A 72089-nucleotide genomic window follows, 5' to 3' on the forward strand; every position below is an offset into this window, starting at 1 on the left:
TCCATCGTGATCTCCTGTGTTCAGTACGTTAGCAAACTTAAAACTGTCTTACCATTGCTGTGCTGTCCTATTATCCCTCTATTTCTGATAAGATTTTTGAGGCCAAGAGAAAATATTTCAGTTTCCCTCATGTTGCTTATTTCTTGGATAGGAAGAATCATGAACTAGTCAAAATAACACACAAGAAATTCTGAAATATTTTCTTTTATGCTAAGTAGTTATAGATGACTTTCATATTATTCCAATTTCCTATTATTACTAAATTGTGCATACGGTCTTAGGAAGTTGACTTACTACCTTTTAAGAATTCCTAGATCTCTTCCAGAAGAATCATTCTAATTTACAAAACCACTGGTGTAAAGAGCACAGGCTTCATGGTCAGAGATCATGGTTTAATGCTGGTTCTGGAGCTTATGAGCTTGAGCAAATCCCTTACCTCTCAGGAAAATCAGTGCTCTGATTTAAAGTATGTTGCTGAGGAAATTGAAACCATTGGCATATATAAAGTATTTGGTACTCGGCAAATGTTGTTCTGCGTCATTTACATATGTCACCTCATACATCGCTGTAGCAAACTTGTAAAGTGGGTGTTATTAATCTGGTCTAAATAAGGAAAGTGAAAGTGACAAAGCCAGATACCAGTTGTTTGTCAGGTATATGGTTTGCAACTATTTTCACTCACTCTGTAGCTTATCTTTTAGATCCCTTAACAGAGTGTTTTTACTTAATTTTTTTCAAATTTTTATTTAAATTCTAGTTAGTTAACATACAGTGCAATATTGGTTTCAGGAGAACTCCGTGGTTCATCACTTACATACAACACCCAGTGCTCATCACAAGTGCACTCCTTACTAAGGGTATTAATGGGGTGTTTTGCAAAGCAAAAGTTTTAATCTGATGATGCCCGATTTATTAATTTTTCCTTTTATGGATCATACTTTCGGTCAACTCTAAGAATTCTTTGCCTAGCTCTGGCACCTACAGATGTTTTCTCTTGTTTTTTTCTAATAATTTTATGTTTAAATTTAAGCCTTTGATCCACTTCAAGTTAATTTTTCCAAAAGATGGAAGAGATAGGTCAAGGTTTTTTATTTGGTTTCATTTTTGGCCTGTCCATGTCCAATTGCTCCAGCACCATTTGTTGAAAAGGCTAGCTTTCCTCCCTTGATTATGGTCTCAAAAGCCTTGAAATCAAGTAAACTGATCCTCCCACTTTATTCTTCTTTTTCAAAATTGTTTTAGGTAGGGGCATCTGGGTGGCTCTGTTGGTTAAGCTTCTTACTTGGGCTCAGGTCATGATCTCAGGGTCCTGGGATCCTGCCCTGCATTGGGCTCCCTGCTTAGCGGGGAGTCTGCTTCTCCCTCTCTCTGGGCCCCTCCCTCCCCTCGTGTTCACGCTCTGTCTCTCATAAATGAATAAAATCCTTAAAAAAATGTTTTAGCTATTCTTTATCTGTTGTGAGCAAGAGTTCTGTGATTTTGCACAAAAAAAAAGTCAGAAGAAAAATAATATTCTCTTTGGAGAATGATTGTGAGATTATGGGAGATGACCTATATGAAGTATTTAATATAGTACCTGGCATAAGATGTAAACACTTAGCTTCCTTCCTGTTGATTCTAAACCAAATTGTTCACACACACACACACACACACTCATACACACCTCTCCCCTAGTGGTACTTTATATTATGTTTTCAGTTTTATGTAAATGTGTTATATATGCAACCAGGTAAGAAATATGCCTTGGGTAAAAAAAAATGTGTGTGTGTGTGTGTGTGTGAAGGAAATAGCTGAAAAGGACCAGCTGTCACTCTCATCCACATCTGTACATAGATAATATCCTGTTGCCATTTCCTTCCCATATCCTCAACTTTAGATATAAGAAGCTCTGGTAAGGACTACAATCACCTGGGCAGTTTCCATTTCATCCAAACATCAACAGAACTGTTCTGATGCCCAACCACAAGAGGGAAAAAAATAAAAACAAAAAACAAACCTGTGATTATAAACATCACGCAACTCATCAGAACTTGTTTCTGAATAAGATATTGGCTATCACTGACAAAATGCCAGTGTCCCTTTCCACGTTAGCCCACTGCCCTCCTTGCTGTTCCTCCCATTTTCCAGATACACTGTGGCTTTTGCCCTGGCTCAGATTTGTCCTCTGGATACCCACATGGCTCTATCCTTCATCTCCTTCAGATGTTATTCAAATGTCGCCTTCTCAGGGGGCCTTCTCTGCCCTGTCTATTGAAATCACTCCACTCCACCCAATACGATTTGGTCTCCTTCCCTGCTGTATTTTCCTATTGTCTCCTATCACTGCCTAACATAGAACATCTATATCTGATCATTTGATATATTTGATTAGATGATTTTATCCACTGGCACGTAAGCTCCATGAAGGCCATTTTCACTGCTGTTTCCTTTGTACCTAGAACGGTGCTGGCATATAGCAGTCACTTGATAAATACTTACTGAAGAACGAAGTAGAGAGGGTTCACAAAATCCTTTAGTGGTTTTTATTGTTATTTCCTTTTTTTTCCAGTTAAATCCAACTAAACGTATATTCCCCGTTTTGTAAATTAGGGGAATTAAAACAAATTATATATCAATTAACATAGAGAAACATATGGAATTATTTTTCCACAGATTAGCAGTGGTCATCTGAGTTATGCTTGCGTCATTTTAAAAGTAAGCACGTATTAGCCGTAAAACATTTAGAACAATTTTTCCATTAAATTTCAACTCTAAGAACTAAGACAAGAGGTGGGATGTGCCACACACAAATGAAGCCAATAAATGCTAGAGGTTCCGGTGCAGAAAGTTCCTAAATGATTTTTGGCAAGGGGTTCGTGCCGCGGTCGGAAGAGCAACCTAGGTGGCGGCAACTCCTACTTAAAACTTTCACTCCTCCCAGCCCGGCCCGCGGAAAACCTACAGGCAGCGAGTTCTGCCTCGGGTCTACGAACGCTCCGGGGCGCTGGAAACTAAGTTGGAGAAGGGATCTGATTGGCTAAGAAATGAATGACGCAACGTAACTCAGGCCCACTGAGAATCCGCCTCCCCAAGCCTGGCTCAAATGCCGCTTTCGATTGGTCCTTAACGTCAAGAGCGCAGCGACATTTCCTGAAATTAACCCCTGGGTCCGAAACCTTGAGCAAAGATGGCGGCGGCCAGGTGCTGCAGGCTAGCCCTCCGCGGGCCAGCCCTCCGCGGGCCGGGGCTGTCATTGCACACTGCGGCAGGGGCCGCCGTCACGGCTCCAGAAGTGACCGGCCCCGATGTCACGGCGGCCCCCGTCGCGCGCTACCCGCCGATTGTGGCCTCCCTGACTGCCAAGAGCAAGGCGGCACGGCAGCGGCGAGTGGAGCGGTGGCAGGCGACGGTGCACGCGGCCGTGTCGGTGGACGAGAAGCTGCGAATCCTCACTAAGATGCAGTTCATGAAGTACGTGGTTTATCCGCAGACTTTCGCTCTGAACGCTGACCGCTGGTATCAGAGTTTCACCAAGACCGCGTTCCTGTCGGGCCTGCCGCCGCCGCCAGCCGAGCCCGCGGAGCCCGCGCCCGTCCTGGACCTAGAGGCCTTGCGCGCCGCCGCGTGTGACTGCCTCCTGCAGGAGCACTTCTACCTGCGGCGCAAGCGGCGCCCTCCCCTCTACCAGGACCGCGAGGCTATGGCCTCGCCCTTCCTGGATCAGCTGGTGGCCACCCTCATGGGCCTGCTCAGCGCGCACAACCCCGCCCTGGCCACCGCCACCCTCGGTGAGCCTTGGGGCTGCCACGCCGGGCGGGGGCGGGGGGGGACTGTTCCTTTCTTTCTTTCTGCATTGTTAGTTATATTTCTAGTCCTTTCGTGCCTCGCCGGGCGCCGCCAGGTTTAATAGCAGTCACTGCGCCAAGAATCTGGAGACTGGGTTCCCTTCCGGCCCTGGGCTGCCGCCTACTAGCTGTACGGCCTTCCGCGATTCCAGGGTCTGGGTCTGCTCTGTGAAGGTCCAGCCAGATGGAATGGAAGAGCAGTGCTGGTTAGGAGAAGGGGCTCTTAGAGGGCGGGGCAGGCCGGAAGTTGGCTTTTGGCCCTTCCACCAAAAAGTTACATGACTGCAGGTCAGTTCATCAACCTCTTTTGGGTTAAAGTAGTTTTTCTCATTCTCAAGATGAGAATTACGGTAATAGTACTTTCTCGTAGAAGTGAACATTAAAGGTGATACTGAGTAAAATTAACATTTACTCAGTACTTAACTATGTACCAAGCCCTGTTCTAAATTTTTATGTGCCAACCAATTTAATCTTCGCGATGACCGTTTATAGTAGGTAGCATTGTTTTATGAATGGGAAAACCACCCTGAGGTACAGACGGTAAAATGAACCTAGTCGGAGAGCCTGTCGCTGGTAGATTTGAGTTCAGGATTCAAACCTAGCCATTTTGGGTTCCCAGGAAACAATCAGAAACTTCTTTTAACTGCTCAGTGCAGACATGAAAAATTAACGGACAGTTTTTAAAAATCAGTGTTTTTGAGGTATTCATTACTTTATATCTACTGTCTGGTAGGTGTTTTAATAAATATTTATGGACTTAATGTTGTTATAACTGTAGGTGTGTGTTCAACTGAGTCCTGTAGTGTGCGTGTTACTTCTGTCTCAGTTGGGAAGGAAGTGGTCTTGAGAGCAGCCTTGGGGATTTTGGCTACTGACTGTTGGCCTAGGAGAACTTGACTTTGTCAAGACCCAGGTCCCTCTTCTATAAAACGGAGGTGATGACAACTGTACGCACACCTTTGAGAGTTATTGTGAAGATTGATTTAGTAATTCTGACTCCTATAAAAACTTTTTATTTCTGGTGAGTGATACTCCTTTTGGTCTTATTTTCTTTATGTTTATTCTTAACCGACAAACCTCTTCCATGACAGTGTTTAGTGTGTGATGGATGGCACAAGTAGACAATAAATGTTTGAGCATTGTATTTAAGTCACAGTCATTTAAGTTAAATCATCGTATAACCCAGACTCTATCTTACAACAAAAAGTAATTTTTGATAATTTTTAACTTCCACAGTTATTAAGTTCTGTATTGATGGTATTCTAATAATAACCAAGTTGATCTAAATGATTAAATAAAATTTTGAATATCTTTTGATAGATTGTAAACGCCCAGTTCACTTTTACTGGTTGCGAGGTGAAGAAATTATTCCTAGTGGTCATCGGAAAGGTCGAGTTGATGCTTTGCGATACCAAATAAATGATAAACCACACAATCAGATTCGAATATCCAAACAACTCCCACAGGTAAGGATTTATTACATATATATCTACTGATATCTGATGAGGAAATGTCATAGGCAGCCTAGGTAATGGGCTTAGTAGAATAAAAAGTTTTAGATGGATCCCTTTCGAGTTTCTTTCACATACTTCTCATCTGAAATTCTTTTTCAGCTTTTTAACCTGTTATGGTATGTATAGTGCTCAAAGGTCAAATAATAATTTTTAAGCAGGATTAAGGCATCAGTTTTCAGGATCATACAAATCTTTTCTTTTTCTTACTATAAAAAACTTTGGGCTGCCTGGGTGGCTCAGTCAGTGAGGGTCCTGGGATCAAGTCCCCATCCGGCTCCCTGTTCAGCGGGGGAGTCTGCTTCTCCCTCTTCCTTTGCCTCCCCCCCACCCCCCCGCCGCTTGTGTGTGTGCGCGTTCTCTCTCTCTCTCAAATAAATAAAATCTTTAAAAATACCTATAAACAATTGATAATAGTTTATGATTGTAATTTATGATAGACTACACTACCTAATCATAAATCAAGGCATTTTTATAATTATAAACTGGTCATTTTTTTTTATTTATAGTTCTTGTGGAGAAAATAAGTATATTTTGAGTGTTGTCTGTGTGTCTGAATACACACGCACACGCACATTTTTTCTGTAAAAGTCCAGACAGTAAATATCTTAGGCTTTGGGGGGCCACAAGTCTGTGTTGCAACTATTCATCTTAGTTCTTAAATAATGTAAAAGCAGTTATGTACCATATGTAAATGAATGTGCCTGACTGTGTTGCAGTAAAACTTTATTTGTACAATCAGGTGGCTGGCTGGATTTGGCCCATCACAAGATGGTGGTGTTACCAAATCATTTTGTAAAAAACATCTCATCTTAAGATTTTTAAGTCTATTAAGAATGTGAGTTGGGACGCCTGGGTGGTTCAGTCGGTTAAACGTCCGCCTTCGGCTCAGGTCATGATCCCAGGGTCCTGGGATCGAGTCCTGCATCAGGCTCCTTGTTCAGCAGGGAGCCTGCTTCCCCTTCTCCCTGCCGCTCTCCCTGCCGCTCTCCCTGCTTGTGCGCTCTTTCTCTCTGACAAATAAATAAATAAAATCTTAAAAAAAAAAAAAGTGAGTAAAATTTATACATTAGTACTAGTGTTGCTGTGAATTCATTTATGACTTTTCTTTTTCTTGAAGTTTGTGCCGCTGGATTATTCTATACCTGTCGAAATCCCTGTTATAACTTGTAAGCCAGACAAACTTCCCTTATTCAAACGACAATATGAAAATACCATATTTATTGGTAAGTTTTTCTTTTGAAATATTTTGCCATCAATGTGTCCGAAGTATCCTGTGCAGATTTACATAATTAATTCTTGATGACCAAGAAGTTCAGGTAGTTTACAAGCAATATAATTCATAATCTCAGGTTGTTGTAATATGCATGAAAATTGGGGGGAAAATATTCTTTCAGCTCACCATTTAAAATTTTACTTGTTTCTACTGAACTAGCAGCATTTAACTTTAAAAAATAGTTTTACGTATTTTTATTGATTCATTATGTAGAAAAAGTAATTTGTCCTTTTTCGGGAGTAAACCAGTATATAGCCAGACTTGAGGCAGTGACTGACTTTTTTATAAAAGTCTTCTGTTTGTGCCACGCTCTGTGATAACCATTAGGAATATAAAAATTAATAAGGCCTGATGTCTGCCCTTGTGTAGCTTATACTTTTGCTATCTTTTTGTCTATTAATTCCAAGTTGAATTAATAGACAAAAGTTGAAGATTTTAAGAAACCAGCTTTATACTAGCCCTCCAGACGTATTTTATCAGCCCCTTCAGTGTCACTGTGGTCTTAGAGTGTGAACTGTGGAACTTTTGGTTGAAAAAACTTTACTACTAAAGTCAAGAATATCAACACATCATAAAATACTGGCTCTCATTTTCCTTACTTGGAAATATAGTATAAAAATCATTTAAAAAAAAAAAATTAGGAGCAAGGTATGTAATTATTACACTAAAATGATAAAGGAGACTTTTTTTTTTAAAGATTTTATTTATTTATTTGACAGAGAGATAGAGAGCACAAGTAGGCAGAGAGGCAGGCAGAGGGAGAAGGAGAAGCAGACTCTCCACTGAGCAGGGACCCTGATGCGGGGCTCGATCCCAGGACCCTGGGATCATGACCTGAGCCGAAGGCAGCCGCTTAACCGACTGAGCCACCCAGGCTCCCCTAAAGGAGACTTTTTAATGAAATGTTGGTATCATGTGGAGAGTAAGACAAAGAAAATAACGTAGCTCCCAATGATGAATAAAAGGTTTGAAAAAACTAAATAGGGAATTTTAAATAAATTTCACATACATTCTTTTGACTTATCCTGTGTCATCAGAGTGGGCTTGATGATAGCTAGCAGACTGTACTTTCATGTGAAGTTTAACTTCATTATAATCAATGAAATAAATCAACCTTCCCACTTGTATATTTCGAATACGGATCACAGGATGTGTGGAGGAGAAGGATGGGTTTGAAGCAGAGACTAAGGATGTGTGCTCCAGATGTTCACATGTACTTTTCATCTGAAATGTTTTTATTTTGCTCTTCAGGCGCAAAGACAGCAGACCCATACTGTTATGGTCACACACAGTTTCATCTGTTACCTGACAAATTAAAAAGGGAAAGGCTTTTGAAACAGAACTGTGCTGATCAGATAGAAGTTGTTTTTCGAGCTAATGCTATCGCAAGCCTCTTTGCTTGGACTGGAGCACAAGCTGTGTATCAAGGTAAAGCTAATTTCATGGCATTGTTCTTGGAAGGTATCTGTGACATTTTAAGAATTTAATTGTTTCTTTGGGTTAAGTGTTGTAGGTTGAATCTTAACATTTTGAAAACTTGCAGTGACACAAAACACGGTTGTTTTAAAATTCATAATTAAGTATTTTACATTTGCAATTGGCAGGTGGTGTGTAGATAGTTACTTTGATCTTTTACTTTGACCACTTTCGTGTGAATGAATTATTTTCTGATGTTCTCAAGTAGGTGAAAGACTGTAGCCAACTAAGTCAACTCTGTAGATGATAGCAGCTTTCTGAAGCTGGAAAAGGAAATGCTTTGGTGGATTAAATTTTAGATTAAATCACAACTATTCTGTATAATATCTTTGAAGGCTATATCCAGGATGTGGATTAAGAGATTGTTTATTCATCCAATAAATAGTGAATGCTTTTTAGGAACCAGGCGGTGTTGGCCTTGGAGATGCAGTGTTGAATGAGGCAGGCAGATCCTACTGTCTTGGAGCTGATAGTGAGGAGAGTAAAAGATAATAAACATGTAGTATTTTTAGCTAGTGGTAATAGTAGGGAGGAAATATACTACATAAGGGATAGATTACCAGGTGCAGGTATAAATGAGATACGGGGCCGAATCCATTTAAATGGAGTAATTCAGGGGGTGGTCTCTAAAAAATGACATTTGAACGAAGACCTGACTGTTGAGGAGCTGCCTGAGCACAAACTTGGGGGAAAGACACTTCCAGGCAAAAGAAATACAAGTCTCTGAGGTAGGAACAGGCTTGAGGTGTTTAAAGAACAATGAAGAAAGGAGAGGGGGGACAATGATGGAGGATGAGATAAAGGAAGCCAGACGCCAGATCTCAGAGCTCATTGTGAGGCATTGGGATTTTATTACAGAACCTGAAGTAGTAAACTGTAATATGTAACCAGATTGATCCTATATGAGTTCCCAGGAGGAATTTAATACAGATTTAATTATTTCTAGGCTCACCTGTTTTCTTCATACATATATATAATTTAGTCTTTTACTCACAATTTTTGACTTAAATGGAGAGAATAGGAATAGGATTAGACAGAAGCAGAAACAGGAATCTTTCTCAAAGGCATTAGAATGGCACTGTTTACGCTTTAAAAGTAAAGTGCTTCTTTTTTCCTATATTTAATTACAAATGCTAACAATATTATTCATTGGCTGTCTTCATGAAGGCTGATAGAAAATATATATGAGGAAAGAACATTACTGCTTGGCCCTAGGTTAAAGCCAGTCAGTCTAGAACAAGAAGCCAGAAAATATGAGTAGTAAAGGTATTAAAGGCATCCTGGAACCTATGACACAAGATAACACAAGGTGAAATAACAGCAGCTCATAAAACCAATTTCAAAATATGTAAAGGAAGAATAGAATTTGTCTAAGGACATGATTGAAGTCCTTAGAAAGTCCGTTTTTTTCTGAAGGTATTTTTTTTGTAGATTTTGGTGAAGTAAATGGCCATAATGGTTATTGGGTGCTAGATGCTACTGGTACCGGGAAAATGAACGAAGTTAGTACTAGATGTAGGGGAGATCTGCATCGATAGAGCTTGCTGCTTTTTTTAGATGAAGTGAGTTAAGGTTGAAAGCTGTTGAAGAGTGAAGTTGTTGAGAATGTGTCATGAGTTTGGGGATATCAGAAAGGAGGAAATAATTTTTGATGCAGAAATAGAATATAGGATTAGAATGGAGAAGATGAGGAAACTTTGAGATCTTCAGGAGTTTGGTAGGTAAAATAATTTAGGTTTTAGGAGATATTTGATACCCTCTAATGTGTAAATGTTTTGTTTTGATAAAATATATTCTATGTGTAAATTTCAGTATAACTTTTTTCTGTAGGCTTTTGGAGTGAAGCAGATGTTACTCGGCCTTTTGTCTCTCAGGGCGTGATCACAGATGGAAAATACTTTTCCTTTTTCTGCTACCAGTTAAATACTTTGGCACTGACTGCACAAGCTGATCGAAATAACCCTCGTAAAAATATATGTTGGGGGACACAAAGTAAGCCTCTTTATGAAACAATTGAAGATAATAATGTGAAAGGTTTTAATGATGATGTCCTGCTCCAGGTAGTTCACTTTCTACTGAACAGACCAAAAGAAGACAAATGACAGCTGTTGGAAAACTAAGAAGAAATAATTGATTCAGGACTTTGGGAATACTTGAGTTTCACTGAAGGAAAAATAAAGGGAGTTTTAATGATGGGACTTGTCAAATGCATTATTTTGAGACAAATATTTCTTATGTTAACCTGTGATTAGACCTCTCATTTTGCTCAGAGTACACACTGAAGGATTTAATTTTAGATAGAATATGTTGTTTTAAGGTGATTTTATTCATATATGACTAATTGATGAGACCAATTGAGCTATCTGCAATACCTGGTATTAGTTGCATGTGATTTTGAAAGTAATGGAAGGACAGTAATTCAAAAGTTTGAGAATAGGTAGATGTGTTATATTTTTATTTTTTGTTTTTAATTTTTTCGTTGATAAATAATACAGAGTTTCAGAGTCCTACCCAAACTGCTTTAAAATTGGAACAATATTTTGCAAGTATAGGAAACTGAGGCCCAGAGGAGTTAAGTGACTTTTCCACAATTTCACAGTTGATTAATAATATAACTGATGAATTATATGCAACTTAGGTTCTTAGCACTCAGAAGTAACGTTAACAAGTGCAGGACTGTTATTTAACGCCAGCACCTAACACATGGCGCAGGGTACTCGATAAATATTTGACCCAGGGGCACCGGGCTGGCTCATTCAGTAGAACATGCGACTCCTGATCTCAGGATTGTAAGTTCAAGCCCCATGTTGGGTGTAGAGATTACTTAAAAATAAAATCTTTATATTAAAAAAAAAAGATGAAGAAGAAGTAATGTTAACGTATTCTGTTCGTGTTTTGCTCTATCCCAGAGATGAGGAAACTGGGTTTGCTATGTTTCAGAATCAGTTGTCAGTTAGTAAAATTGTTAATCTTGTTGAGAATTAAGATTTCATTCAAAACATTTTTAGTGAGAAAAAGGAATTACCTTTGTATAATCATGCTTACTGTTTTTATTTTAGAACCTACTGTTGTGAATTTTTAAAACACCCAATTAGGTACTGTAGTCATATGACAGATTGCCTCCCTTCCTCCCTTCCTTCCTTCCTTCCTTCCTTCCCTACCTTTCTCCCTCCCTCCCTCCCTCTCTTGCTCTCTCTCTTTCAAGACAGAGGCCACAGTTATATTGATCGATTCCTCAGCTAGAAGCCTAGGGATTATTGCCATAGATGATTGCTAAACTGAAGGAATAGCACCTGAAAGATGTTACTCAGTTCAGCCAAAGGCTTGCTTTGCAAGGCTTTGTGCTGTGTTCCATCTTTAGCACATTATTTTCAGTTTACCCAGAAAGCCATGTCATTTCACACCACCATTTGTTTATTTAAGCAGTTTACAAAGCTTGGAATACTGTTCTCTACCTTTGGTCCTGTCTGTTCAATCCATATATCGCGTCCCCATTCATCCTTGATGGAAAAATGCAGATGTATAGAGAGCAACCTTACCAAACTCCAAGTACAGTGATATTTCTCTTAATGTTAGCTTTCACTTTCTAACTCTTTGCGTCTTGGGCAATTTGAGTTGCCATCCTTTATTTCTGCCCCCATAAAACAAAATTACCTTACAGAGTTTAAGGATTAAATGAACTAGTGCATGCAAAAGTGCTTTTAAAATTCTATGTAATTAAAATACTTAGGATTCAGTTGAAATGCCATTGCTTTCCCTAAGCTGATTATATTTAATTCATGTTTAATTGTCACATCCTTTGAATACTTAAACCTTTCGTAGCACCTGTTTCATTCTCTCGTAATAATTTTTCTCATCCCAGATGGAGAACACATACCACATACATACCATAATACACATCAGGACCTCACCTAACACTATATTCTAGAGAGTGGTCTAGATATTTTACATATATTAGCTTATTTAATCCTCACAAACATGCCATGAGCTAGGCACTATTTTGCAGTTGAGTTAACGGCACAGAAAACCCAATAACTTACTGAAGAACATATACTACAATGTGGCAGGTTTGAAATGTCAGCCCTGGTGATCTGACTCCAGACCTCCTTACAACCACTCTGGTGTGTATTCTTTACTAATACACGTAGACGTCAGTGCTACAGAAGTGCAACAGTGACATAAATTAGATAAAGGATGGGTTAATTCTGACAAGTATGAATCCTGGAAATGTGTTTCGGAGCAAGTGGTATTTGAATTGGCTCTTGAGAGAGGGTATTTTCCAACAAGAGGACAGTAAGTGGATGGAACTGTGAGTGAAGGTGGGAAGCTGCAGGACGGACTGGGGAAATAGGCAGTAACTTCATTTACGCAAGTTAGATGTGGCCTAAAAGCAGTTGGGGAGAAAAATTACTTACCAAGAAACAAAAATCTAACTGGTCTCAGACTTCTGCATAACACTGAGCATTAGGAAACAGTGCAGCAGTGTCCTAGACTTCCAGAGGAAAAGCTACAACAAGAAGTCTAGAACCAGCCAAGATAATAGACAATGTAGAACAATTGAAAAAAAAAATGTCAGGATGCCCAAGTCACTTACAAAATCAGTTTATGGAAGTGTACTATAGTTGATTAGCAAATGATAGGAGGAACTAATGAATGGAGAATCAAAATGAATATAATGAGTACACAAAGTCATATCAGGCAAAATTAAGCATAAAGCAGAGCTAGCAATATTAATTTCAAGCAATTTAAGGCAAAAACAAAACTCCAGTGTTAAAAGGTCGTTAATATGTTGTAAATTGCTATCAGTATATGAAATGTTAATGTAAATCAAGTTGGAGTAACTAAAAATAAGGAATAACTAGTAAAATTAAAGTTTGGTACTTTTTTTTTTTTAAAGATTTATTTATTTGTCAGAGCGAGCACAAGCAGGGGGAGCTCCAGGCAGAGGGAGAAGCAGGCTCCCCACTGAGCAAAGAGCCCGATATGGGACTTGATCCCAGGACTCTGGGATCATGACCTGAGCCAAAGGCAGACACTCAACCGACTGAGCCACCCAGGTGTCCCTAAAGTTTGGTACTTTAGAAAAAAGTTTTAAAAATGTGATAGAACTTTTTTTTTTTTTAAGATTTTATTTATTTGACAGACAGCAACAGTGAGCGAGAGAGGGAACACAAGCAGGAGGAGTGGGAGAGGGAGAAGCAGGCTTCCCGGCTGAGCAGGGAGCCCGACGCGAGGCTCGATCCCAGGACCCTGGGATCATGACCTGAGCCGAAGGCAGATGCTTAACAACTGAGTCACCCAGGCGCCCCAAAAATGTCATAGAACTTGTATACAAAATCATTGATTAGATTGTAGAAAGTCTCAGGAAATTTTTTTTTTTTTTAAACATTTCATCTACTTATTTGTCAGAGAGCACAAAAGCAGAGGAAGAAGCAGGCTCCCTGCTGAGCAGGGAGCCCAATGCAGGACATGAGCCCAGGACTCTGGGATCATGACCTGAGCTGAAGGGGGACGCTTAACCTACTGAGCTACCCAGGCGCCACTTCAGGGAATTCTTAAAAGCCAGAATTATATAGGTCATGAACTCTATCCACACCACAGCATATCTAAAAGTTACAGTTTTATAATCAGAAACGTAATCATTTGAAAAAAGTGTCTTTTATAGAGTTGCTATTAGTTTGCCTGGACAGAATATTCAATATATAATCAAACATTCCCAGAGCTATATCACAATCTAAAAATGAATGCTATCAAGGGGTGCCTGGGTGGCTCAGTCATAAGCGTCTGCCTTTGGCTTAGGTCATGATCCCAGGGTCCTGGGATCAAGTCCCGCATCGGGCTCCCTGCTCTGCAGGAAGCCTGCTTCTCCCTCTCCCACTCCCCCTGCTTGTGTTCCTGCTCTCGCTATCTCTCTCTGTTGAATAAATAAATAAAACCTTTAAAAAAAATTAAAAAAATAAAAATGAAAGCTATCTTACTTGCCTTTTCATTTTTAAACAGATACATTTTTATATAATCTAGACATTTGTACATTTCCTATGCTTGACAAATTTATTTCTTTGACCAAGAAAGCATTTTATTAATGTAAAAATAAAATTTTTAAATTTTAAAATGTAATAAATTACATATAAAGTTAGTAGGTTATAGCCAAAGTTATTCTGAACACGTTTACTCTTAGGGATACGTGAAGATGCTGCCGGATATAACCACTAAATAAATATAATCCATCTTCCCTCTGCAGCTGTCAACCAATGTGCTTTAATACCCTGAGAAAAATGATATTTCTATTAAAACACATGGAGTAGAATGTAAAAAGCCACATTTTTTAAGAGAGAAAACGAGAAGTTCAAAGAAATTTTCACTAATCTCAGAACTCTGGTGCCAGGAATGGCCAGCAATCCCCATACCGACAGATGAAAGATGACTCCAAACTTTGCCGTGAAAGAGACGAGAAGGCAAGGGGGTCAACGGTCAGAGACGAAGACCCTTTGCTCTTCTTTGCTCTCACCTTTATTCGTGCTTCAGGATAATCCTAAATCTTTATTACTCTGTTTCTCAAGCAAGTGATGTGTGGCAAGGAGTCTTGCAGAAAATAGAAGACTGATTACGGGAAAGATACAATGCGCTGATCAGCCTGTTCAAGGAGTTCTGCTAAACATAGCTTTAGGGGACAATGCATACATCTCTTAGATCACAGGGTGGCTGTTTGGGCTAAGCTAGCTTCAGGGAAGGTAACTCCCCACGGCATTCCTCGGGCAGAGTGATTTGCAGGCCCCAGCATTCCAAGGCCTACGCCCTTCTCAGAAACCTTCCCTGCCCCCAGCGGCTTCCATGTTACATTTTAGCAAGCCAGGTACTATGGATGATTTCATATTCTACATTAACCCCAACACTCTAGAAGAGCTTCAGATCTTTGGCTCTTCAGTCTTAGATTTGAGACCCATTTGTCAGTTTACTTAATGGCAAATTTATAATGCTATGTGTTTATATAAAATAAGAAAATCAGCATTTGCCAGAGAGTTAAAAAAAATAAGGAAAATTAGAACAAAAATATAAATGTAGAAGATGATTACACAGAAAAGAAAACAGAATTGACAAATAGATGCGGTAACTGGTTCTATATTCTAGCCTTTCCCGTGTCAGTAAAAGATAATATTCTGGCAAATCTAATCAAGAGGGAAAAGAAAACACTTAAAATTGGAAAAGGTGATGTAATATATATGATGGAGACTCTGGATAAGAAAATACAAAAATAGAAAATTTGGACATTTTTCACTGAGAAATGTACATAAAATTAAAGCAAGTAAAGATAGAAAAATTGGCCATGGAAGAAACTGAAAATGTTTCCGAGAAACTTCCTGCAAGGGCCCAGAGTGACAGAGTTTACCCATAGATTCTTTTTTTTTAAAGATTTTATTTATTTATTCATGAGAGACAGAGAGAGAGAGAGGCAGAGGGAGAAGCAGACTCCCAAGGAGCAGGGAGCCCGATGCGGGACTCGATCCCAGGACCCTGAGATCATGACCTGAGCCGAAGGCAGACGCTTAACCATCTGAGCCACCCAGGCGCCCTACCCATAGATTCTTAAGAATTTCCAGGAAACAACCTAAATTTTGGAATGCTACTCAGTTCGTTTTATTAAATGCTCATTTTTCCAGTTAAAAAAAAAATCACTAAGAAATGTATAAGTTAAGTGCACATTTCATTATAAATGCTGAAATCCCAAATAAAATGCTTATATACCAAATTCAACAGTTATTAAAAGAATCCATCCTAGTAAGGTAGATTTAATCATGGAAATTTGGTAATGGATGGATGTTAGGATGTTAGGAAATAGCATATGCTAATAGAGGACATTAGTGGTTCAAAGGAGAAAAATAAGGCTTTTGATAAAATTCTTACTCTTGTTTAAAAAAGGAAAGAAACATAGGTAAGTATTAATAGAAAGATATTTTAATGAGAGCCTTATATTAGTTAACTCCTGACTTAATTTAATGGTGAAACATAAGTGTTATTCCCACTGAAGTCAAGTAAGACTACCAACTTTGACCTTTATGTGTTTTGTTTTCTGATCCAGTCCAAGTGCTAGAATCATAGAAGTAGATATTAACTTAAGGTTTGTTGAATGGATGTAAACTAATGAACTAATGAACTTTCTAGTTTGATATTTGGTGTATCTCCTTATTTATTTGCACCTTTTATATCTCAGCAAAATTTAGGGTTTTCTTTTTTTTTTTTTTTAAAGATTTTATTTATTTATTTGACAGAGAGAGAGAGAGTGAGAGCAGGAACACAAGCAGGGGGAGTGGGAGAGGGAGAAGCAGGCTTCCCGCCGAGCAGGGAGCCCGATGTGGGACTCGATCCCAGGACCCTGGGATCATGACCTGAGCCGAAGGCAGACGCTTAACGACTGAGCCACCCAGGCGCCCTAGGGTTTTCTTTATAAAGATTGCCACACTTTTATTTATGACTAGATTTTGTGTAATTGTGAATGAATATTTTCTTTCCAATTATGTTTATAGTTTTTAAAAATGGCTTTTGTACTACTATTGATTGATATATGTTTATTTTGTAAAAGGCAACCTAATTAACTCATTAAATCAATAATTTTTTAGTTGAGGCGTGCCTGGGTGGCTCAGTCAGTTGAGCGGCTGACTCTTGGTTTCGGCTCAGGTCGTGATCTCAGGGTCATGGGATCAAGCGAGTCAGGCTCTACACTCAGTGCAGAGTCCTCTTGAAGATTCTCACCCTCTGCCCCTACCCCAATGTAGGCGCACCCTCTCTCTCTCTCAAATAAATAAATAAATCTTAAAAAAATGTAAAAACCTTAAAAAAAAAAGAATGTTTTAGTTGATTCTCTCGAGGTGTATAGGTCCAATCTGATTTGGGTTCCTCTAAAACTGCTTATTAGCATAGACAGTCATTAACCTTCATGTAGCAAAATCCACTGGTCAGTTAGTTCTATGACCTTATTTTACTCAGTACATCTGACTCATTTGGTGTGGTTGACCACTCCTTCATTCTTCATGTAGTGTTGTAGTGTCTCCTATTGCCTCCAATGAAAAATACTCTTGGTTTTCCTCCTTTCTCATTGACCATTCTTTCAAATTCCCCCTTTCTGTTCTTCCTCTAATCTTCGTTCAAATATTGGTATACCTCCAGGTTCTGTCTAGGCTCCATCTTTTCCCTAAATAACCTTACCAAGTCCCATGGATTTAAATATATTTATAAACACATTCAGAATTATAATTTGATTTCAACTTTGTTTCTTATTTGAACTGTATACATCACCATTGTAACTGAACAAGTGTGAGTGATTATATTACTGGTGATTTTTTTCCTAATTTTTCAATTTTCTGAATTCCTAGAAAATACATACTATTTTTATAATCAGAAAAAATAATTTCATTTTAATTGAAATTAGTTATCTTTCTTAAATGGACTCTAATATGGATCAAACATTTTATGTCAGATTCCACTCCATCATAAACAACCTCATTGTGAAATTGTATTTGAAAAAGTATTTCTTGATTATATTAGTTATTTGAGAAAATGTTTATTCAACAAAATTCATCATATAAAACCAACAATAGCAATTTAAAAAAAAAAAAAACCCAAACTGGGGAAGAATAAGTAATTCCACAAAGAATGAGAATGTATAGGTAATTATATTCCAAATATATAGACATGGTTACTGTCTTGTAATAATAAGTAGACTATTTGGCAGTAGTTACTATCTAAATAAGCTTATCTTTGCATTAAATGTAGCTTATATAAGTAGATAACTTTAGGAGTACTTTCATAATTAGCCTGCTTTAAATGCTTCTGTAAGCCATTCTTTTTAGTACAAATTAATCTCCATTTCTCAACCACATTTCTGTTTGTTCTTTTCCTCTGTGTAAAAAATACTGAATTCTGTCTCAGATCTTGATTGCATTTTGTGTTTGTTGTCATCCTACAGAATTCTGCATGTCACTTTGTAAAATTGTTGTAAATAGTATTTGACACTTGAAACTGGCTTCTGAAACTTGTATAATAGTTGTTAAGTCTGAGGTTTAATGTACAGGTTGTGATTTTGGCTTTCTACATTTTTAAAAGAAGGTTATGGTTATAGTAATTTGATTTGTTTCTAAAATTATGTAAAGGAACTGCCATTGGATTTTTTAAAATGCAATATTCTCTAGAAATGAATTAAATTGATGGGAATTCCAAGTTGATTAATGCAAATGGGATCTCATTAGGTTTTGTTTTTGTTTTTGTTTTACCTTTTTAGTTTTGGAACAAAATAAATGAAGTTTTACCTTAGTGCTCGCTTGGCAACATATATACTTAATCAGCAAAAGCCAATACATCAGCCAGTTTAGAAAAATTCTGAAGACAGAAGAAACTAACCATCTTTATTTTTGAATTAGATAACAGTGTAAATGGTTATAAACTTGATGCTTTAATATTTTAATTCAAAATACACCCTCAGAATATTTTTATGATAATTGTGTGTGATATAAAGATGCAAATTTAGCATCTTTTAGATGTGCTACATATATACAAAATGAGGATCATCATATTCATTTTTGCTATGGCCTTATGTCTTTTTTCATATTGTAGAGATATTTCATAATGCAGCAATATGTACCCCAAATAGCTTTAGAATGAACTAGCTGTACTTTTTAATTATCATTTTAATTCCAGGTTTGAATTACTAAAAACTGTCCTGATCTTAGGAAAAGGAAAGCTTGCATGATACTTAGCCACTTGGGAAATATTTCTTTGGGTGTTCTGCCCATGTAAAACAGTGCTTTTATTTGTAAGCTAACAATATTTATGTTATAAGCACTTTATTAGGATTTTCTGAAGTCTTTCAAGAAGTGTTGTTTTGCAGTCATAAGTAGTACTAATAAAGAAGGTGGCCAGGATTTAAAGCTGAAATAGGCAGCAGGGACAATTTAGTTTAGCAATTGAGCTTTGTTTATGCTATTTATCTTTGCCCCACACAGTATGGGTTTTTTGTTTTAATTGTCAACAATAAAAGAGAGAAGGGTTATAAAACATCCAGTTTTCAGATTCTTTTGAAAAATTGTAAGATCTGGTGGCTCCAGGTTCCCATTCTACGCCAGGTCTACATACACTCTGCGTGTTAACAATAGACAGGAGCTGGAAATTATCTGCTCTGGGTCCCTTGAGAGGGGACATACTCTCTGCAGGGTATCACAGTCCCCCCCCCCCCACCTACTTATTTCTTCTCTTTACTTGGCCAACATCATTGGGCATACCTCACTAATTTCAGTTAAATGTTTTGTGCCTGAGGCATTGAGATGATGATCCGTGAGGTCCAGATTGCTCTTAAGAATTTGTATTATTGATGGCAAAAGTCAACCTTTACAATTACATTTTAGGCTTTAGAAATCTCAGTTTTTTAACAACAGATGTAATAGTGATGATAAATTCAGAGGAATTCAGTTTCATTTGAGAAAATTAAACAAAACCTGGTCTTTGAGTTGAAGGATGATATATATAGTTACTCAGCAAAACATACAAACTTCTGTTCCCTTCCTCTTCTGCTAAATGAATGGCAAAGTGAATCCAGATTTGTTTTGTTTTGACAGTTACCACAAAGTTGGGAGGAATTTTGTCCATTTTCATAGAATCAGAATTGGCAACCAAAACATATTCGGACACTACACTGAGTATTAGTTTCTTTGTCTAACCTAAATTGGGTTGTCTCTAGCATTGACCTCCCCTGTTGTAGAATAGTTAGGATGCTCTTACAGAGTTGAGCACTCAGAGGAGATGCCCAAATGGTGACTTAAACACAGGCTGGCTAGAAAACTGTGAGGTAACCCATTAAAAAAGAAAAAACCCAAAACTTCAACCTCTACTTCCAGAAATGGTGGACTAGATTATTCTGATCTTTCTGCTATAACATCTGACCCAATATAACACCCTCTTGAGGCATTAGAGAGCTAATAAGGTAGTGAATCATTGTCAAGCTGATATCTGGAAGAAAATGGAAATCCAGAAAGATGAGCCTGGTATTGAGAATACATTTGCTCTGGAGAGGGGGATTTGTTAATCAAGAAGAGGAAGCTAAGAGGAGGATTAACATTTTAATAGCTTTCGAGACCAGAAGGACAAAAGTTAGAGTATAAGACCTCTAAATTTGAGACTGGTAGAATTCTTTGGTGTGAAAATTGAAGGACCACATCCTAGCAGTAAGGGTGAGCCAGAAAGAAGTAGTCCATTCACGCAGAATATAGTTTACAATTGAGTCATCTAGACATCTCAGAAAAATCTGAACTTTTGAAAGTGGATTGATATGACCTGTGATTTCTAGTGTCCCTAGGAATCTGAAAGATGCAAATCTGGAGAAAGAGAACATTTTCTTAGGCCTCAAATTATTTTTACAAATAATTATTCAAATTTCAAATTAACAGTATCTCCATATAATAACTGGGCACAGGAGGAGGAAGACAACAGGAATGCAAACAAACAGAAACAGTAGACAATAGAAACAGACCCAAAGTGGTGGCAAATATTTGGATGATGAGATAGACTTTAAAATTAATATGGTTACTGTGTTCAAGGAGATAAAAGATTGAAAATTTCAGTAGAGAACTGAAAATTATAAAAAAAATATTACTGAAGACTTGCAAAAGAGTCAAATATTTGAGAATTTTAAAAAAAGGAAATAAAATCAAGAACTCAAAACATTCTATTAGTTATCCAATCTGCATAATTAATTGCAGACTTAACTTCTTAAAACAACACACATTTATTGTTTTAGTTTCTGTGGGTAAGGAGTCCAGGCATGGCTTACCTGGGCCTGCTTCAGAGTCTCTCGCAAAGCTGCAATCAAGGTATTTATTGGCCAGGGGGAAGGTCTCATCTCAAGGCTCAGCTAGGGAGAGATCTGCTTCACATGTATGTAGTCACTAGCAGATTGTTGCACTGAGGGCCTCAGTCCTTTCCTGGCCATTGGAAGGAGGCATCCTTCAGTTTTTTGCCATTTGGGCCTCTCCATTACAGCAGCTTATAACATGGCAGCTTGCCAGAGAGAACCTATAGAGAGAGTCTGCTAACGACTATTGGTCAGAAGCCAAGTCACTATGTCCAGTCCATAAACAAGGAGAGGGGATTACACAAGGGCATGAATAGGAGGAGGTGTGACTCATTGGGGACCATCTTAGGATCTGCCCCCCAAAAGATTATAAACACATCTGGAGAGAACTACTGAATTGGAAAGTCAGAATAAAATACTCATAATAAACGTCTTCATAAGCTTTGTTACTCTGCCATCGCCTGTAAGGTGGGGTTGGTATTACTCATGCCCAGAAACAATGGCAGCAGTAGTGTAGAGAGAGGATAAATAGGGATATACGTTAATTGAATGTAGGAGTTTAGAAGTACGGAGACTAGGGACACCTGGCTGGCTCAGTAGAGCATGAGACCCTTGATCTCAGGCTTGTGAGTTCAAGCCCATGTTGGGCATGGAGCCTACTTAAAAAAAATTAAGTTAAAAAAAAAGAAGTAAGGAGACTATTAGGGAAAGAAATGAGGGATCAAATGAGGCATTTAGGAATGCCATTTATTCTTGTTCTGGAGACCAGTGGATACCCAATCTATAGTACTCTTTATAATGAAGTCTACATAACTTGCAACTTAGCTGATATTTTTGATATTGATTAATAATATGCCAGCACATAATCAGTGGACATATGTGTCTATAAACTACTAGCTACTGCACATGATTTTATCTTCCCTATTTTTTTTTTTTGCACATGATTTTCAAGGTGCACACATATTTATTTCTGAGAAGTATATGGTCCTCATGGGAGGATAATATTTGTAAATATATTTTAAATTAGCATACATTTCAGTAAATTGTTTAAATTTTTAAATTTAAAAAAAACAACCTCCTAGATACAACTGCAGGTTAAGAACCAGTTTTAGTTTATCTCATAGGTGTTCTTTCTTTCTTTGGTTTAATTATAATGGAAAATCTCTTTAATGTTGATAGGATTTCTTTAGAATAAACCAGTGCTATATCTGAAAGACCAATTATAATTGACAAAATTGGATGAGAAATAGTAATATGGAAAATCAAGTTACCTGTAACCATTTGATAAACAAAGACCTCTAAACTAAGTCATTATAATTCTTTTTAAAGAATTTATAAATTTAATGTTCAATCAGTTGCATATTAATTTGAAAATGATCTCCAGCTGGATTCATGCTGAATAAGATCCAGAAGCTTTCTTCATCATCTGAATAGATGCACAGGAAGCTAAGGAGGAAAAGGAAAGCATATGGTGAGCAAATTTTTTAATGCCAGGTACTGCATTAACATTAAAGCATTCTACATTCAGCATTCATATTCATTTGAAACTTGATGAGATTGTTCAGTTAACTTATCATGAACTACTCAAGGGGACATATAGATAAATACTTATTTACAACAACCCTCTGTAGAAGCACTCTAAGATTTAAAAATGTATTTGTAGGGGTGCCTGGGTGGCTCAGTCAGTTAAACGTCTGCCTTCGTCTCAGGTCATGATTCCAGGGTGCTTGGATCTAGCCCCGCATCCGGTTCCCCACTCAGCTGGGAGCCTGCTTCTCCCTCTCCACCCCACCCATGCTCTCTCTGGCTATCTCTGTCACTATCTCTGTCTCTCTCAAATAAATAAGTAAAATCTTTAAAAAAAATAAGAAAATGTATTTGTATATATCAAGTCATATCTTATGTATTAATGAATTTTTATCCCTTTAGGTGGAGAATGGATGAGCTTTATGATTTAGTTTAGAAATCAGATTTTCATACTGTTTTGTTTTTTAGGTTCATTTAATCTGTAGAATATATTATTTTTATTATTGCTGTGAGATACGTGATCATTATAGAAAATTTGAAAAACACAGAAGAGTGGATAATCTCATGCTGTTAGCGTTTTGATCTATTGCCTTATATCCACGCATTTTTGTTGATATTTTGTGTTTTTGAGATCATACATGTTTTTATATTCTTATTTCATAATCACTTTCCCAAATTACTAGAAGTTTCTGTATTATATAAATAGTCTTTTGGGGTATTTTGGAGGTGGTTGACTAATAGCAGTATTACGCACTAAAGGAGAAATAAACATGACATTTCCATAATATTCAGTTCACATTCATTTACAAGGGGAAAAAGAATCACACATTTTTTTATTATAAAAACTTCAGCATGATAATTATATAAGATTAGCTAATGTGGGTGTAAATATATTTAATGTTGGAATAGTTCACAAGCACGCAGATGCTTAAATTCTGACTTTCAACATATTTGCAAGATTTCCGTATCTCACCACCTGGGTGTGATTCATAATTGGAAAATAAAGGTTCTGTGTATTTGGAAAGCCCTAAAAGAAGTGAAAATATCTATACAGTTATCCTCTGGTAGAGTGTAATTTGTTACAACCTTTGGAACCTAAAGTTTTAAATGTCAGTTGAAAGAACAATGCCAAAAAAATTCTTTCAGGCTAATTCTGTCACCTAAAAATGTAAAGAAGTTTTAAAATCAGTTTGGCAGTTGGATCTGAAAGTCGAGATTGAAGTCTTGCTTCTGTCATTAACTAGCTAAGTGATTTAGGACCAATCACTCTTTCTTTTCTTTTCTTTTTATTTTTTTTTTTAAGATTTATTTATTCATTTGAAAGAGTGCTAGCAAGTGTGGGAGTGGGGGAGGGGTGAAAGGATGGAAGGAGAGAGAGAGAGAGGCAGAGAGGCAGACTCCCTGCTGAGCGCAAAGCCCTTGCCTGGCTCCATCCCAAGACCCTGAGATCATGACCTGAGCCAAAATCAAGAGTCGGATGCTTAACCAACTGAGCCACCCAGGCGCCCCCCCACCCAATCACTCTTTTTTGAATTGAGTTTCTGCATCTCATCCATTGAGGGGATTGGATAAGATGGTCTGCAAAATCCCCCCTAAAATGATGCATGATGAATCAGTCTTTCTAAGCCTGTCATGGGCAGATGTAATTTGCCATTAACATTATTTTTTAAAACTTCTTTTTTAAACCTCCTGTTTCTAAATGACAAAGTGGTAATGTTCTTCTGCACTAGAGAGTTGTGTGGAGTTTGGCTTGTTCTTTCAATGGATTTCCTCCATTGTGATATTACTCTTTCCTACTTTTCTTCCTCATAGCACTATCTCCCGAGGCTAGACTCATAAACTTTTAGAATAAAAGGAAATTTAATGGTCATCAAGTCCAACTCACTATTCAATGCCCGAATAGCCCCTAAACACTCACACCAAATACTCACTCCTCTCTGGGCCTAAAGGATGAAGATGTATCCTCTCTCCCAAGGCTGCCATTTTCCCAATTTGAATGGTACTGATTACTAAACAATGTTTATTTTGAGTTGAAATTGTTTTCTTGTAGCTTCTTCCCATTCATCTTGGCTCTAACTCAATGGTTATTTGGGTATCTCCTCTATTCTTTTCAGCAGGTTCAAGTGTTTTTTAGCTTCCTGCTATGTTCTTATTTTTTCCCCATTGAGGGTTTGATGCCAATATTTTCTCTGAAATTTTGGATATTTAATTCTTAAAGTCTAAAATGTTACAATGCTCAGTTTCCCCCAACTTGGCCAACTTCCCAATCAATTTTGAGATTATGTGGTCATTGTTTTACCAAGGAATTTGTCGATTTTGTTATGACAGTTATTTCCTTCTTACTAATTACAATCAGGCCTTTGTGTAGCTGTTCCCTTATTTCCTTTATCTTGTGAAAAAGAAGAGGAGAGCCACTAACATTCACTGAGTAACTACGATATGCAAAGTACTTAATCACATGCAGTAATGTCGTTTACTCTTCCAAACAGCTCTTCTTCAAAGGAAATGTCACTGTTCCTGTTTTTTGCTTCTCAAATGCAGTTCTTTGTATTAATGACAATAGCTGTCAGATCTCAAACAATACTTAGTAAATACTTGGTATGTACCTCCTAGAATGAAGGTAAAAGCATTTTTCAAGAAGGAAGGTGAGGTGCGCCTGGGTGACTCAGTTGTTAAGCGTCTGCCTTCGGCTCAGGTCATGATCCCAGGGTCCTGGGATCGAGCCCCGCATCAGGCTCCCTGCTCTTCGGGAAGCCTGCTTCTCCCTCCCCCACTCCCCCCAGCTTGTGTTCCCTCTCTTGCTATGTCTCTCTGTCAAATAAATAAATAAAAATCTTAAAAAAATTTAAAAAAAAAAAAGAAGGAAGGTGAATGTTTTTATTGACTTATTTTATGATAAGTTATTAAAGAAAATCATGCTGTTTATTCTTCTCCTTTTTTGCTATATCTTCATGAATTAGTTATTTGTATGAATGCATCTGTTTTATTCTACATATGAAAATTCATTTGTTGTTTAGTAAAACTCCCAGGAATTTTAAGCAGTTTTTTTCGTCAATAGTTTTTTTCCCTCTGTGGAGAGTAGGGGGATTGGCATAAGTTTTAAATTGTCCATATGGAAGAAATGTCTTCATTATTATTCTTGTAGCTCAGTTTCACATCAAACTTACACTGCTTGGTTTTGTACACAATTGTGTCAAACTCATATTGAAATAGAAAACTGAATGGCTCTTATTCTACATTTGATCTAACTTGAAAATTACTGAAACACATGTTTGATAAACAAAGATTTCTTCAAACTAAGCATTTCACATCTCAAAGAGGTCACTATGCTTTCTAAAGATGCAAAAAAATATGGAGTATGAACCCAAACAAACACACATTTCCTGTCTGAGACAAGGAAACTGAAGGACTTCATAAAAATCTGTTGTTTTTTTGTTTTTTAAAAGATTTTATTTATTTATTTGAGAGAGGGAGAGACCACGAGTTGGGGGGAGGGACAGAGGGAGGGGGAGAAGCAGACTCCCCGCTGAGCAGGGAGCCCAGATGTGGGGCTGCACTGATCTCAGGACCCTGAGCCAAAAGCAGATGCTTAACTGACTGAGCCACCCAGGCACCCCTAAAAATCTGCTTTTTAAACCTTTTCCTACTTCTATTCTTTGCTAGGACCTGCATCCCTACCCCAGGTCTTTACACATGCCTTGTAATGTAAATTGCATATGTCCTCCCTGTAAGGGACAAGGAGTTAATGATTTCTCTAGAATTGGTAACATCTAAAGAAGTGATGAAGGAGCAGAAGGCAAGCTGAGGACATAGTACAAGCTGACACCCTGCAAACCACCCCTCCCCCCAATGGAATATGTGTGACATTTCTCTGTCACTCCTGGCTGTCCTAAAACAGGGAAGGAGAAACAAATGGTTAACTGATAGAGATCACAGCCCTGCAGGACACAAGTCTCCATCAGTTTGCCAATGTCTTAGTCATTTATAAGGAAAAAGCATTCTTATCAATTGCCTAACTTTCAGAGACCCATAACTCAATTTCCTGGAGCCCTAACATCACCCTCCCCTCCATAGAGATGTGAGAAACAAAGTCAGAAGGAAATGTAAATAAAATTAAATTTCTTTATAACCTGCAGCCCATTGACAAATACTTGATATAGGCAGTCTAACATTCCTCCGGGAAACTCCTGTCTTAATGTCAATGCTTTGCTAGAGGGAAAAACAACCTTAGCTTGACAATCAAGGCCTCTGGTATCCCGAGAGCCTTCTTTAGCTTACCAAAGCCCTTTTGGACACCTCCCTTTCTCCTTTCCTGCCCCAGCTCCCAGGTATATAATCAGGCACCCCTCACAACCCCGCGCAGCAGCTCTATTAGCCCATGGGTTCTGTCCCTGTGCTTTAATAAAATCACCTTTTTGCACCAAAGACATCTCAAGAATTCTTTCTTGGCCTCCACTCCAGACCTCACCAACAGGCCAAAACTACCTCAGAAGGACCGGGTGAGAATGACCAGATGAAGTCATCACACCCCACTGGCGCTAGACATCTCCACGCCAAGACCCCCTGACTCCAAGGAATAACGCTGGGGCCCTCATCTTTATTCTGACCAGTTCCTGGATGCCTGAGAGGACATGTACACCAGACCACTGTCCTCAACCCTGAACAGAGATTCTCATTCACTGGGTCAAAGACTCCCTCCTTTCCTTTCTGAGTCTCCTGGACACTCTGTTGTTGCTGTTTTCTCTATCTCTTCAGTAAACTCTGCTTTCACGCCCTGCTGGCTTGCATTTGATTTTCCATCTTAGGTGCTATCAGGGACCCTCTTGGCTAGTCCTGCAGGGACCGCTTCTGAGTCCCCGGAGCCCTCCTGCCTGCACCAGGTCCACATGGAACATGAATTTTGTCACTCTTGTTGAGAATGAAATACCACAATTTCACAGTGGTTTTCCTTCTGACTCAACCCCTTGCCCCTTCAAGTCATGAAAGGCTAAGATTCTTAATCACAGCACTCTTTTGGCTCCTTAAACTCTTTGGCCCCTGTGCTGCATTTACTGCTGCTGGCTCCCCCTCCTTGGTCCTGAAGGGCCATGCTCCATTTCTTCTTCTATTCTACCTTCTTCTCATCACCTTTCCACCTTTTTGATTATTCCTCACACACTCCCTCCTTGGTTCTCTTTCCTGGACTATGTTAAGTGTCATTAGCTCTTTGGTGTTTTATTCAGGTCCATAGCTTTACTTCTATAAAAACATATCTCACAAAGAACCACAACCCTCTATCAGTACCTCCTGGATCACTGGACGAAGATGATTCCTGGCCCTCGCCCTTGACCCAATGAATGAGAATCTCTGTGAGTGGAGCCTGTATTTTTTTTATCTAGATCTCCAAATGATTATTATGTGCAATGAAGTTTGAGAAGTCCTGCTTTATGTCTTTTCCTTGGGAAATTATGTCCATTGTCATGATTTTAATAAACACATTCTTAATCAAGACCCTTGAGTTCTGATTACCAGCCCTGAGCTTAACCCTGTAAGTCACAATCATACACTTTGATGCTTAATGAGTATTTTTGCTTATAGGCACTTCAAGATAATTATATTAACAATGACATCTTATCTTTCTGCCCCAAAACTCATTTTAATAGTTAATAACATTACCATTTATTCAACTGCTTATGTAGAAAAAAGCAAAACAAAGTGAAAAACTTTATGTTCATCTTAGATGTTTCTCTTTCTTTCTTTATTCACCTCCCACACATCCAATTAAGCAAGACATCTTGCTGATTTTACTCCATAAATATTTCTAAAATCTATCCTTTTTTTCTGTCCTATGACTACTTCCCTAATTTAGGCCTTCATCATATGAACCATTGCAAAATACTCCCAACTGTTCCTCTTCTCTCAATTTCTCCCCTTTGATCCATTCTCCCAACATAATGTAAAACTGCAAGTTAAAAAAAGACATTTCAGTGACATGAGAATATTCTATAGAATATAATAGAAAGTCCATAAGTAGATCTGATTACATATATGAATATAGTATATAATAAAGGATCATTTCAAATTAATGGGAAAGGATCGCAGCAAATAATATTGTCACATTGGCCAGCTAATTAGAATAAAAAGTAAAATTTGATATATAACATACAAGTTATAGCAGAGTAAAATATCTTGATTAAAATGTAAAAATAAAATTATGATAACACAAGAATGAGGTGATATAATTTATAAAAGCTTGAGGTAGATAAAGATAAAGAAGTCTGATCCCATAATCAGAAATGAAAACTATGCAGGGGATTTAGAAAATACTCATAAGCAAAATTTAAAGCATATCTCACAAATGTGTGAGATATGTAAAAAAAAATTTTACAACATATATGACTTTAATGAATAGAATAATGACTTAAATGTATAAATAGGCAATTCACTTAGGGAGGACTGCAAATGGTGAAGGAATGTATAAAAAATATTCAATATTTTTGAAGATAAAGAATATACTAGTTAAAACAATGATTAAAAAATTTTCATCCCCTGCAAAGATGAAAAATAGTAATATCCAGTATCATGGGAATGACAAAAGAGGTACTTTTGAATATTCTAGAAATATGCATTGCTGTAGCCTTTTGTGGAGAGCTCCTTTGCTAAACATAAGAGTCTGAAAATCCTTTGAACAGCAATTCCATGTATAGAAATTTATCCTTAGTGAAAGTTCTAGATACCTGCACAAAGAAGTATGTACAGTTTTCACTTCGTTGTTTATCATAGTGAAAATAAAAACCCACACAAAAAAATAAAAAAAAAACTAATTGTTATTTTCTAATTGGAAACCACCTGATTGTTCACCAGTAAGGGGTTGGCGAACTTAACTTTTCTCAATCTATATAAAAGGAATACTGCTTTAGTTTCTTAGAGCCGCCATGACAAATTACCACATACTTGATGGCTTCAAATGACAGAAATTTATTCTTGCACACTTCTGGAGGCCACAAGTCTAAAGTCAAAGTTCCGGCAGAGTCCTGCTCCTTCTGAAGGTTCTAGGGGAGAATCTTCCCTTGTCTCTTCAAGCTCTTGGTGGTTCCTGGCATTCCTTGGTTTATGCCAGCATAACTCCAATTTTTGCTTTGTCTTCACACAGCCTCCTTCCCTGTGACTGTGTGTGTTCTCTCTTTTAAGTATGCCAGTGATTGGATTTAAGGTTAACCTTTAATCCAGAATGATTTCATTTCAAGATCTTTAATTACATCTGCAAAGACCCTATTTCCAAATAAGGTCATATTCTGATGTTCCAGGAGTGATGGAACTTCCCTAATTTAGGCCTATGAATTTTGGAGTGATGAATTTTGGAGTGATACTATTCAACCCATGACAAATATTTATATAAAACTACTACTTAAAATGATGAAATGCATAAATACCCTTTTGGTCATATAATGTCTTACAGGAGCAGACACTGGTTCTCACTGATGGTTCAGGAAAATCCTATTTTAACAAGTCTATGACCATTAAGCTCTTTCTTGCAAATTATCAAAATCGTGTAGTGTTATATGTTGAATTGAGTCCCCAAAAAGATATGTCCTAATTCCTAGTACCTCAGTATGTGACCTTATTTGGAAAAAGAGGCACTACAGATAAAATCAGTTAAGATGAGTTCATATTGGGGGTAGGGTAGGCTCTTAATCTAATATGACTGGTATCCTTGTAAGAAAAAGAGACCTGGAAATAGGAGGGAGAACACCATGTGACAACAAGGCAGAGATTAAAGAGTTGTAGCTATAGGCCAAAGAATGGCAAAGATTGCCAATAAACCACAAAGAGACCAGGAAGAAGCAAGGAAGGATTCTCCCCCACAGGTTTCAGAGGAACATGGCCCTGCCTATACCTTGATTTTGGACTTCCAGCCTCTAGGCCATGAAATAATAAACTGCTGTTTTAGGCATCTAGTCTGTGGTACTTTGTTAACATAGGTAGTTTAAAAAAAAATCAAAAACCTCTAAGTTAGGGAACAGGGTATCTGAATTCTGAAAGCATCCAGCATTAACAAGTTTTTTTGAAACCATGATGATTGCTTTTATCAATGTACACTTTTTCCTTGATCCTTGAGGTACTTTTTAGCCCAGAAGTACTGTGGCTTTAAACTGAAGTTTGCTTAAAGCTACAGTAGAATGTCTTGGGATTCCACAACCAAAATAACAATTTTGGGGAGGACTAAGATTTTCCTAGATTGTGCCTAGTGTCAACTGGAATCTTTTGTGATCTGAAATTTCAGTAACTTGATCAAGAAAACTAAACTTTACACTAAGAGCAATCCATGGCTTGTAGCCAAATAGAATTAGTCTTACTCTATGCCAAGAAAGGGCTCAATTTTCAGCACAGGTAAGATTTAAAGACCAATCTTTCTCTGTCCCACTGTATCTCTCTCACAATCTCTTCCACCGTTTTTTCCCCATTTCATTAAAATTAGTGTTCTTATGTAGTTGTTAATAGATCAACTAGTAGTTTTCTAAAATGTCCAGAAAACCAGGATACAGAAGTTTTGAAATGTGGGGCTTTTCCACAGCTATCTTGGAGAGAAAAAGGAAATCAGGCAGAACAATAGGTAGAGATACTGACCTAAAATGAAATAAAAATAGCAGGGATTTCTAGTTCAAGCAACGTAGTAGACTAAGGCATCAACCATTTTCTTCCTCTATTATAGATTCTTTATGAAAAAAATGTACCACAAAAGAAGTTAAAATATGACTAAGCTGGAAGGAGGGAAGGAAGGAGGGAAAGGAGGGAAGGAGGGATCAATCTATAAGCGGGAACCAGGCAGGGTATTCAAAGCCAGTAAGCACTGTGTGGTGCTTCAGCAGCCTGGGTGATAGCATACCTGGAAATGGACTGTGGAGGTTAAGTATTTAAACACTTGGTTGGGGAAAAGAGGCATGGACATGACTAAAGACTTGAGCTCAGAGACTGGAAAACAGACCTCACCCCCAATCCTAGTATAATCTGACTCCTCCAAGCGGCTCCTATCCATGAAAGGGACTAGAAGAAAGGCAATTCACAGAAAATGAAGTCATGTGGCCAAGAGATATAAGAAAAACAATAAAAATCCTTAGTCTCTGTATCAGTGTAGGAAATGTAAATGGAAATAATGAATTACTATATCATTCTCATTGGATTGGAAACAAAGTTGGATGTCTAAATACCATCTATCACTTTGGATGTGGGGAAATGGGGGCTCTTGCGCCCTCCAGCAGGCATTTAAATTGATGTAGTCACTTTGGATTGCTGCTCTGGAGTGACCAGTGCAGTTGAAGATGAACATGCCCTGCGACACAGCAACTGCACTTCTAGATCAATACTTGAAATGTACTCTCGCTCAGGTGCACAAGAAGGTAGGTAAGAGGATATTCCTTGGGACACTGCTTGTAGCGGGCAGAATGGAAAACCTCTAAATCTCTAACAATAAAGGAAGAGATACATAAGTTGTAATATGTTCATTTAAGTGTACTAACTAGTGCTTAAGTGAATGAATGTATATATGTATGAACATGAATGAATCTGGAAAAAAGCAAGTTGTTGAAAAATATGGTCAGTATCATCCCATTTATGTAAGTTTTAAAAATCCAGAGAATATTATATTGGTGGTGGGATTCAACATCTGTGATAAAATATAAAAATCTGAATTGAAAGCTCTGTACACCCTTCAGGATATTATAGTATGGTAAGTCGGGAAGTAGGATAGCAATAGAGTGGGGTGGTGGGTATGTTCTATGGTTATGTTTGCTTAGTTATATTTGCAACATTTTATTTATTTTTTAAAAGAAGGAGGATCAAAAATATGTATGCTAAAATAAAGGTAAAGGTATATTTTAAGATTGGATGATGGGTATGTTGGTTCTCATTCAACATTTACTATGTTTTTCTGAATGCTTGAAATATATATGTAAGCTTTACATAAATACAGTGTTTTCTGCCATTTTCAGCCTATTGATAACCAGTGTTGTGGCTGGACTAGCTCTCGGAGTTCTTATGATTGCAAGATGCCCTCAGGAATAATAATAATAACCATCAGGAAACTTTGGGAAAAAGAAGGTTTATTACCTACAAGTCATGGAAATTACTTGGCCAAACAGAGAGGTTGAAGGGGAGAGGAATGTGAGCCTGGGGTTCCACTTTTATTCGGGTGGAGATTAGGGGTCTGGGGTTTCACAGTGTCACCTTTTTTTTTAAGTAGGCTCCATGCCCGACATGGAGATCCCCGAGATCAAGAGTCACATGCTCTACCGACTGAGCCAAACAGGTGCCCCAGGCTCACTCATTATTGGCAAATTTAAAACATAAGAGCAGGAATTTAAAGTGGGAAGAGAAAAAAACAAATGGCCAAATGGTCAGTTAAGGAAATCAAAAAAGATCTCTAAAACAAAGGAGCCTCAGGTGTGGGGAGACAGCCTGGTTCTCTATCTAGCTGTGCGGTGGACAAGGTGTTTATTAGAGATAGCTGTCTTTGAAGTGGATGCGCAGGCAGTCAAAGTGTAAGTAAGGCACTCATAGTACAGAAAAGAAAAAAACAATTAGCACTTATACTACGTTTATACAAATATAACTAAATAAATAACATGTTGTGTATAGCAAAAGCTGTGTGTGTGTGTGCATGTGTGTGTGTGTGTGTGAGAGAGAGAGAGAGAGAGAGAGAGAAACAGGCAAACAGGCAAACACAGGCAGGACAAACTTCTGGGTAGCATAAACATGGAGTGATCCTAAGAATAAGAAGTTGGCCTAAATGTACAAACTTATCTGAGAATCCACATTCCCACATGATGATCTAGTACACTTTTCTGGTTTTAAAGTAATAAGAAGCCAGAGAGGTTAAGGGATTTGCCCAAGGTTACATATATGTTTGATATGGTATTAATACTAGGGTGCCCAGAGTAACTCTCAGATGATACCATTTACTTCCATATAGGAATTTTCCAGTTAGTATCAAGCTTGAGGCTCAAGTGATAATTAGCTTTTGGTAATTTTCACAATGTAAAATCAATCAGTTATTGACCTATTCTGTTTTTCAAGCCAGCATAGAGTCATATTTGTGAGCCATGTTACATCAAAAGGTAAGTTGTCTAAGAATTTGGCTGGTCTGTGTATTAACTACCCAACTTTTTGGATTAAAAGACTGTCTTATAATCTTTCTTTGACAACCTAGATAAATGGACCTGTGACTAGCAAAATGGAATATCTTCAGTGTTGTCAAATACTTTATAGAACCACGTAGATTCTGGGCACAAGGGGCTGTATTTTTAGTAAAGGAATTATTTCCTCTGGGAAAAGTACTGAACATGGAAGCATTAAAATAAACGACAAGAGATGGAGGCCGTTTATTGTACCCATCCTTTTTGTCCTGTATTTGTAGTCACAAAGCATTTCCTAGGCATGGAACACAGAGCTGGGTATTAGGAAGTAAATTCTCGATATTCTGATAATTCCACTTGTATCCGTTATTTGCCATATCTCATTTCTTCGCCAGAAAAGTGGATTTTAATGCTAAATAATCCAGAGATACAACATGAGAAGTTATTAAGAAGTACTTATTAAACATAGTTATTATAAGGCTTTAGCATTAATGTTTGTTTGAAAATGGTAAAAGATCCGCAACAGAGGGGCATTGGACATGGAGAAAGTAACAAAACATCTAAACGGGGGCTGGCTTCAGCAGGGAGTTGGAATCAGTGTCGATCTTACACATGGAGCAGTACTAGAGCTTACATGATATATTTGGAGGTCACAAGGCCTATGGCAGGAATGGTTTGGGTGTCTGGTTTTCACCTGCTAAGACTCAGCTACTGGGAATGACTTAACACCTAGATATTGGGATCATCTGGAGCCATCTTCACTTACATGCCTGGCAATTAATGCTAGTGGTTGGCTGGGATCTTAGCTGGGGCTGGTTGACCAGAGCACATACACTTGGCCTCTCTATGTGGTCTGGGCCTCCTCACAGGATGGAGTAATTTTAGGGTAGTTGGACTTTTTACATGATGGCTCAGGGCTCCATAAGCAAGTTCCTTAAAAGAACAAGTGGGGGCTGCATGGCCTTTTCTGACTGAGTCTCAGGTCCCACAGCATCATTTCACTGTAATCAACTGGTCAAAGCAGTTCTGAGTCCACCGATGGTCAAGAGAAGGGGGCATTGAAGGCAATTTGGATTCCTGTTTTGAGCCTGACATAGGCTTTGTGAATTAAAGGCCACCGAAAGCAGGAAAAAAGACCACGAAAGGAAAATCGTGATGAGAAACTCTGCCCTCTTTGCTCAAATCAGGCTGCTGTGAAGGTATGGCTGTAATTAAGCTGTAGATACTGCTGCTTATCCACAGTTGCTTTGGAGATTTTTCTGAGGTGAGGTTCTCACTCTTGTTTCAGGAAGCCCTTGTTAGTAACGTTACATTAGCAGGGACAATAAGAACCCCTAACATCAACCACATTAAGTGGTCTCTGTCACCTGCTAGAAGGGAGAAGCCAAAAATGGGAGCTCCCCACAAGCTTACTTGCTGGTCCTCACATCAGCCTACTTATTGTGCATTAGATGACTCAATTCCTGTTCACATATCAAGTCTGCTTTTTACTGCGATTTCAAGTACTCTTCTTCCTTACTGTAGGTCTTCTCAATATGATATTGTCCTCCGGGAGTACTACCTGGCTTTATGCCTACCACAGAACCTTGGGGGTACTTGGCTTCAGGATCCCTGCCTGACACAGATCCTATGTCCTCTCAGGTTCATGAAAACAAGGCATTTTTGCGAAGACGCCGACCTACCCTCCTAGTCAAGAATTTTCCCTCCAGGTCTCACGAAGCCTCACAAGTCTTGCCAAGACTCCACAGTGCTTCCAAACATTTTTTATATCACAGAACACAAGTAAATTTATATTTACATAGCACACTGTTGTAAATAGAACAGGGCTATTTTGGTAGCAGCAACTGACTTACAGAGTCCTCGCATCCCAGGCTCCATCTGGCTGTGCAAAAGGATTCCTTTGTAATCAATATTTCCTGAAATTTTTTTAATTCTTTTTTTTAAAATTTATTTATTTATTTAAGAGAGAGACAATGAGAGAGAGCATGAGAGGGGGGAGGGTCAGAGGGAGAAGCAAACTCCCTGCTGAATAGGGAGCCCGATGCAGGACTCGATCCCGGGACTCCAGGATCATGACCTGAGCTGAAGGCAGTCACTTAACCACTGAGCCACCCAGGCATCCCAATATTTCCTGTACTTATGGCTCATTCTTGACACTCTTAATAGAGGAAATAACTCTGGACTAAGGCTCTGGAGACTGGGATTCCAACCCTATCTTTATGACCACTGGTCATGTGATCTTGGGCAAATCAGTTGTCCCATTATTTAGTGCTTCCTCTGGTCTCACTTCCCTTTCTCCATTTACTCATTTATTCCTCTGCCATTCTTCTCCCTATGAAATAGTTTTCATATTTTTCATTAATAATACTGACCTTAGTGTCCTTTTTATGTCAACAAAGCAGATCATCTTTAAGAGATGGTCCCTTCTTGCCTACAAAATGTTCTGAGTGAGGATTTAGGTGATTTCTATTTTGTCCGTCTTGCAATTTCTACAAGAAAATGCTGTTTGGGAGCCATCATAGAAAGAAACATGTCAGCTACTTAGAACAATTTCATGGGTTGAAATCCAAACCTAAATAAAAAGATTGCAGCTGCTCAACTGGTACCCCAAATCCTACAGTAAATTCACAAACACTTTTACTGCAACAGTGAGGGAAGGAAGCCTGAGAGAAACTTTCCTTTTAAGCAAAAATGTGTGACACAAACATGACATGATTCCACTTTGGTTATCTCTCCCTAAGCCCCATAGCTGAATATATACTTTTCTTCTGGGTGAACAGAGATGAGAAATCAAAAAACAAAGTCTGAAGATGAAGTTCTTAGAGTAAAGGAATCAAAAATAAGGTATGAGAAAGAATGATGTGGCTGAGTGTGAAGGTCAGTGCAGGGGTTATGGTGAGTGTAGGGGTCATGGTCAGTGGGTGGAATGGTGGCAGAAATCAGAGGAATTCTCTTAATACAGCATTCAAAGCTGAGCAAAAGCTTTCATTTTAGGGGGAAAAAAAAGTGAAAAAAACTTCCCTGACCAAAGATACTCAGTGTGATTTGCTGATTCATAGAAGAAAAGACTTTCTCCCAGTTTTAGAAAAGGATGTCACAGAAAGAAACCAGGACACAGATGAAGGCAGAACATGGGTTTTGACAGTGTGTCTTGGCTGACAGCAGTGTTTCTCTGCAGGGCCTTTTGTGGTCTACCCTTGAAGGATTGCCACACACTGGGTCTCCACTCAAGAGCTATGTCGCTGGAGGTGACAGCACTGGGTAAAGAGCCAGTTGCTGGCTGCTGTGGTTGGAAGAGTGAGGAAGACACAGAAAGAAGAAAAAGCCTGATGACACTGTACTGGGAAAAGGAACAAGACAGGCCCTAAGGATCAGAGGTACAAAGCCCCAGGACTAAAGAACCCATTGGTTACCTTCACTGTAACTGAGACCTCCATTGTTGATCTTGTCAATGTAGAAGGAAGTATGGACACGACGAGATGATTCATGATCATCATTCATGCATTTGCTTATTTATCGCATAGACACTTATAGCATATTACTGGTGGGAAATACTGAGCTGATCATGGAAGATCCCGAGATAACAAGATGGACTGCATTTTCAAGGAGTTCTCAGACCAGAGTGAAAAGGAAAGACTGTATTTCTAGCTATGGGTCATGTACCACAAATAATAAAGATTTGTCTCATCATTTCAGGCTCAGCCTTTTTCCCAGAATGATCTAGTGCTTTGTGTCCAAAAAGCTTTTCCAAGTTTTAACAACAGTGGAAGAGGAGTGGGTGTAACGGTGTGTTAGTGGGTGTGGTAGGCTGAAAAAGAGCCCACCAAAGAGACCCACATCCCCTGGAACCTGTGAATGTTACATTATTTGTAAAAAAGAGCCTTTGCTGACACCTTGATTTGGGCCCAGGGAAACAGATTTGGGACTTTTCGCCTCCCACACAGTCAGAATAAATTTCCATGTTGTAAGCCACAAAGTTTGTGGTAACTTGTTACAGGAGCCACACAAAATTAATATAGTGGGGAATAACCTATAAAGATGTGAATATAGTCTTGTTGCTCTTAATTTTTTGATGACTACCATATTCTCAGTTATGTTTGGACATGTCTATTTATACTGTATCTATCCCTAAACAATTGTTCTTTTCCTCTCCTCTCTTTTCCTCCCTTCTACACCCCTTCATTTTTCTCCCCCGATCTTATTACACACATTGCCCCCCTTCTCACTGACCACACGTCACGTGTATCAGCATGCATAAATAAAAATGAAACAATATTGGTGCAGTGAAACAAAAGGCCTTGGTGATTCATCTAAACAAAGACAAGTATTTATTTATATTATAATGAGCTTCAAAGTCCTGCTTTGAAGCATAGGTTCATTCAAGTACTTGGGGTTGGGAACAAAGTGTTGAAAACTATAGCAAAATGGTGACTTGATTTATTTATAATATCTTTGCCATTTCTTCCACTTTTGAATTTTGGCATTTGTCAGAATTGGAGGCAAATCCTAAAAAGTAACAAAGAGTGATATGTGATGCAAATAAAGGAAGGCTGATGTGTTAGCGGCAGCCCTTACATGGGAGGGTTGTTTGGACAACAACCATATGTAACAATTCTGTTGATATCACTGGCCAGTCTCTTCAAATTCAATTATGTTCCTAAAAAGACACAATTTAAATTATTATCCATGAACCCAAAGGTAAAAATTGTATTATCTGTTGATTGTTGGAGCAATAGCATTGGATGGAGTTGGTTGCATAATCACTAAGCACTTCCAGAAAAGTTCAGCAGCAATTGTATGCAGATTATCGGAACAGATGTTGGCTTCTGCATTACAAGTTAATTATGCCAACGGTTGGAATCTCTTAAGATTCTTCATGGTCACTCAAATCGTCCTTTGTTAACCAAGTTGCTTAGTGCCAGAAACAATGCTAGTGACCAGTCTGATTTTGGCAGGCTATAAGCTGAGTGGTTAATCAAGGGTAGCATACTCACTTAGCCTCAAGGAAAAGGGAAGAAGTAAAATATCTTACTCTCTGGTCCCTGGGCCAACCAAAATAGAGCAAGGATTCTGGTTCTGAAGAGAGCATTCCATCATTGTCATTGTGGCTTCAGAGTGAATGCTGCAGTGAGGATTTTGGAGTTATCCAGCACCAGGGAAATGTGGGATGCAACTGAAATCACTGGAGTCAAATAATATGAGAAAAGATACTGGTTCCCTTCATGTCACCTGAATCACTGATGAACCTCTCCACAAGGTATCTTGCCATTCCTTGTCTGAGAGTTTTGCACACTCTTACTTGTGGTTTCTCCACATAAAACCCACATCTTTTAAAATAGTCCATTGATTAAATTATCCTAAATTGCCCAATTCAAAATCTGTTTCCTCCTAGACCCTGATCAGTTCATGCTGAGAATGTTCACCAGACAACATGGCCTTCTTGTTATTTTGTTCACATTTATGTGAGGCTTTTCCTTGGCATGTAGTTCATATTTAAATTCCAGGACGTATTGCCCTAAGACATAAAAACTCTCCTACATTATCACCATGCAACCTTTCAAATTAGCAAATCAATAGTAAGGTGACCCTACCATACAATCCATAAATCCCATTCAAATTTTACCAAACATCATATCAACATCCTTTTCCTTCCTGGGTCAGGATCCAGTTCAGAAACACACATTGCATTTAGTTGCTAGGTGTCCTCAGTTTCCTGCAGTTGGAAATAGTTCCTCACTTCTCCTGTCTCCCCTTCCCTTGACAGCCTTAAAGAGTCCAGGCCATTCATTATGTAGGATGGCTCTTAACCTGAGTCTGACTGATGTTTTCTCGAGACCAGACTCTGAATCCAAGAATGTATTCCTGCATTCTTGGCAAGAATATTAAACAACAACAACAACAAGGAAAAACAAATGTTCTCATTCTCCATGTACCACATCAGGATGCCCACAATTTCAGCTAATTTCCACCACTGGTTACTTGGTCAATTTGGTGTTTGCCAAATTTCATCAATGTGAAGTCATCATTTTCCCTCTGAATTTGATTTGTATTTTGTGTCAAGTTATTCTGACACTACCCCAACACGCTGTCTTCATCAAATCTCATCAGTTTTAGGATTTATTGATAGTTTCCATCTTTATCAACTAGCACTGTAACAGTTGCCCCAAACTGATTATTCATTTGTATTATTTTTTATTTATTAGAAATAAGAAAATGTATTTATTTATTTCAGCATGGAACAATAGGTCCCTATTTTATTCAATAAGTTGTAATTCTATATACTCATTATTTATTTTGATGTTCAAATTATATAAGTTTTGACACGCAAGAGATCCTTCAAACTGACTCCTTTCAAAATATTTTTATTTTATTGCATAAAAAATGCCCCAACTTTATTTTTTCTTCTTTCCCTGTTTCTCCCTTGAGTCAGCCATGTCTCCAGGAAGCCCAGGTTCCATTCAGTGGAAAACAGGAGCGAGAACATTAAATACATACTGCCATGACTATTTCTAAATCTATGTGAATATTTTAAAAACCCAATGAGTACATGCAGATACTTTCAATTCTAATTCAACCCCTCAGGATTGTTTAATAGTGTTAAAAGATTTTAAGAGTAAAATTAGAAGTCTCATACAGTTAAAAGATGAACACTTCCCAAATATTTTATTTAACTCAAATTAATGAGTGAATAGCATGATACTGCAACTGGCTAAAAAGAGAAGTCAAAGAACCACACATGTATATATGCAGATAAGGAAGGCTTAAATAACTTTAAAAGTAGATACAAAACTGGCTTATTCCATGGGTGGTCATTGGGGGAGGTATGAGGGGGAGATCAATTGTTTCCATTTGACAAAATTCCTTTACATGTTTACAAACAAGAAAATCTTCACTGATACTGTTATCTACAGCTTATAGAGCTGTAAAGTAGCTCAAAGTCAAAAAAAGGCACAAAGACCCCTTAGAAACTAAGTATTCCCAGAAGGGTGTACTTAGTGCTAGTTTTCCTCCAAAGACATTCATTGCAGTTTTGGTCCATTTCAAAGTCTTTCACAATTTTTTTTCTACAGTAGTCTTCCCCTCTTCTTTGTAAATCCTTTCTGAATGGTGAGAAAACTGGCTCTTCTTGTATAGAATCCTTCTTTATTCTATAAATTACCTGATTTACTCAAGGAAACAACTGTTTTTCTGACGACTACCATTGCCCCCTCCACCTTTTCCCTCATCCATGCAGGCCTGGATCCCCTGATTCTTAGACCACCTGCCATGTCTATGCTAATTGCTCTCTTGAGTACCCCACCTCATTCAACAGTCTGCTTCTTCAGACACTGAGAACTCTGTGTACCATCCTCTCTCCCCTCTCTCCCTTATACTCCAATGTCTTCAGGCTTGGATGTAGGGGGCAAGAAAGGGGAAGGGAAGGTGGGAAGGAAAAGGATGACAGTAAGGGAAGACATAGAGTTGTTTTGATTACTCTTAAATTAAATCTACAAAGATTAAATTTGGTGAAAGTGATGGGCCTGTTTGGAAACAGCTCAGACATAATGGGCTTTCAGAGGATAAGTGTTCATATTCTTGATATTCAGGTTTACTTTTCCTAATTAAAAAATAGTAAAGAAGTAAAATATTTTTAGATGCGTATAGATTTTGAGAATTTCAGTCCAATCCCTCCTTGTTTATTTCTGAGATCTACTTTCTTCTCATTTATATGAAGCAAATATAATTAAAATTTAAACATAAAATAGTGCTATTATTTTTGCCATAACACATTAAGTAAGCACAAATGTCTTAGTAACAAAAACCCTGAAATAATCATCCTTCCAGCAAAGTAATTTAAAACAAATTATAGCCAGGGAGCTATAATTGATACTTCTAGCATTTGATACAAAATATGAATTAGAATGTAAAAAGAAAAAAGGGAAATGTTTTGTTAATGCAAACTGTGTGTGTGTGTGTGTGTGTGTGTGTGTAAAATGAGAATTCATATAATAGAAACAAGGCCACAAAATTCTTCAAGTCTTAGAAATAATATTCTTAAAATACTTTTAATAAACTAACATAAACTTTGTGATCAAGAAGGACTAAATTTTTTTTAAGTTTTTAATTTTAATCCCAGTATAGTTAGCACACACTGTTATAATAGTTTCAGGTGTACAATATAGTCATTCAACAATTGTATATATTACTCAGTGCTCATCGTTAGAAGTGTACTCTTTAATACCCATCATCTATTTCACCCATCACTCCCTGCATCCCCTCTGGTAACCATCAGTCTGCTCTATATAGCTAAGAGTCTGTTTCTTGGTTTGTCTCTCTCTCTTTCTTTTTCCTTTTGTTTCTTAAATTCCACATATGAGTGAAATCATATGACATTTGTCTTTCTCTGGCAAATTTGACTATTGTAACTAATGCTGCAATAAACACAGAGGTGACTATAACCTTGCAAATTAGTGTTTTTGTAGTCTTTGGGTAAATACCCAGTAGTGCAATTACTGGATCATAAGGTAGATCTATTTTTAAGTTTTTGAGGAACCTCCACACTGTCTTGCACAGTGGCTGCACCAGTTTGCATTCCCACCAATAGTGCACAAGTGTTCTTTTTTCTCCATGTCCTCACCAACACCTGTTGTTTCTTGTGTTATTGATTTTAGCCATTATGACAGGTGTGAGGTAATATCTCATTGTAGTTTTGATTTGCATTTCCCTGATGATGAGTGATGTTGAGCATCTTTTCATGTGTTTGTTGGCCATCTTTGGAGAAATATCTGTTCATGTCTTCTGCCTACTTTTAATTGGATCATTTGGGATTTTTTTTGGCGTTGAATTGTGTATGTTCTTTATATATTTTGGATATTAACCCTTTATCAGATATGTCATTTGCAAATGTCTTCTCCCATTCAGTAGGTCATCTTCTAGTTTTGTTGATTGCTTCCTTCGCTGTGCAGAAGCTTTTTATTTTGATGTAGTTCCAATAGTTTATTTTTGCTTTTATTTCCCTTGCCTCAGGAGGCATATCTAGAAAAATATTGCTATGGTTGATGTCAAAGAAGTTACTGCCTGTGTTCTCTTCCAGGATTTTATGGTGTCAGGTATCACATTTAGATCTTTAGTCCATTTTGAGTTTATTTTTGTGTGTGGTGTAAGAAAGTGTTCCAGTTTCATTCTTTTGCATGTAGCTCTCCAGTTTTCCCAATACTATTTATTGAAGAGACTGTCTTTTTCCCATTGTATACTCTTGCCTCTTTTGTCAAAGATTAATTGGCCATATAATCATGGGTTTGTTTCTGGACTTTCTGTCCTGTTCTATTGATTTATGTGTCTGTTTTTGTGCCAGTACCATACTGTTTTGATTACTATAGCTTTGTAATGTAACTTGAAATCTGGAATTGTAATACCTCCAGCTTTGCTTTTCTTTTTCAAGATTGCTTTGGCTATTTGGGGTCTTTTGTGGTTTCATATAAACTTTAGGATTATTTGTTTTAGTTCTATGGAAATTCTGTTGGTATTTTGATAGGGATTGTATTAAATCTGTGGATTGCTTTGGGTAGTGTGGACATTTAAACAGTATTTGTTCTTCCAATCCATGAGCATGGAATATCTTTCCATTTGTGTCATCTTCAATTTCTTTCATCAATGTGTTTTAGTTTAGAGTACAGGTCTTTTACCTCCTTGGTTAAGTTTATTCCTAGGTATTTTATTATTTTTGGTTAAATTGTAAATTGAATTGCTTTCTTAATTTCTCTTTCTGTTGCTTTATTATTAGTGTATAGACGTGCAACAGATTTCTGTACATAGATTTTTTTATCCTGTGACCTTACTGAATTCATTTACCAGTTCTAGTAGTTTTTTGGTGGGGTCTTTAGGGTTTTCTATGTAGTCAATTTTGGGAAGTTATATGTTTCTAGTAATTTATCCATTTTTTTTTCTAGGTTGTCCAATTTATTGGCATATAATTTTTTATAATATTCTCTTATAATCCTTTGTATTTCTCTGATGGCAGTTGTTATTTCTCCTCTTTCATTTATGATTTTGTTTATTTGAGTCCTATTTTTTTTTTTATGAGTCTGGCTAAAGGTTTATCAATTTTGTTGATCTTTTCAAAGAACCAGCTCCTGATTTCATTGATCTGTTCTATTGTTTTTTTAGTTTCTATCTTATTTCTGCTCTAATCTTTATTTTTTCCTTCCTTCTACTGGCTTTGCATTTTTTTCTTTTTCTAGCTCCTTTCAGTGTAAGATTAAGTTATTTATTTGAGATCTTTCTTGCTTTTGGGATAGGCCTGTATTGCTATGAACTTCTCTCTCTGAACTGCTTTTGCTGCATCCCAAAGATTTTTGCACCATTGTGTTTTTATTTTCATTTGTCTCCATGTATTTTTCTTTTTAAAAGCGCAGGGCTTAAAATCAAGACCCTGAGGTCAGGACCTGAGCTGAGATCAAGTGTTGGATGCTTAACCAACTGAGCCACCCAGGTGCCCCACGGCTCCATGTATTTTTTTATTTCCTCCTTGCTTTCTTGACTGACCCATTCATTGTTTAGTAGCAGATTATTTAACCTCCATGTATTTATGCTCTTTCCAGATTTTTTTCTTGTGGTTGATTTCTAATTTCATAGCATTGTGGTCAGAAAAGATGCATGGAATGACTTTGATCTTTTTGAATTTATTAGACTTGTTATGTGGCCTAATATATGATCTATTCTTGAAAATGTTCCATGTACACTTGAAATGAATATGTATTCTGCTGTTTCACGGTGGAGTTTTCTGAATATATCTGTTAAGTCCATCTGGCCCAATGTGTCATTCAAAGCCACTGTTTCCTTGTTGATTTTGTTTGGAAGATCTGTCCCTTGATGTAAGTGGGGTGTTAAAGTCCCCTACTATTATTGTATTACCATCATTTATTTCCTTTACATTTGGTATTAACTGCTTTAAGTATTTGTGTGTTCCCATGTTTGGTGAATAAATATTTACAATTGTTATATCTTCTTGTTGGATTGTTCCCTGAATGATTATATAGTGTCCTTTTTCTCTGTTACAGTCTTTGTTTTACATCCGTTTGCATGATAAATGCTTCTCCATCCTTTTACTTTCAATCTGCATGTGTCTTTAGGTCTGAAATATGTCTCTTGTAAGCAATGTATATAGATGGATTTTGTTTTTTAATCCATACCATCATGTCTTTTGGTTGGAGTGTTTAGTCCATTTACATCAAAGTTATTATTAATAGGTATGTATTTATTATCATCTTGTTAATTGTTTTGTGGCTGTTTTGTATTTTTTTAAAGATTTATTTATTTATTTATTTATTTATTTATTTATGAGACAGAGAGAGAGCATGAGCAGGAGGCGAGGAGCAGAGGGAGAGGGAGAAGCAGACTCCCCGCTGAGCAGGGAGCCTGATGTGAGGCTCTATCCCAGGACCCTGAGATCACGACCTGAGCCAAAGACAGATGCCCAACTGACTGAGCCACCCAGGCACCCCTGTAATTTTAGTCTATTTCTTCCTTTCCTTACTCTCTTCTCTCATGATAAGTTGGCTTTCTTTAGTGATATACTTGGATTTCTTTCTCTCTCTCTCTCTCTTTTTTGCATATTTATTACTGGTTTTTTGATTTGTGGTTACCCTTCAGCTTCTATATAACATCTTCTTTATATAGCAGTCTATATTAAGTTGGTGGTCACTTAAGTTTGAGCTCATTCTTTACTCCTCTCCACCCCATGTTTTAGGTACATGGTGTCATACTTTATATTCTTTTATTTTGTGAGTCCCTTGACTGATTTTTACAGATATACTTTTTTCCCCCTGCTTTTCTGCTTCCTATTTCCTTACTCTTCTTTATAGTCTTTCATTTCTACTCAAAGAGTCTACTTCAGCATTTCTTGTAGGGCTGGTTTAGTGGTCATGATTTTCTTTAACTTTTGTTTGGGAAAATCCTGTTGTACTAAGCTTCTAGTACTTGTTAAGAGTGTTTCATGTTTCCTGCATGTTTTGTAGTAGGAAACAAAAGTTTGTGAACCACTGTTTTCAACAAACCTTCATATGTGAAAATCTAGATTTAGACTGTAGACAAATTGGAGGTAACACTTGTGGTGTTTTCTTAAGTCTTCAATGGCCATGTGGACCCAAAAAACTCTCAAATCTCTTTGTTCAGCCAGAAGTTTGCTCCTAAGCACATTTCTAGACATCACCACTTGGATGTCCCAAATATGCTCAAATTCAACATGGACTCATCGGCTTCCTGTCCTTTTCAGTATTCTCAGATCCAGGGCTTGGCATTGCTGTTTACACAGTCTCACATCGGGAAAGCTGGGAGTCATTTTTTACATTTGTTCCTCTCCCCACACCGTCAGATATTAAGTCTTGCAAATATCTAAAGGTGTTTCCTACTCACCATTCATTTCTTCCCCTACCAATTCTGCCCTGTATCAGATCCTTATCACTCCTCCACTGGACAGTCTCACAGGTCCTCTAAGTCCCCCTGCCAACAGTCTCACACTCTCTAATCCATGTCCTTGGTTTCCTTTCTAGCCTCAAATCCCATCATTTTTCATTTCCTAAGGGCTAACAATACTGGAAAAATTGCCTTTCACTAAATACACTATGGCCCTGAGCTCTCTGTCTTTACGTTTGTTTGTTTGTTTTCACCTTCATAGAGAATTGGTTCATGGCATAGCTTCAGATTTGCCTTTATCTGTGAACCCTTCCCTGGCTCTTCCACAGACTGAGGCTCTCCTTTCATTTACCCCTTGGGCACTTCCATTATATTGTCATTGTATTGTATTTTATTGTTCCTCAGCGTATGAATTGTGTCTGTTCCTTGTTCAGTCTCTAGTACATTGCACAGTGCCTGGTACATAATATTGCTCCATAAATATCTGGCTAGTGAATGAATGAATTTCCTTAATTAAAACTCTTGACAAAGGCAATTAAAATATAATTTACCTTACAATAAAATTTAACTTACAAACTTTGGGGTTACAAATATATTGAATCTCTTACTGGCTTCACTCATAATCAATCAGTATATTTTAAGAATGTAACTATCTGACTTCAATATATTGACCTTTTGGGAAAAATATAGTTAGAAACTGTAGTAGATTATTACAATTATAGACATCAACACATTTATTATCTCTACTGTTTATTTTGTGTTTTCTCCCCCTTACAATCAGTAAAATGCTTTCTATATCATATTTGTTCTCTTTTGTAAGACACTGTATGTGGCTGCTCTGATGTGTAATTTGCTCATGCAAAAAGGAAAATCACTGCTGCAGAAAAATGTAGCCTGTTCTTACCTTTGGGGAAAAATATTGTTATATAACTGATCCCAAACTTTGAAGAAATTTTCTTTTTTTAAAAAAAAAAGATTTTATTCATTTATTTGAGATAGAGAGCAAGAGATCATGAGCAGGGAGAGGGCAGAGGGAGAAGCAGACTCCCCGCTGATCAGGGAGCCAAACGTGGAGCTCAATCCCAAGACCCTGGGATCATGACCTGAGCTGAGGCAGACGCTTAACAGAAAAAACCATCCAGGCACCCCTTGAAGGACTTTTCTATCTTAAAACATTTTTTCTGCATGTTATTGTGACTGGAGTTGGTTTAAGACTTCCAGCCTCTTACGCAGAGAAAGAGGAACCCTCTTACACTGTTGATGGGAATGCAAGCTGGTGCAGCCGCTCTGGAAAACAGTATGGAGGTTCCTCAAAATGTTGAAAATAGAGCTACCCTATGACTCAGCAATTGCACTACTGGGTATTTACCTCAAAGATACAAATGTAGTGATCTGAACGGGTACATGCACCCCAGTGTTTATAGCAGCAATGTCCACAATAGCCAAACTATGGAAAGAGCCAAGATGTCCATCAACAGACGAATGGATAAAGAAGATGTGTCCTCCCCAAGAGGACAGGAATTCTGTCTTAATCATTTTTGTAACCCTATCATCTAGAGCAATATCTGGTAAGTACTATGTGTTCAATGAACATTAATTAATGAATTGATAAGAGGCTGGAAGTTTTTTTTTTCTTACTTTTTGTCTTTATTTTTATTTATTTTTTATTAACATATAATGTATTATTTGTTTCTGATGGAAAACTTCACAAAATTATGAATGTTTTAAATGGAAAAACCAGAATCCCTTTGATTTTATTAATATACGGGTCTCAAACTTTAGTACTTATTCCCAGTGCTAGAGAAAAAGCCACCATAAAAGAATTACAGTTAAAATTTCACTAAAGCTCTTATACAAATGGTAGATAATCAAAGACAAAATATTATACTGATAATAAATTAAGGGACAATATTGGATTTGCATATTTTTCCCTTTGAAGTTTGCAGATTTATGCTTAACTAATTCTTTTGACAACATCTCTGGCAATATTATTTGTTTTTAGAAGTAGTTGGTGTTAACAAATTTTAATTCTACATTCCCAACATTTACTGTTTTGGAGTGTGTATTGAAATCAATAACTCTAAAGTACCCATAGGAAATAGGAGAAACATGAAGTCCCTTACATTTTAAGCAGTGCATCTGTGTCCAAGTAAGGTTGTGTCTTAGAAGACAATGGTCTCAATCACAGGACTTCCTTAACTTAGAGAGGGCGTGTGATTCTATTGAAATACATATGGATTACATACATCCTGCATCCTGCACAGAGCACTGGACCTGAACAGTGTCCAGCATATAAGGGGATCTCAATATTTATTAGATGGGTAAGCTTTGTCTGATTAATGGGAATATTACAAATGTGATTTTGTGGGGGGGGGTGGTGGTGGTGGTGTGGTTTTTAGATGAGAGAGACTCATTCATGCATTATCAAATGGAAAAATGTTTGTAAAACAAAGGGTTAAGTGGCAAAGGCTTTGAAGTAAAAGGTTATTAGAAATTAGGAACCCAAATTTGGGTGTGAATGGTCAATAAGTCCATGTAGTGTAATTATCTTTTAATGCCTTCTTTTGGATAATTTATTTGTAGACTACCACAAGACATGTCTTGGATAAATATGAATTAATGGAAAAGAAAAAGTGAACAAGTAATATAGCAAACAATGCTCAATAAGTAAACAATGCTCAATTACATTTTCCAAACAGGTTAGAATTAGAAACTATATTCAATGAGTTCACATGTTTTCCCTTAAGATTTCACATATCTAGCAATTTTGCTATTCTTGTAGGAAACATCATTTTGCATGAGGAGAGAGGGCATTTTAAACTACATAGACAATTACATCTAGTTATAAATAGGTTGTGTTCTAGAAGTTCATTTGAAAGTTAATTTTTTGGAGTTATAACCTATTTTCCTCTGGAAGCAATGTTAGAAATAGGACTTAGATTCCCAAGGTGCTAGAAGGTGTCATGGCTTGTCCAAGAAATTTAATGTAAAAGCAAGTGCTCTGGGGTAAGAAAGAGCTAGATTCAAATTCCAGTTCTCTAAGTGTTAGTTTCCTCCTCTATAAAATTGTGCTAATTACAGGACTCATTTCATTGAGTCTGTGTGGATTAAATGAGGGTTAAGGACTATTAGTACAGTGCATGCTTCTAAGCAAAATTGCTCAATAAAAAAGAAGACATTGTTATCTACCATTGTAATGAAGTCTAGTAAAATACAGATTCTCACTGTATTTATGTCTTTATTGTATCCACTTCCTTTTGGGACCCCAGACATTGGTAAAGTTTAAAAATTATCCATGTAATTCTGGGACTTCTCTGCCTTTCCTTGTGCTCTTTTCCATTTACTTTTTTTCAAAGTCCCAGCTCAAATGTTACCTCCTCTGAAAAGATGTCTTTTCTGCTCTGGAGCCAAAATTAATGAGGAAAAACACAAATGTTAAGAAGGAGCTAAATGCTAAGCAGAACTAGTTATAGAACTAGAACAGGCCAGTGGATTCATGGGTTTGCTTGCTCTCAGGGGTGGGGGGGTCAGGTGGTATAGTATCCTGGATCAGGATAAGGCTCTTTTGTTAGAAGGTAGAATAGATTTGGGGTGCCTGGGTGGCTCAGTCGGTTAGGCATCTGTCTTTGGTTTAGGTAATGATCCCGGAGTCCTGGGATCCAGCCCTGCATTGGGCATACTGCTCAATGGGGAGTCTGCTTCTCCCTCTGCCCCTCCTCCTGCTCATGCATTTGCACGCTCTCTCTCTCACGTGCTCTCTCTTGCTTGCTCTCTCTCGTTCTCTCAAAATAAATAAATAAAATCTTTAAAAAAAAAAAAAAAAAGGAGGTAGAATAGGTGAGAGCCCTAAGCAAGGATCTGCCAAAATGAATCATAATGGATGGAATGAAGTAGCATGGAAATCCAGCAGGAGGTGAGCTATATAAACTTGATGGTGAGCTATATGTGGGCAGGCACATAGTCTAATTCATTGCTATGATCCCACCATCTAACACAGGGCAACTGAAGTGTTCACTGACTTGGTTATTTGATTAGAATAGAGATGAAGGAATGAAGGGAGAGTATGCACAGTTAAGTTGTATGGAAGTTCAAACGTTATGTTAAACTATATTCACTGAACTAAAATGTCATTAAATAAGTAGTTCTATATAAAGTAAAACAACCTGCTGCTTTTAAATTTTAATTAAATTAAAAAAATTTTTGCTCTCGTTCACAATTCTGCATTTAAGAAATAATTCCAAGTATCAGGGCACCTGGGTGGCTCAGTTGGTTAAGCATCTGCCTTTCGCTCAGGTCATGATCTCAGGGTCCTGGAGTCGGGCACCGCATGGGCTCCCTGCTCAGTGGGGAGCCTGCTTCTCCCTCTCCTTCTGCCACGCCCCTGCTTGTGCTGTCTCTCAAATAAATAAAATCTTAAAAAAAAGAGAAATAATTCCAGGTATCATTTCAAACCATCATTATGAATATACATGTCTCTTAGGTAGTGATTTAGAATACAGCAGAGTGATGGGGGTGAAACCAGGTCTTTACTGGATATTAAAAACCATAATGATTTAATCATGGGGCTTTTAAATTTGCACATACATGGTAAACATGTTACCCTTATAATTTTGTAGCTCAATTGTATGGAGTTATAGAGTAAGAAGACTCGTTTGGGAGGAGGAGGATCAGATACACATCAGCGGACTGAATGAAAACTTACGTCATCTTATTTTCTATTTTTCTAGTCTACTGAATTATATTGACAATTCTGAATTTTCTAAGGAAAATATTTTAGATTTGGGGTAAATGTCAGGTTTGTTTTATTTTGTTTTGTTTTCTTAAAGGCCAACAGTTACCAAAGGCTATGATGTATTGGTACGGCTCTACTCTGAAGAGAGTTTCTGGCTTTATTCCAACTCTCCATTCAGCACATGGCTTTCCCAAGGGGACTGTTCTACTTTATAATTATGCTGTTATGTGCAACTGCTTTAGCCAGGTGCTGTGGGATTTTTTTACTCCTTTCATGAATGCTAAGACAGCCACCCCCATATGCATAGGTTGCATGTGTTTCTCTGAGTGCCAGTTTGCACCTACACCTTTAGATTTTGTCCTTGACCTTTCTGCCTTCTATTTCTATTGATGTTCTTTGGCTTATTTCCTTCCTTCCTATGGTTTCTAGTACTATTCTATATGTACCAAAGCTACCTAATTTAAATTTCTAACCCATATCTCTGTCCTGAATACTCAGATGCATATATCTAAATGTCCCCTGAATGTCTCAACTTCTATACCCAACCGACAGCTGTGGTATTGAGGTTTACAAAAAGAAACATATATTTGGTCTCTGTCTCTATTCTTGGCACAGAGCTCCTATCCTATACTCTTGGGATTTCCTAAGTGCTGAGAGCAATGCAGGTGTCTTTTGTTATGTTAATGAGGTGACTTTTGGAAAACAGGCTGGCTAACCCCAGGATGGGAGCTGGTTGCCAGGGGAACCAACCACCATCTGATTAGAGGGTTGGAACTTTCAGTCTCCACCCCATACTCTTACTTCCAGGGAGGGGAGAAGAGCTGGAAATTAAGTTCAATTACCAATGGTCAGTGATTTAATCAGTCATGCCTGAGAAATAAAGCCTCCATAAAAACCCAAAAGGACTGGCTTCAGAGAGTTTCCAGGTTGGTGAACATGTGGAGATTTGGAGAAAATGGTATACTCTAAGAGCATGGAAGCTCCACACCCCTTTCCCCATCCTTGACCTATGTCTTCCATCTCACTCTTCATCTGTATCTTTTATAATAAACTGGTTGTCTAGTAAGTAAATGTTTCTCCACATTCTGTGAGCTGCTCTAACAAATTAATTGAACCCCAGGAGAGGGTGGTTAGAGTAGGTAGTTGGTTAGGTTGTAAAACCGGATGTCTGGAGGCCAGCAAAGAGGAAGTCATGGCCAACATGGGGAAGTCAGAGGCCTGTCCTGGTAGCACTCTCCACCAGGCCTGTCCTGGTAGCATTCCCCATTCCTGAAGAGATCATCCTGCTTCCAAAAAATCCCCTCCTCTAGTAATGAATATTCCACCCATTTGTTAACAACTGTCAATAAAAGATAGAAACTGCAACCCCAGGGGGTGGAGCTCTCCCTTGAGCTCACCTGCTCTCACATCTTGGAAATGTACTTTCCCTTTAATAAACTTTCTTGCTTGCACTGCTCCCCTGCTGTGTTATGTCTGTCCTTGAATTCTTTCTTGTGAGGATGAGACCAAGAACCTCCAGTGACATCTTTTGGATGGGCTGGGTTGAGGCCTCAGGTCCCAAGGTCTCCCCAGTCCATCTGGCAACAGTCAGAACCTCCACTCTATACAGCCTGTTGGTCAGAGAACCAGTTGACAACCTGTACATGAGAATCTGTGTCTAAAGTGGGTAGGGGAGGGCAGTCTTGTGGGTGTGAGTCCTTAACCAGTGGGATGTGATGGCTTACTCCAGATGCATAGTGTCAGAATGGAGTTAAATCTGTGGGACCCTTTGTCAGTGTCCATGGAGTACTGAATTAATTGCTTGGTGATGTGGAAAAAACACACATATTGGACAGCTCAAACACAATATATTAGAATCTTAACACATAATATCTTCCCTCTTTCTATGTTTTCACGACAACATGGCCCTTTTACTATATTCTTATTTCAGTGCATGTCACCTTTATTTAGGTAGCTATCTAAGACTATAGTCTGAATCAAAACTCTGACATCTTCTTCATTTCTTACAGACAATTAACTCACCCTCTTTAACATATTTGGGATCAGTCCCTCTTTCTTTCCCTATATCACTGTCTTACTTCAGGGCCTCATAATATTTTGCTTACTTTACTGCAATAACCTCCAAAATATTCAGCCTACCTCCAGTTCAGCTCTTTTCCAATCCATTTTTGTACCTTCCCCATCCACAGTGATCTTTCTAAAACATGAACTTTGGATTTTAAATTTGTCTAGCATTCTTTTGGTCCATGAGTTTACCATGTCCGATCCAACTTACCATGTAAGTTCCATGAGTTTACCACATGATCCAACTTTGCATCTCTAAAGTTTGGATGAATGCTGGATATAGGATAGATTTACTAACTCACTCTTTTATTCATTCATTTGCTTTCTATTAGCACTTTTAGTGATCCAGAGACTGTTACATGGTCTGGGTATACAGATGTAAACAAGACAGACAAATCCTCTGTCCTATGGAAGAAAAATATGTGCTATGATGGAAAATAAACAGAAGTGGCTATTTTATAGTTATCAGAGAAGGCCTTTCTATGGATATAATACTGGGGTTGGAATCTTAAGGGTAGGAAGGATTCAGCCTTGAGAAACAAGAAGGAACAGTATGTCTGGAACAAGGTAGGCTAAAAGGAAATTGCAGTGAGGTAAGATTGCACAGCTGAGATAAAGCCAGAAGATGCAAGTGGCCCATATACTTTCCTTCCCTGCCTGAGTGAATACAAAAAAGTAAGTGGGGAGCTTCTTTATGCTTTGAGTTGGCCAGATAACAGACACCAAAAGAGCTGCTTCCTGATCTTTTCAAGCTTTGTCTTTAAATTTCCATTGAGTACTGAAATCTGCAATCTGTTTAATTGTCATAGGGGATTAGTGAACTCCATTGGCCTTTAGACTGTTGATTAGGAACCTTGAGTACCAACAGTGAATAAGCCAGAAAGTCCTATGATATTTAAAATGGATCCATATAATGACATATTTTCCAAGTCTTTTAAAAGCCTTAAGCTGAGACTCAGAAGCATGGCTTCAGAGCAATTTAGCTTCAAGAAAAAGAGGAAATTATTTCTTTGTTGTGATTCATGCTGAAAGGCCCAATTTCACATTAGAGCAAAAAGTTCTCTGTTTTTTGCTTTATAAAAACAGTATCAAATTTAAATATGTTCTCTATTGCCTGCATACTTTTTCAAAGGCATCCTAAAATTCAAATAGTATAGCTTATTAACTGCATTTTCAACTTCTTTTATGCTGAGGAAAGACAGTTTCCATTTAGTCTAAGAAAAGTCACTATAATGAAAATGGAGATAGAATTGCAAATTGTAATTCTACAGACAAGAGCATCATTTCATTATAATGTAAATTACCACTCCCATGCTGTGTGGTATACTTAACTGAATTTGGTTAGATGATTATGGTGCTGGAAGGCGTTTGGAGGTGGGCAGTAATGGGGTTCTGTTTGGTGTAGTAAAATATTAGGGGCTCTGGAGTCAAACAGATCTCTCATTCTTGCCTCTGACCTTTAGGAAGAAGACCTCCTCTGAGCTTTAAACTTGGGATCCAGTTTTCTTTAATAGAGCATTTGCCAAACTTGCGTGGTGATAAAAATTACCTCGGGTAATCTTTCAATTGACTGCCAACTCTCTAAGGGAGTGGGAGAAATTCCATTTTACTACATAGCCAACCATGACATTGGATTTATTGTTATTTCACTACTTCTAAGTTTTCTTTATTCAATATCTTAATTTCTCATTCAAAAGGCATCTGATTTGTCCTGAAGGACAGAAAATTCATATTTTGGAATTCCTAATATAAGCCAGTTAGTAGGATATTTAGGTCTAGCTCCATATGTGTTATCACATGAATTCAATAGAACTATTTCAAAAGCTAGTTTTATTTTCTGCATTCCTCTTTGAGGGTAAGAGACAAATCATCTGAAAATGAGTGTATGTAGAGACGGTGTGTGTGTGGTAAAGTAACTTCTGGAAGGCATCTTGTAGTTAGAAGTCTAAATGCTCAATCTCCTTCAATTTCTCCACCCAAAAGGAAGAATGATTATTCATTTTCAAAATAAAAATTGCTAGACTGTGAACTCTTAACCATTAAACCAAACCTAACCATATAGAATTCAGTTGATTACTTCAACCCCAAATATCGCTAAGAGATTTTTCAAAGAGTTTTGAAATATTTCCTTGCAGTCCTTAATTTTTGTACACATATTTTTCATGTAGTTTAAATCTATCTAGATACCTAATTTTCTCTCTTACTTTCTTTCTGTTGCCCCCAACCACACTCCCACCCCCACCCCAAAGCACACACTAAATTTTTTCCCTTGGAGTGCATCAGTGTTTTCCTGGTCAAGTATCTATATATTTCGGAGATTGCATTTGACTTCAGAAGTTCTAGAATATGGAGGAGGATAATTGAAACTTTGATTAGAAAATAAGACTTCAGGCAATTATGGGAAATTAAATTATGTACTAATTAGTAGCCTCTCCAAACATGGTTATGTTAAAGCATATTTTGCTTTCAGTTGTTATCCAGGATATCAACAGATGAATTGTCTTAGGTCACAAAACATGTATTTTACAGTACACCTCTTATCTTAGGTCTATTACTTTAAATAAATCAAACAGATATATACATAAATAAATATGAACTCTAGGTCCTTGGATAAGAATGAGATATATATCGTCTCCTTATGGCAATCTCTATCATAGAAATAGGCCAAGATGTGCCACATTCAGTTCATGGGAGATTTGCTTTATTTTGAAAGTGCTACTCTCATTTTTTGGTATCAAATAACAATGATTTGCATTTAATTTGTCCAGTACTTTGGAATGGGCCATGAGCTGCATAAAATATTTGGAGAATTCACTCTATTCTTTGTCATCCCAGAATATCGTTATATCCTATTAGAACTAATACATGGTTGTCAGTCCTTTTATTATTGTTGTTGTATTTTAAGTTGTAAGTTATGGTCATGAATATCTGGAAATGGCTAAGATAGATTAAAACGGCAGGTAATTACACAGTATTATTTCTCATCTGTTCAAATTAAGAGCTCACATGATATTAGGTGTCATATGTTTTACATGGAAGGAGACCCTAAGACATATTTTGAAGGGTAGTTTTTCAAACAGTGATTATTAAAGGAATAATAAATTTAAAAAATGAAAGCGATAACTATGATATGATAATTTTTTAATACAAGTAAAGCTTAGGATATTCAGCCAAATTACAGGTCTATAAATAACTTGTTTCCTGCATAAATTCATTAAACATATAAATCACTTGTCTAGTCTTTGCATAGCTAAATCTGTTATATTCGCATGTACCAATATTAGTAATGGCTTTTTTCCTGGGACATTTCTTTGTTTTCATTTGGTAGTTTGGCACTTTAAAAATAACAACAATGATTTCAAATAACACTCTTCATGCTACCCAATGAGCACTCTACGTTGGATTTAAATAGAAAGTTACATGACTTCCAAGTTTTACCTTTTTTTGATGTTAGCTTTAGATTATGTATACTAATCATGAAGAATCCAAAATCATAGTTAATTTAAAACAAATGAACATTTGGTTTTTGAAGTTGTTTCCCTGCTTTTGAGGTTATTTCCCAGAACAGAAAATGCCATTGTTATAAAATAATAAAGCCCTACTGGGAGATCTGACTAAAAGGAAGGAAAAGAGCTGTATAGTTTCCCATTTTTTAAATATATTTTACTTTTTTATCACAGAAACTTTGGAAAATACCAAAAGGAGAAATAAGAGAAAAAAAAAACCACTCTAAATTTTACCATTCCCAGGCAATGTCTTTTAACTTTCAATATATTTCCTTTTGGTGTCTTATCTACGTCTACCCTAGAAATTTTCACAATTGTGAAAAAGCAATATCAAACTGTGTTTTTTTAACCAGTACACATCACATTTTTCCTCGATTATTGTAAATTTCTCACAGATATAGTTTTAAATATCTGCAAAATATTTCATTGGGTTGATCTCCCATAATTCATCCCATCCTTCCCCTATGGTTGGACAGTTAAACAACACCTGATTTTTCGTTAGTTTTTGCACAGCTTCCTATTTCTGACACAAACATGTTGCATTTCTCTACGACGTTATGTGTTATCCAAGACAGTTCAAATCCTTAGGAAAATAGAGCCTATAAATAAACTTGAGAACAAAATTTTTCTCAAATGAAGCTAGGTGGAGTTATCTAGATGTGGTAATGGAAATTGATGATATTCTTATTATAGAGTAAGTGCTATATGATTTAGAGAAATAATATTAGATATAATTGATTTGGTACTTTAAAAATAGATATTTATCAATGACTAGTTTCAAAATTATTATCTGAAAAGTTTTTTTAAAGCAATATAACCTTAACTAAATGGTAAATGTTGTATGAAAATAGTCGTTTTCCTAATTTGAATTATGTGATTCTATTTTTGCTAAATGCCTACGGCTGAATATTTTCATGTGAGGTATAAAGTAAATTCCAGCAAAAAGAATAGTGGGAACCAATTCTGTATCTCACCTACTCTGCAATCTGTCCACAAAAGGACCAGTCTGGGACACAATGTCAAAGAAAAGGAGACTGATGAATTGCATTTTCTCTTGCGTCTGGGGCACTGAATCCAAGCAAGGTTACACAGTTATTTGCTGAAATAATGGCTAGAAACAGAGAAAGTGCTATTGATCTTTTCATCAATAAATCACGAGTAAACAATGCAAGCTCCTTGAACTGCTAGGGAAAAATGATCATACCTCATTTCCCGTTTGCCTCCTCAAGTAGGGCAGGATCATAGGCAAGCCGGAAGTTTTAATTCAGAGTTGACTTCTAACATCTTTTTCAGAGAAAATTCTGTAAGTTCACCTCTAATGACAAACAGCCTTTAATGTAACTTTCTTTTAATTTCTCCACCAATTCCTTCTTTTCCTCTTCCACTCATTCCTCTTCCTCCCCTCCCTTCTTTATTGAGCACAACTTTCGTTGGGAGAAGAGGAGAGGATCTTAAAAATAAAAACCCGTTCTTAGAAGACCAACAAAGCAAAACAAATCCTCCTGTGTTTTCCCTGACAAAGCATGTTGAATAGATTTCCGTCAGTACTGGGATTCACATGGCGTTGTGGGTTGCTAGGCCTGGCAAGTAGACAGAACTACCATAACCGGTCAGGAATCCAGGGCAGGTTTTAGCGGCAGCCAATGAAAAGAGGGGTGGACCCTGCAGGTACCTGAGGAGGATCAGCCTCTTCAGTAAGTGCAGCAGATGATTCAGGCAGCAGTAACTGGTAACTGAGTGCTTCCATGGTCTAATGATTTCACACATGATAGGCCAAACGTTTTGACATGTTAGCAAGGCAGGGAGTAAGGGAATTTAAGAACAAGTAGAGAGAGCCAACCCACAGGGACGGAGGTGCAGCCACGAGACTCCTGCACACAGAAAAGTGGAGTGAAGAACAAGACAAGTCCAGATCTAGAAGAAAATCCTTCAACAAAAATACATTTATGGATATATTTATTGCCCAATGTTGTTATGCTAATTGTGGTATAATTGCATATATTCTAGTGCCTATTTAGCTTTTTCAGCAGATTTTGAATTGATTGGGACCTCAATATGATTAAAATGAAAATCTAATTAGAAAAAAATATGTGCATACTGACTTGGCAAATATTCTAGTATAAATGTAATGAGCAAGGCACAATTAGTTTAGGACAAATGTGTGTCCCTCTGTACCAACGTAATTAGAAAAATAGTAAGTGAAGAAGGTAGCAAGCTTCAGATAGATTTTTTTATTTCACTACATCATCAATTAATTTCAAAATGTGATTACATCTGCCACTGGAAAAAAAAAACATCAGACAGCAATTAGACTAAGTGTAGTTATATATCTTTTGGTTATACGATTTGTGAAAGGTACAATACTGGAATAGTATACTGAAAATATACTAATGTGTAATTATAAATAAATTATTAATTTAATTTAATAATTAATTTTATTTTATTTAATAATTATTTATTATTAATAAATTATGTCCTCAATGTAAGTTGTTGTCTTTATAAAAAGATAAAAATAACCAACCAACTAGCCAAGTACCAACTCATCATAGTCAAGGCTTTGCACCTCTCATCCCAATGAGCCATTTCTTAAAGAAGATGGATATTGGTAATTGCTAACACAGCTTTACGTAGCACTGAAAACTCTTGGTTACTTTGACCACATACTTTCTCTTAGTCAATAATATGCTGACAATAGGGAAGAATCTAAGTATCCTTAGGGAAACTGGGGTAAGGGTGTGGATGGCAAGAAGGGACTGGCTATTCCTACCATCAGAATTTATCTATGTCCTTTATTGTTCAGAATAGAAATGAGAACAGAAATGAAATGTTACTGATATTTCAGACTAAGGATTTTGTCAGAATAACTCCTAGTTTGTAATAAGAATTTTCCCCCTGCAAGATATTTTTTCCACTCCATATCTTCTAAATAGAAGCAGATTTCTGTTAATATTCAAAAGTATTTTCTAGTAGAAGAAAACTAAAATTGTCAGTATCCGCAGAAAATAGCAGCATTATTTGACAGAATAGTTTTTGTTTTATTACAAGCTGAGCAGAGAAGAGATTAATCTGGGGATTTATCTTTTGATAATTTATAAGTGAACATAAATCATCTTTTGATAGTGCAGCTAAATATTGCAAATACTTCATGCAAGCTTGAAAAGATTATTTTTGGGGTCTAAGATTCTCTATTGTATGTCTGTGTAATTGAGTTTATTAATTGTGTTCTTTAAATCCTCTTTGTTAGTAATTGACTCCTAATCTATCCACTGATTAAAGAAATGCATTTAAATCTTCAATTAGATTTGTGAAATCTATCAATTTCTTGTAATTTATTCTTATAATTTATGAGCTTCCATGTAAATTATTTTTTTCCTAGTGTTCTTTTATTATTTCATTCTATGAATTCCTTCATTATTAATAATCTTTGCCTGTAATTCCATTTTTATTAAGGTGGTTGTTGATTATTATATTCTTGAAGAATATTTTTCAATGTTCCCTGTCAAACTGCCCAAATTTAAGATGTATCTATTGGAGAAGGCACCATTAGTTTTTGTATTTACCAATTAAAAAAAAAAAAAAACTTGCTCGGGTGCCTGGGTGGCTCAGATGGTTAAGCGTCTGCCTTCAGCTCAGGTCATGATCTCAGGGTCCTGGGATCGAGTCCCGCATCGGGCTTCCTGCTCCTTGGGAGCCTGTTTCTCCCTCTGCCTCTCTCTCTCTCTCTCTGTCTCTCATGAATAAAATAAAATAAAATCTTTAAAAAAAAAAAATACTTAACTATGGGGCGCCTGGGTGGCTCAGTCGTTAAGCGTCTGCCTTCGGCTCAGGTCATGATCTCAGGGTCCTGGGATCGAGCCCGCGTCGGGCTCCCTGCTCCGCGGGAAGCCTGCTTCTCCCTCTCCCACTCCCTGTGCTTGTGTTCCCTCTCTCGCTGTGTCTCTCTCTGTCAAATAAATAAATAAAAAATCTTTAAAAAAAAAAAAAAAAACTTACATATGTCACTTTATGTTTTACTTAATTCCTTCTTTTTTGGAGTAACTGTTATGTGTATGCCGGAGCCTCCCAAGCTATTGAACTGATTTTTAAAGTTTCTATTTTGTTATCTCTTCAGTCTACATTTGGATGCATTTTTCTGTATCATCTTTGAATTTACTAATTTTCTCTTCATGATACGTTGGAGTTGGCCTCATTTTTAAGTTTTCAAGTTCAGTGAAATTATTTGATAATTTCTTAGGATTTCTAATTTGTTATCTAAATTCTCCCATTTTTGCACCATTTCTTCAAGTTTTTTTTTCCATAAATTCTTTTTCTGCTTTGATGAATGCTATTTCTTCCTTGTGCTCTTTAAGGAATGCTAAACATGTTTATTTAAAGATATTTTCATATTGCTTTATTTTCATTTTATCAGTAGTAAGTTAATCAGTTGTTTTAACGTTGCAAGCTATCTGCCTACTCATTATTTATTGGCTTATATTAAGTAGACTTTTTGTTTTTCTATCTCATCTGCTTTTATCCCTTCTTATTTGGCAGTTTTACAAACTCTCCAGAATTTCCAGACCAGAATGAGGTCTTGTATTTGTAACTCAAGGCTCCTATTCCTCAGAGATATTGGCAACATGGAAAGTCTAGTTACTAAGCCCATTGATAATATGGCTCATGTCCTGACCTCTAGGCTATGTTTGCTTGCTTCTGCTTTTCTTATTTAATCTAAGCTTTAGCTCAGGCAGCATTTGGTCATAGATTGGGACAATTGACTAAACCTTGAGTATGATAAAAATTATTTTATTGCCCAAGTGGGCACAGATCAGGATCACTTTACTTTCTCTTACTTCCTGAGTTGGGAATTCCCAGCTGACCTGCCTTCTTACAGACCCCCAGTTTGGTTGGCCCATGGTTGTAGTTCTGCTATGGTGTTGTGTTTTGGCTCCATTCTTGTGTTACAGAGATGGTTGTCTTATTTTAGATTTCAACTATTTTTTTTTTTTAAGATTTTATTTATTTCACGGAGAGAGACAGCAAGAGAGGGAACACAAGCAGGGGGAGTGGGAGAGGGAGAAGCAGGCTTCCCACTGAATGGGGAGCCCAATGTGGGGCTCGATCCCAGGACCCCATGATCATGACCTGACCCGAAGGCAGATGCTTAACGGCTGAGCCACCCAGGCGCCCCAGATTTCAACTATTTCTTGTAATTAAAGATTGTTTTTTACATTTGTATTTCCCATTGTTGTACCTTAGAAGAAAAGGGTCTCAAAACAGAGCTATAATTTATATTGTCTATAGCTGCATTGTCCAAAACGGTGGCCATGAACCACATTTGACAATCTAAATAGAAATCAGTTAAAATGAAGTAAAATTGAAAATTCAGCTCCTCAGTCATGTTAGCCACATTTCAAGTTCTCAATAGTTCCATGAAGCTCTTAGCTACCATTGTGGATAGTGGTGATATAGAATATTTCTATCATCTTAGACAATTCTCTTGGGTAGCTCTAGTCTATACTATGAAGCTAAATATTGAAAAGAGAGGGAAAAAAAGGCTGCAGATGTTTCAATCTATTGTGAGGTTGTTGGAAGCCCCGAAGTTCACTAAATTGTTAAAAGACACATGTAGAATATGCAATAATGGAATTCTATGTGCTTTCTTTTCAACAACATGTCTATAGTAGCCTACTATGAATTTTTCCCTGAAGTATAATCTTATGATTTTGGAGCCAGGAGACCTGGGCACCAATTCCAGCCCTGCCTCTTACTAAGAATGTGATTTATGACTAGATACCTAACTTCTCTGAACTCTCATTCTCTCATTTGAAAATTGGGATGATAGTTATTTTGCCAATTTTGTGTGATCTTTGAAAATGTAGTATGTTTTATTAAAGTGTATTTCAGGATTAATTAATTTCCCTCACACATTACTCAGTATAAAGGTGACCCTTTCATATATAAATTTGTACATTTCTTTAAATTTTGCTTTTATGTCTTCTCAAGTAGCATAATGTTCATTCTAATGCCATTTGGATATCAGAAATATCCATGTCAGATGCTCTACCAACTAAGCCAACCAGGTGCCCCTATGCCTACCCTTATGTCTATTATTTCAAGAGAGACACAAGTTTGAGTAAATGGGAAAAAGCATGCTTCCCAAACAGATATACTCTTGGATAAGCAGGTCATTTGGACTAAAGGGAACTAATGAAGGCAATCATAGTGGCATTCTACTGCACAATCTCACAATTGCAGGCCTAGTGGATGAAGCATACATATTTCTAAACCTTAGTCTAACATATTTAAACCTATAGTGTTTCAGCAGTGTTAGCACCCATTACACAACATGAGTCATTTTTATTAGGCATAATCAGACAAACCATGAAGCCAAGAGCCAAAGCCATAAATAAGAATTAACTCTAATGGGTGCATCCATTTCCATAACCCGGAGTAGTCTTTATATGTGTGTAGTTTAGTTAGATTTTTTGTTTTGCTTTGTTGTTTTGGTAGAACATCTTAACCCAAACACTTTTTTTTAAGATTTTATTTATTTTGAGAGAGGGAGAGAGAACAAACAGGAGGAGGGGCAGAGGGAAGGGCAGAGGGACAGGCAAACTCCCCGTTGAGAGGGGAGCCCAACTCCAGGCTCAATCCCAGGACTCTGATATCATGACCTGAGCCAAAGTCAGCTGCTTAACTGACTGAACCATCCAGATGCCCCTTTAACAGAAACATTTTTATCAAGACCTTTGAAGTTTTAAAATAATAGACTTTTGAACATTGTAATCTGTATAATAATAGCAAAATTTCTATATTCATTCCTGAATCATTACATTTGCTTACAGGAAAGTTTAACAAATGCCAATTTTGAGGGGGTATAAGTAGTAGATGATGGCAATTTTTGAATGATGCTATATATTCCACTTAAATTTATCTACTCGTACTATTTTATGATCATTAAACAATGTTTATTTCTCATAGATGAAATTGAGATGTACATTATCCTAAGATTTATCATTTGTAGTCTATTTTTTCCTTGTTTTTATTTTTTTATTTTATTATGTTATGTTAATCACCATACATTACATCATTTGTTTTTGATGTAGTGTTCCATGATTCATTGTTTGCGTATAACACCCAGTGCTCCATGCAGGACGTGCCCTCTTTAATACCCATCACCAGGCTAACCCATCCCCCCACCCCCCCTCCCCTCTAGAATCCTCAGTTTGTTTCTCAGAGTGCATAGTCTCTCATGGTTCATCTCCCCCTCCAATTTCCCCCCTTCATTTTTCCCTTCTTGCTATCTTCTTCTTCTTTTTTTAACATATAATGTATTATTTGTTTCAGAGGTACGGATCTGCGATTCAACAGTCTCACACAATTCACAGCGCTCACCATAGCACATACCCTCCCCAATGTCTATCACCCAGGCACCCCATCCCTCCAGATTTGTAGTCTATTTTTTATGGCATTTACCCAAATCCTAATACTTATGATGTTTGTTTATAGCGACTAGTTCTTGTAAATATTACACATTGTAGTGACAACAGTTTCTTTTTGTTGTCAGTGTTTTTTGTTATTTATGATTCTGAATGTACCCTTATTTTGAAAAATAAAGAGTAAAATAAAATTTTGCTTGTAAGATATATCCTACAATTGCAAAAAAGAAAGATGGCATCTAACAATGATGTTAATATAGAGGAAGCAAAAAACCCATATTTTACAAGTTTAAACCCAAATCAAATGTTTTGTGTATATTTTTAAGAAAGATAACAAATTCGGTTTCCTTCTTACCATTTCTACTGCTATATTACCATTGCCCTGCTGGTCACCATTATCTCTGGCCTTTTACCTGGATGTTCTCCTTCCTTCTACTATTATGAAGGGGGCTCTTCCAGGAACTGAGAATATCATCTTAGCAAGACTAGCGTGATTTCGACAGTTACAAGCATGGGATGGAGTCCAGACATTTAGCTTTTGAACATGTTCCCTGGCTGATATTTTTGTATTTGTTCCACAGACCCTACTCTGACAAATATTTTTCTAGAGCAATGATTCTTAAACCTGCTGGTCATGATCACTGGTGATGATGGTTAATCAAATCAGATCCCTGCGGTTACACTTGACCTACTGCAGACAAATACCTAGGAGATGAAGCTGGGAATCCTCACTTTTAGTTGGATTAGATGTATTAGGATTAGATGATCCTAATACAATCAATGAATGATGTTTGGGAAACAGTGCCCCAGAGGCCTTGTGCAAACAGTAGATCTCATAGACGAGGGCAGAGAAGCTCAGGTGAAACCTCTCCAGAACCAAGAGGCTCACTAAGGGCTCTCAGAGGAGTAGCACCTGGGCCCTGGAAGCTGCAGAGCCAAGGCTAGCCCAGCAGCCTCAAAGTAGGAACAGGTGACAAACCAGATGGTGGAGCCCCTGCAAATACAGAAAAATCCCTCCTGGAAGCCCAACCCTGCAGAAGGATAACCACAAGAGAGGGAGTGCCAGAGCCGTCTGTCGAAGAAGGAACAGAAGGCCCTGAGAGGCGGCACATCTCACCCAGCGTCACCCGGGAAGCCAGAAGGAGCACAGGTATTCTCAGGACAGAGAAAGCCAAGCTTATCTGGTGGTTTACTGGTCCAAACTTTGAAAGAACCCAAAGGAAAAAGGTAAAGAATTCCATGAGGCGTTTTCTATCTGGGGGAGGTGGTGGACAGCATGAAGAATAATAACTATTATGTTCTAGGAATCTTACATTGTCTCTTTTAACCCTCACAGAACATCTTCAAGGTAAGGTATGTATCGTAAATGTGGCAGCTAACGTGCAAAAACGTTATTTTTCCCAAACTGAGTCTTCAGGTCAAGTTATACTCTTTATCTGTTGTCTTTCTTATAATGTGCTCCAGACAGAGTGCTAACCATAATGTTGGTTAGCTGGGTTTTACCTCAGGATAAAGGTTTTCAATGTTTACACTGATTGAGTTTTTAAATTAGCCCTTTTGGAGACCTATTTTATATGCTTTGTTAATGCGGTACCAAACGACTATTTCTGGGAAACACGCTATGGAGTGTGAATCTTGCCCAGAAGGCCTAAGTATTCCTTGTTAAAGTAACCAATGGCCTTTTCTTGACTATGTCACATTTTCTCTAGAATCTCAGTTTATAATCTAGTTTCAGCTTGTGTTCTGTAATTGTCCATTCACTAATAATGTCTGTATAATAAGCTGAGAAATATGAAATTAACATCTAATTTTTAGCTTGATAGAGATTTTATGTGTAAATAGTAGTGGAATAAAAAATCCCAAATTAAATATAGATGATCTCTAGTAAAATATTATAATACAAGGGAGACACTCTGTATGCAGAGGGATAAGAAATAAGATTGTTTTTATTTCATTTACTGGAAACTACCAAATCAGTAAAACCTTGGGAAATTGAGTTTTCTCTAAAAATGATTTCACAAGAAGTTTCCCAGGGCCACTGACAATGTGTGAGGTGAATCTGCACATTTATTTTGCATTTATGACCCAAATTGTTTCTTCTAACTCAGATTGTAGTAGTGGGGCCTCTGTGGGGCATTCATGCCATTGTAATGTGGGGCTAAAATAAATTCTAAAAGGTTATCTATTCCTATTCCTTTTCTTCTCATTTTGGCTGGACCATTCAAGGTGGATGAAGTTTTAAGGCTATTAGAGAAGAAAGTTCACAGCCTTTTACTAACTCTGTCAACCTTTCACCTCGCTGTTTGCTCTATTTTAAATTTATATCAGCTCTACCAGTGGCAGCTCATAGGTGAGTGAGAGTGGCAAGAAAACTTGAAAAAATATCCTATGAGAGTGGAAGGAATTTTAGCTAACTGGGAGAAGCATAAGTGATTTCTTAAGCATTTGAAGAGATGTGAAACAGAAGAGGAATAGACACCTGTCTTTTAAGAGTTACCTATGCTGATAGATAAAAATTGCAGGAAAACGAATAAGGGATATATTAAGAATAATTTTATAGCAATTATTTAGAGTGTTTACCGTATTTGCAGGTGTTAACGTAGAAGGAATTGAAGCATGAATAAGTATTTGGGTTGGGCGATGTCTCCCATACTGTAGACAATGTATTTGAGCCTTACGGAATTTAAATAACTTTCCGTAGGTCATACAAATTGAATCGGAGCTAGTACTTGAAACCAGGTCTACTTCAAGTCCAATAAGTATGGCATTGTACCCAACTTTTGATGCTCAGAATTTTAATCAACCGCCACCCCCACATCTTTACATAGGAGACAATTTAGTCTCAGATTGAGAAGAGAACTTGCCTAAAACAGTTTGTAATAGTGCATGACTCATATAAATGGAAAGTTATTAATATGACTTTGCTTGCCAAGGTGGGCTGAATTATAAATGGAAAATTCAGAGGTCACTTTATCACATGTAAAACTCCCTTCTATAGCTTGCTTGACAAATGGTTATTCAGCTAGAGCTTAAAAATTCAACCTAGGGAATATTCCTTTCCGTGTTTGGTGGTGAGCGTTATTATATTGAACTAGAAAATTTTCTCTTTTTCTAGTCCAACTCCTACTCAGGAGCAATATTAAATAAATTTGCCTTTATTTAAAATGCTAAATCTCCAAACTGAAGATGTTTCAATCAGGAGAGTGACCTCGCTATGTTTTAATTGCTTGGGTGTTTGTTGTTCTCGCCGATGTTGTTATGTTGTTTGTTCAGTTTATAGTTAGAAAGGTTAAGATTCAAGTAATTATCAGAACAGGAGTACATATCTTGGGAAGCTTTCTTAGTTTGTGAACTATTCCTATGCAAAATCGAAACTAAAGATTAGAAAGAAAGTGCACCAAGAGAAATTTAGCTTCATGCATTGTGATGTGGGAGGTGAACAGTGCTTCCTTTTTACCACCAGAGGTCTTCAAAGGACCTATAATAGCTGCATCTCCTCTAACTGAGGAGGAAAAATCTCTGAGGACAAAGCTGACAAAACTCTCAGCAAGTAATTTATTCAAGAACTTAAGGAATTATGAGCGTTCTGTAGCCTTAAGGCTAGCCATTTCTGCCAGCTGAATTCAGGCAAAGAAAAAACTAATAAAAAAAATGAATAACCAAACCCTCAATGCAGAATAGTTAAAATAGATCATTTTATATTTAATTTTGATTCATTGATAATCATTTTATTTATGTTAGGGAGCTTCTGATGCTAATGGCAAGGATTAAAAACTTCTTATCAATATTACGTAAAAAAGGAAATCCACTATCATTTACATTATTGACATATATTTATGAATGTGTTATGCGTATATTATAAATATGTAAAAATCCTGATTTTTTTTTTGACTCTAAATTTAAAATTTTAGACACAATGTGGGCTAATTCCTTACATTTATTCTAAATCATTGGAAAGCAAAGCCAGGCAAAGATTTTGTATCAATTTAGAAAAACAGCTCTCTACATAATTTGAGTACCAATTGTCTCTTTCATAGGTCCTCTGTATTTTTTATGTGGCTTATTTAATTCACTATTTATTGAAAGCCTACTATATGCCTGCCATTTTACCAAAATATGACATGCATAAAAATTGTAATCACACATGATCACTGTTCTCAAGAAATTCACGATTTACTGCAAGGAAAAGAGGCAAATGCCACATTAGAAAGATGAGAATAGTAAGGGCAGGGAGCCTGCAGAAGTGATAACTACCTCAGGGGGAATCAGAGAAGATTCACCAACGAGCAGACACATGAACTAGGTATTGGAAGACAAAAAGGCAGTCATGTAGTGAAAGGTATAGGGAAGAAGGGCAATGTTTTATGGAGGAGAAGGAACGTGAACAGAGCAAAGCAAAGCCCTGAGCCAGAAGAGGATACAATCTATTAGGATTGATGGCAAGGGGATGGAGAAATTTGCCTGGACCGTTAACACAAGCTGAGAGTTTTGTTTGCTGTATGTGAAATGAAGTCAGTAAATACAGCCTTGATTATTTTATATTGAGGGCAAGGACAGAGCTAAGGCTGAAATAGTCTTGTTATTTTAATACTTAACCATATGAAAATAATTTCCCTAATCAGAGTCCAAACCAAATTAAAAAAAAAAAACCTCCCACAATGATCTGAAAAATTTAAAATTTTTATTTTTATAATCTACCTCCATTTTATTTTCTCACAAACTGTGTTTCCCCTTTCCTCTGTTTTGTTTTGTTTCCCTTTTACTCTTGCTGTAGGTTGGCACATTGCATTTTTTTTTTAATCTAGTGAGAAGAGACAGTGGAGAACCGAGGCATGTCTTAGTTGGACGAGGAGGAGCTCCAAATAATATGGGTGTGTTCAATGAAATGTTTGTGTGTTTATTGCTTTCGTAAGGCAGGAAACAAGGACATATTACAAAACCTTAAAAATAGAAAAAACACAATACAATAATACACTTTAATTATATTTTATGGTCATAACAGTACTGCCCAAAGGAACTTAACACAATTCAACCATTATGTTCATAGACATTTGCCAGTCTTCCAGTAACACAGCTGCTCTTGTCTTCGGTCTTGATAGCGAACATGTGTTAAAGGGAAAAAAAAAAAGTAAGATTCTAGAGTTTGAGCTTTAGTTTCCTGCTCTCTGCAGGATTGAGTTTGAGTCTCTATTTAAATTTGTATGGGAAATAAAACAGATTGGAAACTTGTAACCAGTCTCCCTCCATCTCATTGAATTTTCTTCCTCCTGATTGCACCACTCTTGGATTCCATTGTCTAGATTTTGTGCAGGGTCTGCGAGACCACTCAGGGCAATTTTCCATCCACCTCTCCAGCCCTTTTCTTTCCTGGCTCAGTCGTACCAAACTTCTCGCATTTTCCATGACTTGACATTTTAGGGGACCCTCAGGCCTTTGCACAAGTGGCTCCCTCCCCTCTCTCCCAGCTCTTTCCTTCTCTGTCTATTCAATAAGACAATTAGCTCACTTGAAATTACAGGATCACAAAAATACTCCTTTCTTTGACAGCCATTATCTCTTTGGACCTCTCACTCTGGATTAAACTGTGAACGCAAGGCCCTTCCGTTTTCACGCAGGACCTGGGGCGGTGCCCACAGATAACAGGTATTGAGTAGATTTGTGTTGGCCCAATGAATGGAGGAAGAGCTGTAGGGAGAAAAATATGTATTGAAATAATCATGTAAGTGGCAGAACTATTTAGCTCATTTTTTTTTTTTTTTAGACTTGAGGACAGGTTAGCTTCAAATTAGGTGTTTTAATATAAATAATATAATATAATATAATATAAATAATCCATGCAATATCAGTTTACTATTATCCTATTTTAGGATGCCAAAAAAAATAGATTTCTCATTCCTTCGATGTTGTCGATGAAGTGGTGTTTGGAACAGATCTTCACTAGAATTTACTTAAGACAACTGCTTTTATCTTCATATTCTCACTTAAAGCTCTTTTCTTCAAAGGAAAATACTTTTCTTCATTATGTATTACTAAATTAAGCCCATGTTGAAAGGAGAGTAATGGATATCTCCAGCAGCCTCTTGAGTCTTAATGCTTGAGATGAGAAGCTGAGGAACATATCTGTTTCTTCTGATATGCTTCAAACCATGAAAACACAGATTGCGATTGAACATGTTTGATCTCTCTCGCGCCTCTTTTGAGGAAGCCAATTCCGTCCACTTTGTTCTGTGGGGTATAGCAGTGGGTGATTATGTGGACTAAGCACCGACAGAGGGGTTAAAACACAGCTCTGCGATGATTACTTTCGCTTCTAGGACCTTGAAATAGACTTGCGTTCTTTTTAGTATTACTTTGCCTATTGACCAGTGTTTTTTGAAGAATCTCTTTTGTTGACTCTGCTTTTGGGATGTTGATGTTGAATGCTGAATGTTGATGTTGCAGCCTTTTTCTCTGCTAATCAGGAAGTTGGTGTAGTATCAGCCTCCTCTAGTTCTTCCTTCACACCTAACCTGACATTTGTTAAGAATACATTTAAAAATATTGATGTATTTACACTTGGTCATGTTTTCCTATTCACAAGAAAAACATATATAAAGAACACTGTAAGAAAAAATGAGTCAGTACTGCATTGAGTTTCATTGTTATGGAAGAAAACCTTTACATTTGAATTTTTTTCCTACTGCTTATAGCATGATTTAATTTCTAAGGGATCTTTACATCTACAAGATGATTTTTAATTATCTATGTCTGGGATCAGCAAGCTACTACTTGCGCCACCAAATCGAGATTGTCACCTGATTTTGTCATACATTCCATTAGAATAGAGCTGCTCCCATTTATCTAAGTGGCTTTAGCACTGCAACAGAATTGAAGAGTAGCAGCAGAGACTGTATCTCACAAAATCTAATATGTTTATTATCTTGCTGGGTCCAGAAAAAGTTCACTAACCCCCGGAATGTAAGTGATGCTACTTAGTACAATTTTATTGGCCTCTATAATGTTGTTATTTATCATTTGTTCTTGGATAATGCTGTAACAGGTTATGTTACATACTCAACCTTTACAACATACATTTAAAAAGGAAACAGAAATTTTAATTGTGCATTGAATAAAAAAGGTAAAATATATAGGAATCTTTTATAGGATAAAGGGAAAGTTGGCAAAAGATAGATGAAATAAAATAATGAGCAGAATGAATATAAATATTGTTATAACTATCAAGCTGTTGAATAACTTGTTTTTAAATTTTCTTATGCCATTGTTTACTATCAATTTCTCAGGAAAAACATTCTAAGGAGAACAGAGTTAATACTACCTGCAAAAATTCATTTACTTCATCTATTTTAAGGCAAAGAAATTCTACCAAGGCCAATTAAGGTAATTTTTCCCCTTCTTAAGTTATAACATTGTTATGTGTGTCATTTGTACTGCAGTTCCCAGTAATTAAAACAGCAGGTTACAGATGGATTATTTCAGCATGGGCTCACTCATCATCTTGCCCTCCAGTTAGATGGACATTGTCTTACGTAGGCACTGCCCATTGTCCCCAGGCAAGACTCTCTTAGACTGTCCTTGGAGGAGGAAATTAGCCTAAATAAATCTCTTTTATTTGTCTCTAAGTCTTTGAAACGAACTATCTTAGTGACTGCCAGGTGAGTTGTTCCAAACAGGAAAAACAATTCAATAATCTTATGCTTTTGATGTCAACCTGACATAAAGTTAAAAAGAAAAAGATTCTGTTATTTAGGAGAAGATTTTAAAAAGTTTCTTTGAAGTGCATATTTACTTGTAAAGTAAACTTTTTTTTTTTAGGTTGACTGAAAGAAATCGCATTCCCCTGAAAATTCTTTAGTTAATGTACTCCATAGCAAGACCTGCCTAAAAAGTGGCAGTTAGGAAAAATTTAAAGAGGAAAGAGAAAAGATAAGAAAGTTTCAAAACGATATGTTCATTTGTTTTTGGAATGGAAAGGCATGTTTTTGGCAGAGTACCAAATGCCTGTTTATCCACTTATTTAGGGCTGTGCAGAATTTGTAGAAAGATCTTAACACATATACATTGCATTATCCAACATGTCTGCTCCATTCCATAATCAGAAAACCACTTTTCCCCCAAGCCAGTGAATACTCTGTTAGGATATTTCAGTGTGTGATGGAATATTATTTAAGTCTTATGATTCCTATGTGTAAAATGTGTAGTTTAAATCGTGTATCAGCATGTTTGAGTCCTCGTAAGTGCTTAGCACTGTCTCACGTTCCTTTAGAAGGGCCCTATGATGAGAATTCCAGAGGATTTAATTAATCGGTTGCCTTGGTTTTAGATGTAAATTTCATTTATAATTTATGGTTCTCCCCAGAGTCATGAAACCTCTTCTGCTATCCTATTTACCTGTATTGCTTGCCACATGTCCTCCTCA

The 72089-nt window shown here is 37.3% G+C and overlaps 1 protein-coding gene across 2 annotated transcripts; it reads left to right on the forward strand.

Moving 5' to 3' along the window:
• Nucleotides 1–2657: 2657 nt before the first annotated feature.
• On the forward strand, nt 2658–37854 carry MRPS30 (mitochondrial ribosomal protein S30). 2 transcript variants are annotated; one of them, XM_036111773.2, is made up of 5 exons: nt 2658–3767; nt 5145–5290; nt 6456–6561; nt 7863–8039; nt 36739–37854. In XM_036111773.2, the coding sequence occupies exons 1-5, from the start codon at nt 3167–3169 to the stop codon at nt 36759–36761; spliced, it is 1053 nt and encodes a 350-aa protein (XP_035967666.1). In that variant the 5' UTR covers nt 2658–3166; the 3' UTR covers nt 36762–37854. The 2 variants fall into 2 exon arrangements, with proteins under 2 accessions (XP_035967666.1, XP_035967665.1); XM_036111772.2 differs by lacking the exon at nt 36739–37854 and adding an exon at nt 9918–10280 and having other exon boundaries at nt 2661–3767.
• Nucleotides 37855–72089: the final 34235 nt, after the last annotated feature.

This window comes from Halichoerus grypus, chromosome 2, assembly GCF_964656455.1.
Source record: "Halichoerus grypus chromosome 2, mHalGry1.hap1.1, whole genome shotgun sequence".
Lineage (NCBI taxonomy): Eukaryota > Metazoa > Chordata > Mammalia > Carnivora > Phocidae > Halichoerus > Halichoerus grypus.

Coding starts and splice junctions, on each gene's coding strand:
- MRPS30 (XM_036111772.2), top strand. CDS start 3,167: ATGGCGGCGGCCAGGTGCTGCAGGCTAGCCCTCCGCGGGCCAGCCCTC. Junction 5,291..6,455: donor TATCCAAACAACTCCCACAG/GTAAGGATTTAT, acceptor TTTTTCTTGAAG/TTTGTGCCGCTGGATTATTC. Junction 8,040..9,917: donor AGCACAAGCTGTGTATCAAG/GTAAAGCTAATT, acceptor TTTTTTCTGTAG/GCTTTTGGAGTGAAGCAGAT.